The following is a 72,089-nucleotide window of genomic DNA, read 5'->3' as shown; positions in this document are numbered from 1 at the left end:
TTAATTAACTTCCTATAGTCATCCAAAAATGGAAGTCTGTTCTAGTGATCTTCAAACTAGTTCATCCATTATGGAGGAAGGCACTCAGAGCCAACGCGCAAACTTGTTTGCATCACTTACAAATCAGTAATGGAGACCATGGGATTTACTTAAAAATCCCTCTCCCACTTAGTTATTTATTAATGAGGAATTTTAACTATGCTAGCCTACTAAACTTGTAAACTAACATGCATACACAGCACAATATAAAAGCAATAAATAGAAAATCTAATTTTCAACTATTATGGCTTTTATCTCTAGTTGTCCTCCGTGCGTTGTCATCCCAAGCTGCTGCCATATTTGTCGCATCCATCTTGCTCCTTGTTCCGCTGCGCCTCTGGTCCTTAGAAGGTTCCACGCTTTGCAAGATTCGATCCGCGACATAAATAGAATTTTACAATTTTGATCCTATATTCCATAAAAGGAATGTACATGTATCTAGATAAAAAAAAATAAAATCCTAATAAAACTAAATACAGCTCCTGCTGTATTTTATAATACAATCATGCACACACAATAAAATGCCCTTGACATGTCCAAGGGTCCAATCACACACATAATAACTATAAGCCATAATAGTTGGATCCTGCATCCACAAAGTTAGCACATCCTACTATTAATCTGCCTAAATTATGTATGACATGTGCATAATTAAACTAATACCAAATACACAGAGGCAATGCCCTAGCACTGATACCAATTGTTGGTTGCTACTCGGAAAACCTAGAGGTTCCACTGTACAAAAATTTTGTACAAAGGTCTGAACCTTTTCCTAGCTACCATGTGTTCTTTTAAATTAAATTTTGGATCGCCTGCGGAACTTAACACGTTTGATCCAAAACTTAATCTATTCGTTCTTTTAGGTTTTGACTTGGATCTCCTGCGGAACTTAACACGTTCGACCCAAGTCACCTTAAGTTATTAATTCCATTAAATATTAATTTCCATAATCAGTTCCCAGTACTGACGTGGCGAGGCACATGACCTTCTTGGATATGGGAGCAACCACCACCGACTAGACAAAACCTTTTATAGAAAGCTAATATTTAATTTCCTAAAATAACTTTAGGTTAACCGAAAAGAAAAATCAAATCACAAGGAAAAGAAAAACAAAAGAACACTATATCGAAAACAAATTCGAAACTCTAGAATCATATGCCTCTTGTATTTAGTATTATTTCCAAAAATAACTAGTATGATGCGGAAAGAAAAATTACTAGTTATACCTTTAAGAAAAACCTCTTGATCTTCTACCGTATTCCTCTTCTAACCTCGGACGTTGTGTGGGCAACGATCTTCCGAGATGAGAAACCACCAACCACCTTCTTCTCCTCCTAGCTAGGTTCGGCCACAAAAGAAAAAGCTTCACCAAGGAAGAAAATCAAAACACTAACCAAGCTCCAAGAGATGCTCGCTTCCTCTCCTTCTTCTTCTTCTCCAAGTAGTATCCGGCCACCACAAGAGCTCCAAAGAAAGAGAAGGGTTCGGCCACCACAAGAAGAAGAGAGGGAAAGGATGGCCGGCCACACCAAGGAACCAAAAGAGGGAGAGAAAATAATAGAGGTTGTCCCTTGTGAAGGCACCCTCACCCCTTCTTTTATATTCCTTGGCCTAGGCAAATTAGGAAATTTAATTACAATAAAATTTCCTTAATTCCCTTGACATGATTTAATTGAGAAAAATAAAATAATGTTTCCCCAATTAATCTCTAATGGCCGGCCACATCAAGAGGAAATAAATTAGACAAGTTTTAATCAACAAATTAAAACTTCCTAATTTGTTTCCGGAAATTTTAAAAATAAAATTTCTCTTTAAAAATCTCTTCATGGTTGATAAAAGGAAATATCTATAATTTTAATTTTATCAACATGTGGATAATTTTAAAGAGAAAATAAAATATCTCACCAATCTACAAATAAGGAAAGAGATTTAATCTCTTTCTTTAATCTTTTGTAGATCTTTTACAAGAGAGATATTTTAATTTTAATTCTCTTTAATAAATTATTTCTTCCACATCATAAAAATTAAAATTAAAATCCCTTTTTAATTTAATTTGGCCGGCCACCCAATTTTATACCTAGGCCGGCCCTAGCTTGGTTCCCAAGCTAGCTTGGCCGACCCCTTATTGGTGGGTATAGAAGGTGGGTATAGGTGGGTATAGAACTCTATAAATAAGAGGCTACGATAGGGACCGAGAGGAGGAATTGGTTTTGGTCTCCCGATAAAATTAAGCATCCCGTGTTCGCCCCGAACACACAACTTAATTTTATCAATAATAATTCATTCCACTAAAGAATTATTATTGAACTACCGCACCAATCCCAAATTATATTTTTGGGCTCCTTCTTATTATGAGTGTGTTAGTCTCCCTGTGTTTAAGATAACAAATGTCCACTAATTAAGTAAGTTACTGACAACTCACTTAATTAATATCTAGCTCCAAGAGTAGTACCACTCAACTTCATCGTCATGTCGGACTAAGTCCACCTGCAGGGTTTAACATGACAATCCTTATGAGCTCCTCTTGGGGACATTCTCAACCTAGTATCTCTAGGACACAGTTTCCTTCTATAATCAACAACACACACTATAAGTGATACCATTTCCCAACTTATCGGGCTTATTGATTCATCGAACTAAATCTCACCCATTGATAAATTAAAGAAATAAATATCAAATATATGTGCTTGTTATTATATCAGGATTAAGAGCACACACTTCCATAATAACCGAGGTCTTTGTTTCTTTATAAAATCAGTATAAAAGAAACGACCTCAAATGGTCCTACTCAATACACTCTAAGTGTACTAGTGTAATTATACAGTCAAGATAAACTGATACCTAATTACACTACGACCTTCTAATGGTTTGCTCCTTTCCATTTTGGTCGTGAGCTACTGTTTATAATTTATAAGGTACTGATAACATGATCCTCTGTGTGTGACACCACACACCATGTTATCTACAATATAAATTAATTGAACAACTACATTTATCACAAATGTAGACATTTGACCAATGTGATTCTTATTTCTAGATAAATGTTTATACCAAAAGCTAGGCTTTTAGTATACACTCTAAAACTTGGTATGGAGGTACCTAAGAGCACCTAGAAGGCTCCCTCCAGTGGATAGAAATCACATATTGCAGGGTTATCGAGTCCGAAGATAAGGGGATAACATCTACAGTTGGAGACACCTTGGATAGTGTTGGAGGTACCCTCAACACTTTATAAAAGAGATATTCAAACAACCCTTTGAACATATCATAAATTCAAGAAACTACAACTTCTGTACTTGCACTCTGCTTTGACTTTTGACTACAACGTTGCGATGCTGCTTTGATAACTGCACTCTACACCAAATTTTCATAATATCGGTATATTTTATTTTACACAAAATTATAATCGATTTTTGTGGGTTCTTTATAAATATCGAATTGTTTGTGAATTTCCCAATGAAAGTGATCGTCAATCGAGGGCCTTAGAGTAGGTTTCGTCATATGCTTTGAACTAAGTAAAACCAACCTGTGTCAAGTTTTATTTTATTCCGCTACTTTTGTTACTCCGAGTTTTGTTTTACGAAAAAAATGAAAAAGTCGTGAGCATTATTCACCCCTCTTTGGCGGTGTCGATCCTACAATTGGTATAAGAGCAGGGTCATTCTAAATCGGTGCGACCATCGTTTGAGCAAATTTTTATGGTGTTTTTTGAGTTTTTTAGAGTCGATTGGAATTGGTGCAATTACCTATTCTGATTAAAATCTTTTAATCGAGTTTTACATTTTTTGAAGTTGGTGCAACCACTCGAGTCATTTGTTTTCACCTTTTCTTCTCCTGCACTACTAATCTAAGATCAAGTCTTGGTATACTTTTTCTTTGATTTTTGTTTTGTGAGATCATTTATATAGACTGTCCTATCAATAAGGCTACAATACTACACGCCCACCCTTCTTCTCCGATGAAGATTTCATCTATTGGAAGGATCGGATGGAGTATCACCTTAAGACGTAGATGAAGATGTGGATCATTATCCAAACGGGCTTTTTCCTACCACTCGACTGCACTGGAAGATCGGTAGCATGCGAAAACTAGGACCCACACATGATGAAGAAGGTCGAGGCTAACGCTAAAGCTACTCAGACCCTACAGTGTGGTCTAACTAAAGAAGAGCTGAATTTGGTCAATAATTTCAATAGCGCTAAGAAATTGTGGGAGAAACTGATCGATGAGCATGGGGAAACCTCTGACACCAAGGTATCAAAAGGAGATTTAATTTTAAATAAATTATATAATATTAAAATACAAGAATGAGAATCGGTGTGTCAGCTGCATGCCTCGATCCAAGATCTCCTCAACGGACTTCACGTGATTGATCAGAAAATGGAGAATCGAGATATCATAAGGTATACTTTAAGGTTACATTTGGTTGGGTGTAATGTAATCGAGCTTGTAATGTAATCAAATTTGTAATGTAATCTTGATTACATTACTACGTTTGGTAATATAATGTATGTAATCTTTGATTACAAGGGTTATTACATTCTTTTGTTTGGGATCCATTATTTTTTATAAGGAATGTAATTCATATTATTATAAAATGATAAAAATATCCTACGACTTCTACCGACGGCCGCTGCACCTCTGTCGGAGCTTGCGGTCGTCGGCGGCCAGTGATTAGCGACGGCAGACGACGGCGATGGCGGTGACTGCGACCGGTGGCGGCGACCAACGACTGCGGTCGGCGACCCGCGGCGGCCGACGACCGGCGTGCGTTGGCCTGCGACCGGCGGCGACCGACGACCGACGGCGACCAGGGGCGGCGACGGCCAACGACCGACGGCGGCGACTGACGACCGGCGGTGATCGGTGGCGGCGGCCGGAGACCGGCGACCGACGGCGGGCGGTGGGCGAGCGGCGACCAACGGGCGGTGTGCGGGCGACAGCTAACTAAGGATATATTCGACATTCAAATTTTGGTTAAACAGTGACCTCGTAATGTAATCGGATTACATAGTATTTGCTTTGTAATCCAGATTACAAAACTTCACTACTTTTTGTAATCGAGATTACATTACATTACAGGTTTAAAGTTAAAACAAATAAAATAATCAGCCTTGTAATGTAATCCTGATTACATTACAAGGCAGATTACACCCTACCAAACGTAGCCTAAATGCTTTTCCAAGGAACGCTTTGTGGGCATCCATGATAGAAGCTTACAAAGTTTCTAAAGATATTTCATTAATTAGATTAGATGAGTTATTTTCTAAGTTTGAATTTTATGAACAAACTAATGCTACTCCAATCAAGAAAGGTATTGTGTTACTTATAGCAAAGCACACAAAAAAGAAGGTGAAGCCAAAGAACCAACCTGAACCCAAATTTGAAGACGAATTGGATTCCGAATACAAAGAAGAGATCACTGTCAAACTAGTCGACCTAGTTCAGAAAATGCTTAAGAAGAAAAAAGATGATCCAATCCAAGAACAAGCAGTCAGGTCTGAATCAAGCCATGAAGCCCAAATCAGAAGTGACCTACTACGGGTGTAACCAAAAGGGGCACTACAAGCCAGAATGTCCAAACAAAAAGAAAAAAAGAAGGAAGGCTCTGAAAGCAAAGTGGTCCAAGTCATCAGAAGACTGAAGAAGAAGAACAAGCTTAAAGCGAGCTTCCTTGTGTTAGGACCTTCGGATGCTGCTAGAGAGGGGGGGTGTGAATAGCCGACCTCAAATTTACGTTTCTTTCTACAAATCAAGTTAGCGCAGCGGAAAAATAACAACAGAAACGTAAATGGAGAAATCAAACCTCAAGCACAGCGATGTAACGAGGTTCGGAGATGATACTCCTACTGCTCGGCGTGTCCGTAAGGTGGACGAAGCCTATCAATCCGTCGGTGGATGAGACCCCGGATAACCAGCTAATATGAACTCGCCACAATCACTTGCAACAGCAAGATAGGAGTACAAGAAAGAAAGCAAGAAACAAAAAGCAATACGAATGTAAAAACACTTTGCCTTCTCGTCGACGGGAGTCCGTTGATGAAGCAACAACTTCACGGATGCCCAACAGCAGCTGAACCAGCCGAAGGAAGCTCACTCGAAGCTTCAAGAAGTATGAGCTCAGCAAAGCTCAGTAAGAGCAGAAGGAACCAGGAAGAAGGCAAGCATTGTAGAAGCCCTCGACCTCTTTATAACTTGCACTGCTCACTGGCGGCGAGTTCTGCGAAGGAGGCGGAGATAGCCGTTGTGACTCAGCGGCTAGTCGGAGTTTGATCCGTTCGGAAGGTCCTAACGCAGGCGCCTCTCCCGGAGCTCCCGACGGCACCGGGGCAGTGAATCCTGCAGCACCGCAGCCACGTGATTCCTTCGCCTTTCCTACTGAGAGAGCTAGTGACCTGGGAGAGGTACTGATCGATGCGGACCGAGGCAGGGGCGGGCGGTGGAGAAGCTGATCCGGCAGGCGCCGGGGAGAGTCTAGGCCTGCGTCTGGTCACGAGGAGGAAGCCGAGCCTAGTCCGGAGAACGAGCTACCGAGCCCTCTCCGACTTCGTCCGGTCCAGAGAACGAGCTACCGAGCCCTCTCTGACCTAGTCCGGAGAACAAGCTACCGAGCCCTCTCCGACTTCGTCCGGTCCAGAGAATGAGCTACCGAGCCCTCTCTGACCTAGTCCGGAGAACGAGCTACCGAGCCCTCTCCGACTTCGTCCGGTCCAGAGAACGAGCTCCCGAGCCCTCTCTGACCTAGTCCGGAGAATGAGCTACCGAGCCCTCTCCGACTTCCACGTCCGGTCCAGAGAACGAGCTCCCGAGCCCTCTCTGACCTAGTCCGGAGAACGAGCTACCAAGCCCTCTCCGACTTCCCATGCCAAGTCTTCATACTTAGACTTTTCCCGTGCCAAGCTCCCTGCTTGGACTTTTCCGTGCCAAGTCTCCATACTTGGACTTTTCCGTGCCAAGTCTCCCTGCTTGGACTTTTCCGTGCCAAGTCTCCATACTTGGACTTTTCTCGTGCCAAGCTCCCTGCTTGGACTTTTCACCAGATGTCTGGTCAACCTTGACCAAAGATTGCACCCACAATCTCCCAAGTTTGTATTCTGTCAAACATCATAATACAACTTTTCTACTCTCGTCAAACATCATAATAGAACTTTTCTATTCTCGTCAAACATTAAAATATAACTCGAGTCAGGTCAACTCGAGTCAGGTCAACTCGAGTCATGTCAACTAGGTCAACCTTGACCTAAGGTTGCACCAACACCTTGCTCTACTAGTACAAGCTCACATTGCTGAGACCAAATTCAAGTTGAAACCTGAGATCAAATTGAAGGCCGAGTTTGAGAGAAGCCACAGATTCATATTTATTTTCGAAGGGCCAAACAACAATGTAAGTTCTCCTCTAGTAGATAAGTTGTATGATTTAATAAATTATTTGATGCACAAATTAGCAAAGTCCAATATTTAGGTCAAGTCACTCCAATAAGAGGTTAAAGTCCTTAAGGAAGAGACTAACCCAAGTCCTTTGACCAAGCCAATTCAAATTGGAGCTTCAACTCAAGTCCAACAACTTGAGGAAGAAAATTCCAATTTGAAAACTCAAGTCGAAGAACTTAAAGACACGTTGGAATGGTTCACTTTGGGTTCTAATTTTCCAATGGAAGTGATTGTCAATCGCGGACCTTGGAGTGTGAGTCGTTATAGGCTCTAAACCAAGTAAAACTAACTTGTGTCAAGCTTTATTTTATTCTGCTACTTTTATTTCTCCGAGTTTTGTTTTACGAAAAAAAAGTGAAAAAGCCACAAGTGTTATTCACCCCCTCCCCCTTTAGCACTTTCGCTCCTACATATATGCTCTCCAACTATGGTCTTGAGACTCCCACACGAAGCTATGGTTATGTGCCAAGTGACACTTACGTTGACGTCGATCTTGCAAAACTAGCACCACATTGGTCTGTCATGATATTAAAGATATAAGTGTGGAGAAGGTAAAGATACTGTGAAGTTATGGTTTTGAGTATCCTATGAGAAGTTATAATTGCGTGCCAAGTAGTATAGATCCTACTTTTGGAATCATAATTCATAATACCAATACCACAGTGGTGTTGGTCTTCGCATATCAACTCGTTGTGCCAATGACATTGTGTATTTTATTTGGCTTAACAATAAATTGATTCCTATGACTATTCAATATAAATTTCATATTTCATACACAACAATCTTCAATAATCAAATAACAATATTATTAACACCAAATCAACCATATCACAAGTACTTCATTACATTTACTATAGCACCACATTTACTAAGATTGTTACAAATACAATATAGAAATCACACATGACTAATGAAACCATAGTTCTTCTATATTTTACAAATATAGATATACAAGTAATATAAGTACACAATATTAGCTTTACAATCTCTACCCAAGTTTCCATGTTGTAGCACAATAGATAATTAGACTAAAAATATTGAGAATTTATCCCTCAAAATTAATATTGATATATCTATTCTAAATTTTTTTATGTCTGCTTGTGCTTGTTTAAAGTCCATCTTCAAATCATATAGCAAACATCTAATGTATTATGTTACAAAGAAACCACAGTCATTATGTAAATAACATGAGCAATTTATTATTTTAAATTTAAGACAAATTTATATATTTACAACGACTCTCTTATACTTACATAGGCCTGTTCAACCGGTTGGTTAACCGGTTTATCGATTTATCAATTCTGGTTAATTCTGGTTTATCATCGGTTATGTAGAACCGGTTAACCTACTGGTATTCTTTCCGGTTGAACCAGTTCCGATTGAACCGGGTTGGTCGGTTAACCGGTTCAAACCAAGAATCGGTGGGTTGCTGGGTAAGTGGGCTATTGGGCTTGATTATTGGATTTTTTTTTAATACAAACTAATTACCTCAAAACTCCTCCCGTGACCCATCTCTCTCTCTCTCCTCGATTCCGCGTCTTCGCCCAAAATCCTGATTTGGCGATTTCTGCCCTAGCCGACTAATAGGCATCATCGTAGATGTCGAGTCACCGAGACACCGACGTTGTCCAAGAGCAATCTCTGCCACCCACCATTTGGTGCAACTGTGTTGATCGGTGCTAGCATGTTGTTGTGTGGCGGATGTAGTCGACGATGGTTCGACCTTCTTCCAAGCAGAAGAAACAGGAAGCTCCAATCACATCAAATCATAGGCCACCATGCCATCGTCGGTCATCGTCACCAACTGCGTCAAAGCGCATAGAAGCAGTCACACTCATACAAGTAGTACCGTTATCACCGATTCATCGTAGCAAAAGAATTGAAAAAGTTGTTGTTTTCTCTTTTTGAAACTTAGACTTCAAAACAGAAGCAACGTAATTATGCTCAAAATATTGCAGAATGACTCAATGACAACTAAAGAATCTAACAAGAATACTGAGAGTGATGGTAGCTCTAGCTCACGATCGATTGAAGATATCAAAAACAAATGAAAAAGAGTTGGAGGTGGTGTTGGTTCTCGAAAGACGCATTCAGTCATCTGGGAGCATTTTGAAACTTATATTGATAAAGATGATGGAATTCAAAGGGCAAGGTGTTTGCATTGCAGTCATGTTTACTATGCAGATCTAAGCAAAAATGGCACTACTGTTGGATCGAAAGCGCTAGAGGGGGGAGGGGGTGAATAGCGCTCGTGGTTTTCACTTTTTGTTTCAGAAATCTTACTAGTAACACAACGGAAATAAATAAAAGACAGACACACAAAAGACTCCAAGATTTACTTGGTTCGGAGCCTGTGACGACTCCTACTCCAAGGCCCGCGATCGTTGATCGCTTTCGGTGGGCAACAACTATAAGTTTGTAAATCATTACAAACAGGTGAGTACAAATATAAGCTTGAAAGAAAAGTTATACCGACAAACTACAAAAGATGAAAGTGATTGTCGATTGTCGGAGTAGCAGAGTGTAGTCGAAGATTTCGGAGCAGCACACCAGATCACAAGTTCTTCTGTTCGAGTTCTATTTTGAAGCTGCACCCCAAGGCTTTTTTATAGCCTCTGCAAGACTGATCCAGATCCTCAAACCTCGGGATCAGATTTGACCCGCAACGGATCGGTCGACCGATCCCTGGTTCGGTCGACCGATCCCTAGGTCCGGTTGACCGATCCCCTGGTCGAGCCCGGTCCAACCTCTGGAAATCTGTTCTGCTGTCTTGGGGATTCGGTCGACCGATCCCGGTCAGTCCTAACCTTGCATAAAAATATTAGTTTCCTGTAAAACAGAGTTAGAACACTAACGATAATATAGAAATAAATTTGACAATCTTCAGACTATCCGATTCTGACTTCGGATTTTCTCCTGGAAACCCTAGGTCGAATCGACGCCTACTGTTCCCTCTTTCGGGGAACGCGTCCTCACCTACTCTACTCAGGAGACTTTACCTTTGCTCAGTATCCGGTCTGATGCTTCCGGTCTTCATGCTGAACGTCCGGTCCACGACCCGTCTAGACTTCTACCCGGTTCGCGTCACCAAGATTTCAACCTAGGGTTACCACCCCCTAGGATTTTTGCTCGAAGTTCCGACCCGCCAAGACTTTCCGCATAGAGTTACCACCCCCTATGACCTAGGGTTACCACCTCCTAGGATTTTCCCCTTGCCTAACCGCAGCTAGGGCATCCTGAAACACTCAATCATACATATTAGATAACAATTAAACTTAACTTTGAATCCCTTTGCCATTATCAAAACTAAGATTCGATCGTTGGATGCTTCCCTCACTAACAACTACATCTCTGAGACAACATATTCCTAAGTGTCCAAACAATTCTCTCAACAGAAAGGACTTTAAGGTAATACAAGTAAATTAACTTTTGTTGGAAGACAAGTTGGTGAGGTGTCTGGCAAAGTAAAAGCCAATTTACAGGCTTGGAGATTTGATTAAACCACAGTCAAAAATGCTATTTCTTATATGATCATAGTAGATGAGCTGCCTTTTAGATTTGTGGAGGGTAAGGGTTTTCAATACTTAATGAGTGTGGTTTGCCCTTCATATTCTGTTCCATCTCAGTCTACTATTACTAGAGATTGTTATAAGTTATATATGGAAGAAAAGGATAAATTGAAGTCATTTATTAAAAATGAAAGTGGTAGGATTTGTTTGACGACTGATCCTTGAACTTCAAAACAAAAGAAATGTTATATGTGCCTAACTGCCCATTTTATTGATATTGACTTTAAGATGCATAAGTAAATTTTGAATTTGTGTCCTATCTCTAGTCATCAAGGCACTGCTATTGGTGAATTGATTTATAAATGCTTGCTAGATTGGGGCATTAATAATGTGTTCACCGTGACAATTGACAATGCAAGTTCAAATGACACAGCAATTCTGTATTTGAAAAGAAAATGTATGAATTGGCCTAATTGTATATTAGGGGGGCAGATGCCTCATGTTAGGTGTTTTATCACATATTCTGAATTTGATTATCAAAGATGGGTTGAAAATAACAGATGAATCAGTGGAGAATATAAGGGCAGCCATAAAGTATATTAGAATGTCTCATACTAGGATTGGAAAATTCAAAGAAACAACTTTTCTTGAAAACATTGAGCACAAGAAGCATCTTGCTTTTGATGTTACAACTAGATGGAACTGCACATACATCATGCTTTCCTCATCTTTAAATTATATTCGAGTTTTTCAATCTTATGCTGAGAAGCATGGTGATATGGTAGTAGCTCTTAAAGCAGATGATCATAATGTGCCTTCTAGTGAGGATTAGGATAATGCAAAGAACTTATGTGATTATTTGGAATGTTTTTATCATGTCACAAATGAAGTTTCTGCCAGCAAGTATGTCATTTCAAATGATTTTGTGTCTCATATTAGTGAAATTGATGGTTTGATAACAGAGTTGAAGAAGAGTCTTGATCTTAACACAAGTGCAATGACATATTCTATGGGTGAGAAATTTGACAAATATTGGGGGGATGTATCAAAGATGAACAAAGTTGTTTTTATGACTACTGTTATGGATCCAAGACGAAAGTTGGGATACCTTTCTTTCATGCTTACAAATATGTATGAGAAGGATATAGGTGGAACCTTATTTGATAGTGTAAAATGAGTCATGGAGGAGATGTATGATGATTACAAGAGACTGTATGGGTCGGGAGATTCTTCTATGACTTCATCATCACCTTTTGTTTCTTCAAGTTCATAAGATGTTCCTGTTTCAGATGCAACATATTCTTATGTTTGTGCAAGAAATAGAGAAAATGTCAGACGTTGATTGGAAATGCAGTATCAGAAATCGAAAGCCAATGTTGTAACTGAATCAACTTCAGAATTGCAAAGGTATTTGGCTAAGCCAGACCATCCATATACAAAAGAGTTTGATATCTTATCTTGGTGGAGGAATAACAAGGCAAGATTTCTTATACTTTCTGAGATGGCTCACGATTTGCTTGCAATACCAATTTCTACGGTAGCCTCAGAATCAACATTTAGCACAAAGGTAGGGTATTAGATTTTTTTTAGGAGTTCTTTAACTCCTAGAATCGTGCGTGCGTTGATTTGTGCTCAAGATTGGTTTTGGGCTACTGGGTCTCCAATGACAGTTGAGGAAAATTTATTAGAGTTACAAAAAATTGAAGCAAGTATTATGTTTGACTATTTTATTTTTTGTAATATTTGATTTATATGAAATAAAACATTGACATATATTTTTGGTTGTAGAATTGAACCCATCAGAAAAGGATTGTACTTTCTTCGATAATTTGTAGTGGTTTCTCTCTATCAAGATCATTATGTAGGATTGAGAAGTGATTAAGTGAATCAAGTGAAAGGCAAGTTTTACCTAACAAAAATGCTTATTTTACCTATTCTATTGTCAATCATTGCTTATCATCAATTCGTTGAAGGTTTTGTAGTATTTATTCTATCAACACTTAAAAAATTCTAAATTTGTGATGCTCAAGTTTAGATGATAGTTTGCTTACTTTAATCAATCAACGAGTTGTGGTTTACACTTCATAAATTTTTAGCCAAGAGTTCCTTTATAAATTGTGTTGGAAGGGCTTTAATTTATGTGGCTAGCTAAATATTGGTACTGGGTGATATATGTTTTAATTTGGACAATTAATTTCATTTCATGCAGCTGGAACATTGAGTTTTTCAACAAATATATAAGTTGGTTTGCTATTGAACTTGCAATACACCCCTGCTATCGATATTTGGAGCATTGGCTACATTTTTGCTGAGGTGTTGATCGAGAAGCCACTTTTCCAGTTTTCCCTGGTAACAATGTGGTTCATCATTGAAGAGTGCAGAGTTCAATTTTAAATCCTTTAGAAATCTTGAATTTGTATTAGACAAAGAGACAATATTTGATGTGTAACATGTGTTGTGTTGAACTGTTGATGTATTGTTAAGACATTTTTGAATGGATAAATTTTAGTTATGATGACTAATGGTTATTTGGTAGATGAAGATTATTGTTATTTATTAGCGTAACATTAGATTGTTGGACTTAGATAAATCTTTTCTTGCTGAATAAAAGATTGTTTGGCTACCTACAAGTTGCTTTATTCAAGTAGTTGTGAATTGTGATTGCTTTCACGTAACTTATTTGGTTGATAAACATAGTTTTTAAATATTGCAAGTGAGTTATTTAGTTGGATATATTTCTTTTTTTAGGTGAAAATCTAACATATCACTGTGGTAGATGGCTAGTGAAACATATGATGAAAAGGAAAAAAAAATCACTGATTCCATTTCTAGTTGTTCTACCAATGCAATCAGTTTTTATTTAAAAGAACAAAGAGATTGTACAACAATTTGTCAACGATCAACTAGTTTCATGCACAACTACAATTTGATATTTTGTTGTTTGCTAGACTGGATGCTATTACTCGGTTCAAATCTTTCATAAGCTTTGGTGGTGTGTGATAGATTGCATGCCGTTTAATTTTTGCAGCCATCAATTTGTTTTTGCTCATCTACTATAGTGCAGTGAGTGCTTCGAGTCTTCGAGATACCTCACAGTCACTGAGCCAAATTGCTGCCAATGCATTGCATGCCATAATGAATACAAGTATCAGATGCAACTTGCAAGTTCACGCAGCTGTTCAACATCCCTATTCAGTAATAAAAAGATAAGAATAAATGAATAATTTAAATATTTTTAAGAAAAAAAAACTCTTCTTCGATTAGATCATGTAAAAAAATAAAAAATAAAAATTCTCAAAAAGAGCAAGTTCTGTGCTCCCACCATCGTGTACTTGCATAAATAAACAAAGCTCCTTCCACAGCTCTAGTTGATTCCTTTTCAAATTAATATGTCTATTTTATTTTTATTCATGGAACAAGAGATCCACTCACCACTGCCTTTCCTTTTAGAATGACATTTTGCTCTTCCCTAACCCTTTATACTTTGCAATCTTTTGCAAGATAAAAGACGATTTTGAATTTTGATTCAAAATAGCTAGACCGATTTGTCGATTTTAACCGTTTCCGATTAACCGGTTTATCGGTTAAATCGGCAAAAAAACTTAAATTGGAATCAAACCGGTAAACCGATTAATCGGAAGTTACGGAACCGGTTAAAACCGATTAACGGGTTAACCTGAACCGGTAAACTACTGATTCCGATCCAATTTTTGATTTTCTGGTCATATAATTGAATCTGACATGATAAATGAGATATGTCTTCTACCTCCTCACCAATTATATGAAGGTATTAAGTTAATGTCTAAATCCTTATGTAAGTTTAAAATTAAGAATATCAAATAAAAAAAAGGAAGAATTTAGAATTAAGAGTCACCTTCACAAAATCATACTTATTAAAAGATTTTGATAAAATAAAGATTGAAAATGAAAAATAGAAAACTCAAATAGAAAAAATGAAAAAGGATCATGCTCGAATGTTTCATATATTTTAAACCTTAGAAATAATACAGAACTAAACTGGTATTTTAGATATCATAATGGTCAAATCAGAAAAGTGACTCCAAAATTTATTGTAAAAAAATTATCTTATTAATTTAATAGATAGTGGTAATAAAGGCGAATATGCTCGTCCCAGCGCCCCCACCAACTCATCCCAAAGCCAACATGGAGGAGGTAAATCACGGGCAGCTACTAGCCTTTGGAATAGTGACTAGTACATAAGGGAGACATTTACCTCGACTTTGTCGAGATTCGAACCTCAAACCTCATAATGTCAACACCTCATGCGCTAGCTACTAAACACATGGGACATTATTAATTTAATAGATAGAAATTTATATTGGGTGTTCAAATCATGTTTAATTTGATTTAATTAATTTTTAAACATTTTCAAATAAAAACTTAGTTTAATCTGGTTATTATTTAGAAAAATTAATTATTTCATATACCGACTATTCAGGGTTGTCATTCAAATATTTTTCGATGAAATTCATTTTATCAATTTTTTTCAAGATGTTTTGGTAATTATCTTTTTTTTAATGATTTTTTTTATCAAAATTTAAAATGATTTTGGAGATAAATTTAAAAAAAATTAAATTTTTAGGATAAATAATGTTATATTTTGAACATTGAGGAAAATCATCAATATTTTTTGAATTTAAAATCTATTTTTAAAGTATTTAAATTCAAAAATTATTATTCCTGATTAAAATATTTATTATGGTCCAAATAAAAATATATTTTTAGTAAATTTTTTTATCCAAAATTTTCTATTTGATCATAATGATTTTTTTTAATATTTTTTAAAACTTAAAACTAATTTTTAAATTATTTTTGACAAAATGGGTATTTTAATCCTAAAATTTGAATATTTAGAAAATAATTCTCTGAAAAATATTTTAACTTCTTCACTGATTTATTCAACCTTAAAAAATTTATTCCAAATTTTTTTCAATAACTATCCCTAGTTTTTAATGTGATCACAGGGAAAAAGGGAATAAGTTAAGGGGAAAATAATTGCATAATTGTATAAATTGTAAAATTATATTATTTTTTTATTATTCTAATTATGTGTATTGTAAAATTTCATGTATTTATTGAAAATTTGTTACTTGTAATAAATTATAAATTTTAATAGTTTTTATTGTTTATTTTTTTAGCTTACCTTGGATTGATGCACATAAAAAAAGAGGAGATTGTAAATATCCAGGGTTGATTTTGATGTGGTCAATTAAGTCAAATTAGATCCTATTATATTTTGATGTCTTGTGTCTAAGTGTGCAGGAACTTTGGAACATAACAAGTCGAACGAACGATATTGCGGACAAGAACATAGGAAAGGAGTCGATGGACTTGGTACATCCAAGGGACAATAAACTGCAGAAGAGTACACCAATAGATAAGAAGGTCACACATGGCGTATTCAAGGGATGAGAAGCTAGGGAAGAAGTCTACTCAAGAAGAATGTCGGAGTTAAATTCAAGCGATCTCAACTCCGAATGCCCTCCACATCACCCAAAAAAGAAGAGCAAAGAAAAATTAACATTACTTAAAGGTTAATTATTCAAGTTAATTGATGGAAGACACTCTCAAGGAAGATGGAAGACGCCCTTGTTGCTTGCGCCTTCATGGAAGACACCCTTGCACCTTCATAGAAGACGTCCTCAAGCTAGTTGGAGGCACCTCCAGTAGCCGTTGATAAGGATAAAGTCTTATTGTTGGAGGATAAGTATTATCCTCTTGGAGGCGCCTTAGATCTCCTTAGAAGAGCCTCCAAACGATGAACATGAACGGATACTTCATCTTAAGAGGCTATAAAAAGTCCCGTAAAATTAGAAAATAAATAATAATTTCTATATTCACTTTTTAATTACTTTCTAAGCTATCAAAAGTCCAAGAGATTTCTCTATCTTCGCAAAAGGATTTTTTTTTCTCATATATATATATATATAATTTAAGGTTTAATCATTTAGCAACGAGTGAAATGTGCATAAGTCATATCCGAGAAGGGCGGCAAGCAAAGGCACATCCATTCCAAACATTTGGCGCGACGCCCAACAAGATCACAAAAAAAAACTCTCAAAATCAACGCCGTTTCCAAATGCAGAAGCAGCCAAAGGCAACCATGGCGTGGATCCACCCATCCCTCCTCCTTCCAGGTAAATTTCACCCTACCTGTACAGGCACTGCCCCAACCTCTCACAATGAGATGGTGGGACCCACTACTTAAGTGTGGGTCCCACCGTCCCATTGTGAGAGGTTGGGGCAGTACCTGTACAGGTAGGATCGAATTAACCCTCCTTCCACGCCCTCCCTCACAACGCAGAGCACCTCCTCGACCACGGATCATGGAAGGCGTCTTGGGATCCCCGAATCCCCTATAAATTTCGCTCCTTTCCCCTCCCTCCCTCCTCAGGCCTGCAACTGCGAAAGTGCGAAGGAAGAAATCGTCCCAACTTTCGATCTTTCTCATCTCTTTCCTCCCTTTCGAGCTCGATTCCGGAGATGGAGATGAGGAAGATCGCCTGCGTCGTCCTCGTCGCCACAGCCGCAGTGGCCACCACCGCCCTCGCGGCCGAGGCCCCGGCGCCCGGCCCCGCCGCCAGCGCCTCCTTCGCTGTCACCCCCGCCGCCGGAGCCGCCATCGGCGCCTCCCTCTTCTCCTTCTTCGCGTTCTTCCTGCAGTAACCTCGACGAGGAAGAGGCCTGATGGGGCTTAATAATCTGGCGTGTCGTCGATGTTCTTTGTCTCTATTCTTTGCTACCTCTTTGTGTCAACTTCCATGAATTTTGAGAATGTGAAAGATCTCTATTGACTAATGGCACCACCAACAGAAGTTGTTGATTATTTTCCCCAAAAGTATAGGTTAAACAAAGGAATTTACTATAAACAGATCATAAAGAAACAAATTAGCAACAATTACTGAAATGATTGGAAGGAAACTTCGAAATTCGAATCATTCCTTCCATATCGCTCATTCAAAATTAGAAGAAATCATACAAAGAAAAACATGCATGGTCATCTCCAAATTGAAGTAGGAAATGGACGTTTTAGAGAAACAGCTGGATAATGTTCATTCATTGTGAAATTCACAAGCATTAAACATGCAAAATATTCTATGTATAACCATATTATATATTCAAATTTGTTTTTTTTTCAATAAACCTACCAGTTAAACTGTAAGGGGTTAAACGGAAAATTCCATGGAGACGGTAGTCGGTGCTCTTATTTGGGCGGGAAGCCCTACCTTCCTCCGGTATCTCCGATGTCAAGTCAATCTCACCGCCGTCTCCTCCATTCTCCGCTTCCATGGAAAAGTACTTCGGCCCCTGTACGCGGCTTCCTGAGGCTCGGTTCACGTACTCGCGTGTTCTCTTCTTTCTCCGACGATCCTGTTTATTGTGCTATTTTAGCAAATTTCTTTAGTAATCGCGCTTCTTTCAAGACATTTTGACGGGGATTTGATTCGTGAAGGCGAAGATGGACGCGTATGACAACGGAGATAAAAGGAAAGATGCCTCTCAGTTTTAGGCGCGATGCTTCTATACTTTTTCATGATTCGTTGGCTGAGGTAATGCTGCCTGCTTATCCCGAAGTTTTATGTTCTGATAAAGATCTGTTCTTCCTCGAATCTATTGTTTTTCATCTGGATTTAATTTTCGAGTATCCGCTCTTCTGCATTCTACTTAGCTTGGAGTCTTCGAGCATGATTATATCTTCCAGCCCCAGAAATGTGCCTCTGCTGTAAGTACACCTAGCTATTCTTTTTTCTATCTGGAACAAGCTTTTGGTCAGTTCATGTATATTACCGATGAGATTGTATTTTCCCAGTTGGCATTGGTGGACGATCCTGCTAATTCATCGACCTCCTTTTCAAGGTCTTTTATTATTATTATTATTATTATTATTATTATTATCTCTTTCTTCCATTTTTGTTAGCATCCTTTTTTGTTGCTCAACTTGGACCATAATGGACCTGCCTTTTATTTCATCTTCTGGAATTCTGTTTCTTGAAATGTGGTTGCTTGCAAAACGATTGTTATGATGCCATGTTTCAGTAATGTCTTGAATATTGACCGCGCTAATAACTGGCTTAATTATCTTGATGGTTGAAAAACATACTCTAAGATAGATTTTGTTGGATGAGGTAATTGACTACTCTGCTTTTTTCTTGTGAAGTAGCAATCTTTCTGTTTCTTTAACAAATACAATATCACAGATAGCTCCAAAAAGCTTGCATACTTATTGTAGATGTTTTCTTTGATCCAAACTTCTCTGGTTAATTTCAGAATAACATGATTATCATATTCTGGCTAGCATGCTAAGTGCTAAGCTTCTATTTCAAAGGGAGGGGCATCTTATAAATGTCATGCGTTAGAGCATTTCTTAATCTTGTGGACTATCTCATACGATTATCTATTTATCCTTTATGAGATCATTTTAACATTACCCTTGAAATACATTAACATTTTCAAGAACGCTGAACTATGTTATCCCTTTAAAGTGTTAAAATGGGAACCGGTATCATCTGTTGAATTTTGAGTTTAATTCAAAGTATTTTTCTTGGTTTTAGTTGTAATGCATATGTGTATGCATTTAGTCCCACATTGCTAAGTCAAGAAGGTTGGAAGAGCTTATATATGGATCCCTTCCATCCTTGCTTAGCAAAGTTAAGGGGACCTACACGCATGTGCGGGCCGAGCCCAAATCAAGTGGTTTCGGGGGGTTCGAGCCGGAAATCCATAAACTGGGCGCGACGCACGCGATCATCGCGCGCAGGAGGGGGGGGTGCAAATCCCCATCTCGTGGGCCTTGCGCTTGCAGGCGGACTGGTTTGTTTTTGTCAGTCCTTGGTTTGGTTTGGTTTTGTCCCTGTGAACCACCGACGCACTTGGCGAGGCGCGTGAGGAAGCGACGCACTTCTTCGCTGGCGAAGTAGTATCCCGCGCGTGCGGAAGCGACGCACTTCGCACGCTTTGCTTCCTGGGGTGCGTGCACTGCTTCAGAGTATATAAATACACTGTCTCTGTTCCTGGTTCAACACAACGAAGCAATCTGCTTTGCTTTCTCTCCTTCCCTCTCTCTGTCTTCTTCTTACCGAGAGTTTGTCCTGAGGCTTGGTTTATAGCGATCTGAGGTTGAGTTCGAGTGCGACGCTCGTCTGCACCGTGGGCAGCAATAAATTCTCTAAAGATAGTCGGCACGCCGACGCTTCAACCGGAGATATCAATTTCTTAACCTTACTCATCTATTTACCTATTTATTGCATGCTTGTTATTTTCGTGCAATTTTACTACTGTTAGTGCTCTCATTATTTAAAACAATTTTAGAGAATTTATTGTAAGCATCAGTAGACATGATGAATGATAGGGTAATGGGGTCAGATGAGGCTAGTGCCAGACCCGAGAAATTTTTCGGACAAAACTTCAGACGTTGGCAACAACGGATGAAATTTTGGCTTACTACGCTAGGGCTATTCTCCGTTATAGAAACAGATCCTCCTTCACCTAATGAGAAGAGGAACCTGCCTATAGTGCTGCCTTACAGAGGTTTAAGCAAAGGGATTATCTCTGCCATGGGAGGATCCTGTCTGCCCTCTCAGACGCGCTATTTGATGTGTACTGCTCAACGGCTTCGGCTAAAGAGCTATGGAAATCTTTGGATAAAAAATATAATTCCGAAGATTCTGGTTTAGAAAAGTACACTGTGGCAAAATTCCTAAACTTCAAAATGGTTGAAGGGAAATCTGTGGTTGAGCAGACACATGAATTCCAAGTTCAAATTCATGGTCTTGTTGAAGGAGATATGTCATTACCCGAAAAATTTCATGTCTTGTCTATCATCGAAAAATTGCCTCCGAGTTGGGAAGATTTTGGCATGACTCTTAAACATAGGAGAGGTAAAATCTCTCTAGAAGATTTGATGATTGCCTTAAATATCGAAGAAGAACATCGGAAGCAACATAAAAATGATGATATAAAAATGCCTATGGATTTCATTCCAAAGGCAAACGTAGTAGTCTCATCTGACAAGAAAAAATTCAAAAATCAGAAAATGAAGAACAAGATGAAACCCAAACCAAAGATTCAAAAGAAAAATGGAACCAAGCCGTGCTGGGCATGTGGGCAAGTTGGACATTATGCCAAATTCTGCCCCAAGAAGAAAAACCAGAGCAATATGTCCAACACCAAGACACAAGCAAATGTTGTGACTGCTAGTGACGGCACCAGCGATAGGTTTGTTACCTTCAAACCCGAACTAAACTTGATCTATCAACCCAATGAATGGTTAGTTGATACAGGTGCTAATGTGCACTGTTGTGCTGATCGCTCTGCCTTCCTTACTTATCAGGTAATTGAAGGCACTTCCGTGACCATGGGGAACCATTCTGCAGCCAGGGTGTTTGGGATAGGACAAGTTGACCTGAGGTTTACCTCTGGAAAAGTCCTGTCACTGCATGAGGTGCATCATGTTCCAGCGGTCCATCGGAATTTGATTAGCGGATCAAAGTTAGTCCGCGTTGGTTATGAGTTGAACTTTAAATGTAATAAAGTTGTAATATTACATTTAGGAACTTTTATTGGAAAATGTTACCTTAATGAAGGTTTATTTAAACTCAATGTAGAAAATGCTACCTTAAATAAATCTACTGATATTGGTTGTTCATATAATATTGAATCTTATGATATATGACATGACAGATTAGGACATGTCAATTTTAATACTGTAAAAAGAATGATGAATCTAGACATGATTCCTAAGCATGCTATAAATGATAAGAAAAAATGTGAAGTTTGTGTGCAATATAAACAACCCCGTAAACCCTTCAAATCAGTTGATAGAAATTGTGATATTTTAGAATTGATTCACACTGACTGTTGTGAGTTTAACGGTGTAATAACGAGAGACCATAAACGGTATTTCATTACCTTCATTGATGATCACTCTCGTTATTGTTATGTTTATTTGCTAAAAACTAAAGATGAAGCTTTAGATAAATTTATGATTTTTAAATCTGAAGCTGAGAATCAAAGAAATAAATCTATTAAGAGGTTAAGGTCTGATAGGGGTGGAGAGTTTACCTCGAACCTGTTTTAAAAATTTTGTCAAGATGCAGGTATAATTCACGAGGTAACTACCCCATATAGTCCTCAATCCAACGGTTTAGCAGAACGAAAAAATCGAACCCTTGAAGATATGATTAATTCCATGTTAGGCAGTTCTGGGTTACCCAACTTCATGTGGGGGGAGGCTCTATATACTGCATGTCATGTGTTAAATAGAGTCCCCATGAGGTCTAGGGATAAAAGCCCATATGAGCTTTGGAAAGGCCGGAGGACAAGTTTGAAATACCTTAAAGTGTGGGGGTGCCCTGCAAAGGTACTAGTACCTGAACACAGAAGGAAAAAACTTGGTCCAAAGACTGTAGATGATATCTTCTTGGGTTATGCTCAAAATAGTATTGCATATAGGTTTCTGATTATTAAATCTGAAATTTCTGGAATAGATGCAAATACTATTGTAGAACTTCGTGATGCTACATTTTTTGAGGATATATTTCCTATGAAGACGAGAACACCTCAGTCTATATCTGGTATTCCTACTAGAGATATGCCTGCTTCCGTAGAGGCCCCATTATCCGTAGAAGGTACACCTTCCTCAAGTCACTCTAGACTAGATGAATCTAGTGAGCATACAGAACTGAGAAGGAGCAAGAGGCAACGTGTGTCTACGGATTTAGGCCAGGACTTTATCACCTATAATATAGAAGGTGACCCTGTGACATATAGAGATGCTATGGCTTCTCCTGAAGCTAAACACTGGAAAGAGGCCATTAAAAGTGAAATGGACTCTATTATCTCTAATGCCACTTGGGAGTTGGTAGATTTACCTCCTGGGTGTACCACTATAGGATGTAAATAGATGTTTAAGAGAAAACTAAAACCTGATGGGTCAGTAGATAAATTCAAAGCCCGCCTAGTTGCTAAGGGATTCAAACAGAAAGAAGGGATTAACTATTTTGACACTTATTCTCCTGTTACCAAAATTACTACAATCCGAGTGTTAATAGCATTGACATCTATATATCATCTTGAGGTCCATCAAATGAATGTCAAAACGGTATTCCTAAATGGAGATCTTGAAGAAGAGATATATATGGATCAGCCTGAGGGACATGTAGTTTCTGGATATGAGAATAAAGTCTGTAGGTTAGTCAAATCTCTTTATGGTTTGAAGCAAGCCCCAAAGCAGTGGTACGAAAAATTTGATAGTGCTATGCTATCGTTTGTCTTTGAAATGAATGACTCTGATAAATGTGTGTATGCTAAAATGAAAGGTGATAATTGTATTATCTTATGTTTATATATAGATGATATTCTACTTTTTGGTTCTAACCTTTCTATTGTTAATGAGACTAAGGCCCTCTTAAGTGGTAAGTTTGATATGAAGGATATGGGTTGTGCTGATATGATTTTAGGGCTGAAGTTGACTCGATCACCTGATGGAATAGCAATTTCTCAGTCACTCTATGTTGAGAGAGTATTAGAGAAATATGGCTATAGCCAAGTTAAATCTGTCGTCACACCCTATGATCTTTCAAAAACTCTCCACAAGAATAAGAGTGGTGTGACAGTGTCTCAACTAAGATACTCACAAATCATAGGTAGTATAATGTATTTAGCAAATTGTTCTAGACCTGATATTTCTTTTGCTATAACGAAATTGAACAGATTTACCTGTCCAGACAGAACACATTGGGATGCATTAGACAGAGTACTCAGATACCTAAAAGGTACTATATCCTTGGGCTTGTGGTATGGAAGATTCCCTGCAATTCTGGAGGGATATAGTGATGCTAGTTGGATAGATGACACTGCTGAGTGTAAAGGCGTTACTGGTTATGTCTTTACACTTGGAGGCGGTGCAGTTGCTTGGAGGTCTGTTAAACAGACGATTATAACCCGTTCTACATCTGAGGCAGAATTGTATGCTTTGGATACCACAGTAACTGAAGCTGATTGGCTTAAGGGTCTTCTTTCTGAAATTCCCTTGATGATGAAGCCAATACCTTCTATTTCAGTACACTGTGATAATCAAACAACAATAGCTCAGATTAGAAGCTCCAAGTATAACCAGAAACAGAAGAGACATGTACGAATAAGATTAAAGTCTATTCGTGAGTTAGTGTCTCTTGGAGTGGTGTCATTAGACTTTGTAAGTTCAAAAGACAATATTGCTGATCCAAACTTGATTATGAGAAAATCAAGAGATCCAGTAAGGGAATGAGACTGAGGCCTATCCTGGATTCACCTATAGCGGCAACCCAACCTATCTGATTAGAGATCCAAGAAGTAGGTTCAATGTGGTATAAACAAGTTATAAGAGTGAATCGTAAGCATCAAATTGATTGAGATGTAATCTCATAGTCTCTTCCCTGGATAGATGCTTGACTGCTAGTAAGGATGAGCTTAGGAGCTCTTAATGAGTTCAAGGTCTTAATGACAGGATGCTCGCAGTACATCCTTGGAGAACTCACCTATGTAAGTGTAACTGTGTGGCCGCAGTGTGGGGGGTCTAGGCAACTCTCCTTAGCACTTATGAAACAAGATTCGGTGGTATGGCCGTAATGCACCAACCCAAAAGGATTCAACCGTCGCCCGTGATGAGTTGTTATCAATTGATTTTCACATATAAAAGGTTTAAGTTCAAGACTGAGTTCACTTCACACCTATGTGAATAAGATTGGTGTACTTAGGTGAAAATTCAAACCGGAAGGTATTTTTACTAAAAGCTCATTGCAATCAAGCCTCAGGACAAGTCTCTGTTTTTCGACCAAAATAATTTGAATTAGTGGGGGATTGTTGAGTTTTGAGTTTAATTCAAAGTATTTTTCTTGGTTTTAGTTGTAATGCATATGCGTATGCATTTAGTCCCACATTGCTAAGACAAGAAGGTTGGAAGAGCTTATATATGGATCCCTTCCATCCTTGCTTAGCAAAGTTAAGGGGACCTACACGCATGCGCGGGCCGAGCCCAAATCAAGTGGTTTCGGGGGGTTCGAGCCGGAAATCCATAAACCGAGCGCGACGCACGCGATCATCACGCGTAGGGGGGGGGGGTGCAAATCCCCAGCTCGTGGGCCTCGCGCTTGCAGGCGGACTGGTTTGTTTTTGCCAGTCCTTGGTTTGGTTTGGTTCTGTCCCTTGTGAACCACCGACGCACCTGGCAAGGCGCGTGAGGAAGCGAACGCACTTCTTCGCTAGCGAAGCAGTATCCTGCGCGTGAGGAAGCGGAAGCGACACACTTCGAACCGACGCACGCTTTGCTTCCTGGGGTGCGTGCACTGCTTCAGAGTGTATAAATACACTGTCTCTGTTCTTGGTTCAACACACCGAAGCAATCTGCTCTGCTTTCTCTCCTTCCCTCTCTCTGTCTTCTTCTTACCGAGAGTTTGTCCTGAGGCTTGGTTTATAGCGATCTGAGATTGAGTCCGAGTGCGACGTTCGTCTTGGAGTGCACCTACGGACAACGCGAGCGGTTGTCAGATCTTGGGGGAATTTTGCCGGAGAGCCTCTGCACCGTGGGCGGCAATAAATTCTCTAAAGACAGTCGGCATGCCGACGCTTCAACCGGAGATACCAATTTCTTAACCTTACTCATCTATTTACCTGTTTATTGCATGCTTGTTATTTTCGTGCAATTTTACTACTGTTAGTGCTCTCATTATTTACAACATCATCTTGAGTCTGTCTTTGAGCATGCACATTACAATTTCTACTAGTGCATGATTTTTCAAAAACTAATCTGGTTGCACATTCAAGGAAATGACATTAGCTAATTTTAAATTGTCTGAATAGAGGGACAATTTTGAGGAAGTTTTGGCATGAGCCTTTTTGGTGGTTTGAGTCAAATATACTGGACTCCTTAATTCTTTAGGAAATATCAAGAAGTCCTTTCCTACATAAAAACAAAAGATGGAAGGAAAGACAGTCTGATTCTTGAGGTGACCAAACTGTCTCACTATACGACCAAGGGTTCTAACTTCTAAACATTAGCTAAAAGTTCAATAATATTCGATAGTATGATCAATCTTCCTAAATAAGTTGATGCTTTTTACTGAATTAAAATTAATTTTACTTGTGTTCCTTACATAAAAGTGCAATTTTCTTGTCAATGATGCACACACTTTAGTTTTACCAATGTTAGTAATATATTGATTTGGTTCCTGAATTACATTACTTTTTTTTGCTTTGCATCAATTTCAATGCGGAAGTATAGATACCTTGATTATTATGGAGGAGAGTATTGACTTGGCCATGTTTCTTTTACAGGAAGGGGATTTCAGGACTGGATTTTGACACCGAGGTTGCTCTTGGCATTCTGAAAACTTTATATTACTTCAATTATCATAAATAATTACTCTCCTCTTATTAAATTCAGCATCATCTTAAGGCATCTCACTTTTATTGTTTAAGTTATTTTTCTTGTGCATCTATCTTTTTGCTTATTTTCTTTGGATTTGAATTGTGACGATCCACATAGATGAATGAACTGTGATGATGATGGAATTGCAATGGTAGCAAGTGGTTTTCATCCCATACATTGGGGTTGGAGCCTCTTATGTAATTTGTTTATCGAAACCAAAAGATAACATGGGGCATACAATGTAAATACTCGATGGTGATAACTCTATAAGCAAAAGTTCATGATTATTTTTTTAAAATTCTTTTGGAAATATAAGATCGTCAAAATATTCTTTAATTGTTTTCAAAATCTTAAATTTATCTATCTGACTATGCAAGTATTGCTCTTAGATATTAATGGAAATGATTTTCGTAATTGATTATACTTCTATTTGAAAGTTAATAAATACCATATTGACACGATACGATATAGTCTCGACTCTCGAAACCATTAATCGGTAATTGAAACTCTGGCACGGTTTGAGATTTTATACTTTAGTTCTTCCAATTGTAATATCTAAACATGGAGGTTATTGAAGAATACAATCATGCTCTAGGCAAATATGGAGTAAAACAATATGGTTAATGTTGGCATAGGATAGTACTTGGTAGGATTACTTACAATTGTTACGCTATTCGTACCATTTTAACTAGTATAAATTTTAGAATTTTACAAAAAAAGCAATAGAATTTGGTACTATTGGTTGATTTATGTTTATTTGTTTTTAACAATCAATTTGTCAAACATGGTTGGCAGATTTTTGCTGTATATATGTGATAACTATTGATTTAGTTCATGCAATGCAAGCCTTCATTGTTATTATGTAATGAAAACATAACCATTGTGTCAGTTGGCTTCCATTTTGTAGGGAATTTATCTTGCCTCAATAACAAAAGCAGGATGCTTGATTGTACATGAGTTCGAAACATTATATTGTGCAATATACGGTCCAAAATCCAGTAAGTTTCTATTGCATATTGTGAAATAATATAGTATAAGAGTATGCTTATTTCCTTATAGAGGATTTTATGAATAAGTTTGTTACTTGTGCACACATTACATATTAAAAGGAACCTGTTTAACAAATCCAAATTTATTCTCATCTGCTATGACAGGCTAGAAGGATTAAAAAACTTCTCTTTGATGAACCAGAAAAGGAAACAAAACTAGCTATTAATTGTTTAATAAATAGTGATATGTGTTTCATGTAATTTAATACTTAAAAGATGATTGCATATTATTTATCTTCTATTAATTAAGCGTGGTTCAGCCAGACATTGATGGGAACTAATATCTTTTTATATCGCTTCTCTCAACTATTATTTGTAGATTAGGCTGAACATAATTTGTTTTGTCTTTTGCTAAGGTCAATTGGTGAATGGGACAAAAGAATTTATCCATATTTCCGTTGGCCAAGCATTAGATTCTGTTCGGTGGAATCCAATTAATCAAGATGAGGTTTGTTTGTTATGTATTCCCAATGGAACTGTGACTCCCCATTCCTAAAGTGACTAACATTTATAAAATGTTCTATTATATATTTCCATGTTTGATCCATAATTGTTGGTTCCATGTGAGTTATAGTTAAGTCTGACAAACACAGGCAAAATGATACTAGCATATCTTAGTTGCTTGTGCCTCAGTCCTAACAATTAGTTGAACAACTGTTTCTTTTTGTCGCTCAAGAAAGTCTTTTGCCTTGCCAGAGATTGTGTAATGTTCCTTTGAATATTACCCGATGAATTTTCATTCTAGACGATGGAGTGATTATGCATAATATACTCATATGAAAAGGTATTTGTGGGTTTGTCTACTGCTCATCTATGATGTAGGCTAGCTTGTTTTTTTGTACTTTCTTTCTGGTTCTATGTTTTATAGGGTAAACCTTTTGTCATGATAAGTTGCTTCTTTGTGTGCTGCTGATCAAATATTTTCACCCAAATATTCCTATCTACAGATGTGAGGCAAATGATCTTCCCCAGTCCTTTATCTATACGAGTAGACTTCTGGATCCTTTTTCAGCATTGATATTTGACATGCAGTCACACAGTAATATATGATTAATAGAAATAAACTAACTACTACTTCAATGGCTAATGGTTTAACATGCTTCTTAGTGCCTTTTTATGGTTGCTTGTGCTAACTATTTGTTTTTCTTCTTTAGGTAGCTTGTGCTACTAGAGAAAACCATCACATTTGTCTTATCAATATCTTTCATTTCTCATCCAAAGAAGCACAAGTAAGTCCTCTGGATATGCAGCTAATGTATTACCTAATATTTATGTTTGTAAGTGTTTGATATTTCACATTTTACTTCAAATTTTCAATCTGGTTAAAATGATCCATATACAAGAGTTTTCGGAAGACAAATTCCTTTGATTTATTTAATCTGTGAAAATTTTCATGGATGTTATCAACAAGATATTTGGAAGTGTTGCTGCAAGTCATCATTATATTCTAATAATCTCAATGCTTGCTTGTTGCCTTGCCCACTCTAATCCTTCTTTTTCTTTCATAAAAAATCTAGGTACTATGCAGCCAGAAGGACCACACTATGGAGCACGCCAATGGATTATCTGAAGTATTATTTGCTTCGGATGACAAGTCAAGGTTACATAGCTAGTAAAAAAGTGCACCAAAACTGAAATTTACTTGTTTGGAATATTTGTGTTTGATATGAGGTCAATTGAGAATATATTGGTTTCATAACATTTGTGCATTATATTCCCATTTTTACCAATTCCATGAGTTAAAAGGGATATGTCAGTCATATTCATTATTAGAGAGAACATTATATCTATATTATCCTACACAATTCCTGATGATATAATACCCCATGTGGTCCAAACCTTTATATCTAAACATTCTCCCTCAAGCAAAGCCTAGATATGGATCAAAGTCTAATTTGTTGCACAAACTAGGAAAATAAGACTGATAAGAAACTTACTGAAGATAAAGAAAATGCAATACTTTGCTACTGTTGAGAGATTTTGACTGCACAATGCTTTGTGCTGAAGTTGGAGGGCTGAGAATGGTGGAGGGAGAGGGTGATGGCACACTAATCAGGAGTCACAATTCATTGTCAATGGATGATAAATCTGCCATGTCTTATTGGCCTGACCTGAGACATGTTTACTTCTAACTGAATGCAACCTGTTTATTTTACGTTAATAGTTGTCAAATGAATATAAAATGATTCTAAATGTGTCGTCCCGATGTAAGCCATTTAATCAAACAGGTTAGACATATAAGTCGGATTATGTCACACAACCTATATTTATAGTGGCTCCATTTATGAAACCTGAGCATGTCTAGTTTAATTTTAGTCCATTTATCACTCAACCAGTCTAACACTAACACTCTGACTTGTGTCCAAACACAAATTTGAAGATTGGGCTATGCCATGTAAATAGGGTGTATCATCTTTACCGCCCCCAACTCTAACAGAGTGAGATGAGAGTGACAATGTGATGATGGGGGAAAACAGTTGTGAAGATGAGGGAAAGACAAAGCATAGAGGAGGGTAGGGTTATAAAGGAGCCAACCTGAGCTTGTTTTATTCAAGCTTGCTTGCCAAGAAATAAAAAAACTCAATTTTTTATTTTTTTATTTATTTACCGAGTTTTTTTTTATTGTTCAAGCTTGTTATTAAAATTCTTTGCCTATGTCCTAGCTTTAACTGAGCTCAAGCTTTTACTAAGTTCAACTTGGGAAAAAAATGTACCTATAAGTTCAACTTTCAATTGTCATAACTAACCTGAGATTAAAGTATTAATTCTAACCCCATGCTTTCAACTTGTTTGAGGATGTACATTTACTAACACCGAGAAGTGTTTCTATACCTTTAATAAGATACTTATAACATTTGAGTCATTTGTATTATTTAATTGAATGAATTATGCAACTTCTTGGAGTTTGGGGATATTTCATCTAACCTCTTTCAATTCGAAGATCTCTTTTCTTATTGAGGATACTGACATTCATTGGCAATTTGGCATTAATGACGCTCCACCTTCTAGTCCCACATGACCAAGTGCTGACATCCTTGGAATCTCCCCGAGTGATTAGTCACTTTAAGATGGATTGAGGTTTTTCCTTGCTCTAACATCATACCAAAGTTGGAGCCCTAGTGCTCAAATCTTGCTAGTAGAAACCATATATTTTCAATTACGTTGAGCTAAATTTCTTTGTGTTTTTAGTAGAATTAACATTATTAATAGCTTACATCATATCAAAGTAGGAGCCCTAGTGTTCAAATCTTGCTAGTATAAATCATATATTTCCAATGAATCTGAGACAAATTTCTTTTTGTGTTTTAATAGAATTAACATTATAATGCTTCACTATTGTTGATTATTGGTGTGATTATTTTGCTTTATAAATTTCCTCTTGTAGGTTGTTTGCTTCTGGTTTAGATGGCAATGTTTATGTTTGGGATACACGATTGTCCAATCATCCATGCCTCACGCTTACAACTAATTCACGAAGAGAACTTAATAGCATTGCACTATACCAAGATCAGGTTTGTATCATAAATGCAACTGTAGTTTGCCCTAAATTATTCTATTTTACTTCTTGCCGTTCTGTTTTGCTATTTCTAATTTCTTGATGAGTAAATCCTTCTATATTTAGGTTGTATTAGGGGCAGACAAATGTGGATTTATTCACTCTTGGGATATTCGCGGAGGACAGTCATCTCATGCTTTTCAAAGTCACAATCAGGTGAGAAGCAAATATATAGAAATCTCTTCTACGAATCAAGTTGTCATCAGTACCTTGTTAATACTGAATTTTTGTTCTTCACAGTTAACATGGGCATGTAACTTATCTACCCAAAAATATTTTTCACATTATAGCCTCTCTAACACACTCCTGTTTATATATTCATATATCTCTCTTTCCAAAAATATCCTTTTCATTCAATCAAAAAATAAAACTTTTCAAATATATCCAAATGGTTCTATATTCATATGAATGTTCTGATGTCAAATGTGGCTGAAAATAGTCCCAATTAATTGATAACCACCAATGGTTGATGCTATCAAGTTTTCTAACCCCAACCACCCCTTTGGTAAATAGGTCCCTAGTGGTTTAAGTGAAAATTATCTGCAATATATCAAAATATTTCCTGCTTGGATAACTCAAATATAACTTTTTTGTACTATGAAATGTTGGTTATTAATAGTAAAGAAAATATGCAAACAATAGAAATTCATGGTTTTTCAAGTGGGACTCATTTATATTTCTAGATAAGTCTTTGTTTCCCAGTTTCTCTATATCATCATAATATTATCTCATTGAACCTTTTCCAGAGGTCTCTTTACCCTTCAATATCCATAAAGTTATCGGCTGAGCTGGAGAAAATCTCATCTTTGAAGGTACAATAACAAAATGATTTATGCTCATCTGTCCTATTTAATAGCTACTATTCCAACAATTTTGGATATTGATGTTAACACTGCGAATTGAAATATTATTTGTAAACTTGTCATATGTGGAAGACATGACTGTGCACAGCTCTCTACATGTTTAGATATCATATAGTAACCTTTAATTCATCTAACTATTTTTCAAATATAGTCCTTGTTGCAACATATTCCATCATGTTGAATCCTTCAGTTCAATTCAACCCGTGCATCCAGTTTTAAATGTATTCAGAGTGAAAATATTTTGTTAACTTTCAGGCACAGACAGACATTCTTCCAAAAGAAATCCACAGCATCAGCATCAATCCATCTTGTTCCAGGCAGTTAGCTTTCCATCTGGTTGATGGCTGGTAATTCACATTGGTTTAAATAGTAGCGTTTTGTTCAGCTCTTGGAATTTGCAACGTCTTCCCTTGTTTTCTGTGTTACACATAAGGAAAAGGCCATTGTTTTTGGTTGAGTGATTTATCTGAACAAATTCTTCGGTTGGTTACAGATAGTGCAATCAAGCTGTTACACGCAAGGCTTGAATTTTCTAATATACTCTATGATTTCTTACAGGTCTGGGGTTCTGGATCTTAGCGATCTTGTGGTGACACATGTGCACTGTCCACCTGCTGTGTTGTTAGTTTTTAAACTTGTGCCCATGCAATTTAGAGGTTTTATTTGCGTTTTTCCCTTGTATGACATTCTGATATTTCTATTATTCAAGCAGGGATGGAACAGTTATATCAACAAAGTCAATTATAAGAAGACCGTCTTGGTTCCCAACATTCTCAGTATGTTTTCTCATTACATTGAATCTAACACCATTTACACAAGATGTACTGCTCCAATCCCATGCAAATCATTGTTAGGAGTTGATTAAAAACATCATTTGTGCATTGTTGGTTGATTAAAATTAGATTTTTTTTCTTGGATACAACCACAAGACAACAGTTAACTTGTCCATAACAATTATCTTGTCTTCAGACATATGCAGTTGGGTCTGTTGCAGATAAAGGATTGTATCTGCTTGACTTCTTTCCAGGCAAACACTCAGCATGCCATGTGGATTTCGAGTGAGCTCTATTGTTTATTTATTTATATATTCTTAGGAGATCTGCTCATAAAATGAAGATGGGCTCTAAAATCCCTCGCAAAATTTCACTTGCACCTAAATCTTTTTACGACAAGTTTTTAACTCGAAAAGGCATGTAATGCTGATTTTCTGACAAATTCTTATTTGTATTTTTTTTTTATTGCTAGTCCGGAATCAAGGAGCAATTCTCCAGACTGCAGTAGAATTCCAGAAAACAAATATATTCCTGTATCAGAAAACATTCTAGCTTGTGCAATTCATCCTCATAACGATACCATAATTGCTGGGACTAAGGTAAATAAACTCAAAACAAAACAAAAAAACTCATGTTATTCAAAACTTGCCCACTTTTGTGTCAGCATTAGAGTGAGAACAAAAATAGAAATCATAATTGATTTCTTGTTTGTGTTATTTTTTATCTCAAGAATCTACTTGATATTGCTTAACCCAAGTAGCTACAAGAATGCCATTCACTCGACACATTCTCCAAGAGATAATAACCACATCCTGACTTGCCCAATTTTATGTCCTTAGCGTAATTGATTAAAGTGGTTTTTTTTCCATCTCAGGAATCGTCTTTAATGGTGATCTCTCAGAAGCATAAGGTTGACAATGGTGATTAAATGCTACTAATACCTGAAGGCGGTTAAGTTAAGATTATAAACCAAATGAAGCTTATGAATTGGCAACGCTCTCCCTGGTCTGCACATAGCAAGTGAACACTCCACCAGGCTTTTTAACATACTGCTCATTTGTTTACTACAAGGCTCATGATGATCCTAGAAAGGGAAATGAGGAAGCACTTTGATGAAGCAACTGTGAGCCAATTCAACCCCTTACGCACTTGAAACCTCATAAGTACTCCCTTCTTTGTGGTTTTTCTGATGTCTATTACCTTCATAAATGGTAGGAACCATTTTGAACCTAACTGATATTCCATCAGTGATATGGAGAATCAATTCTCCAAAAGAACGAATAAAGCAAACATTCGCTTTGGCATGAAAAATTCATTTTGCTAAAGAGCATAATATTTGGATTTTTCCTCCAGAAAAGTGATTAGATGATCATGTTATCACTTGATTTCTTTCCCACTTGATCTCTGTTTCTGTTATCACAATAGTTCAGATCCTCTGTCCCTATTTCTCTCTGTCCCCGTGTCCCACTGCTGATCGGACGGACCAGATTACATTTCAATGCATCATGACATCTTTAAGATGTGTGCAAGACATCCTTGAGATGTAATCTGGCCCGTTCGATCGGCAATAAGACACGGGGACAGAGAGAAATGGGGACAGAAGATCCGAACTGGTTATCACAAAGCTCTGCATTTTCAGTGGGCACTTCAAGGATGGTGCATCTCAAAAATAAACTTTTACTAGAAGAATACTAATAATACATATATATCATATAACACTGGTTAGTAATACAAGTTTCTCATCACCTGTGTTCAAGCTGAAATGATGATGTCAAACGTGATGCTTAGCTTATCAGAGTTTGAGCATAACACAAACTATATATAATAACAGTTTAGGAATCCAGGTTATTGTAGCTGCTAGGAAATTACAATGGTTAAAGAGCCTTTTCAGTATTTAATTAAAGCATACAGAATAAAGCTCGAAGAAATGATAGTCTAAAGTCTAAAGCTTTTGGATTGTGTATTTAAGAATCAATTCTTTGTGGAAGTGTGCATGGAATAATCGACCTGGCTAGAAGCACAATAGAAGCTTTTTTAGTCAATCCAGAAACAAATCTACCAGAGCCAGTAATTGTATGTTATTTTCCTCACCTTGTGACACAATAAACAGTGAAGTCGCTCATATGAGTTGTCTAAATGATCATTTTTTTTTTACTTTATTCCTCCACTTTCTTCCTTCTTTTAAATTAAGAAAAGATCGAGCCCTTCCTCCTTCGACACTTCACTCTCATCTCAGCGGAGATTAATTTCTCCATGAAAGCAGTCATCTTCTTCCCTGCACGAATTGCAACGAAGAAACACACTAGAAAACGGTGATCCCTGCTACAAGATCGACGAAGCAACGGAGGCAAATTTGTAAGTTTAAGATTTGCTTGCCAAGGTAAAAATTTATTTGAGTTTGTTCTTGATGAATTGAAGACAGTGTTGCGTAGAAGAAGAACTGCACATCTCGAAAGAACAAAAAACCACGTCCTCGGTATTGAATCCGATTCGATGCCTTCAGTAAATGACCATGAAAGCAAGCATTCGATGTTCCTACCGTTCCAAAATTCTTCTCTGAAACAGGCTGATATAGTGGAGCAAAGCAGAACAGAGCAGAGTAGCTAATCCATGGCGAACCAGCAAAACCAACCGGGACGCGGCGACGAGTACAAGTTGAAGGACACGAGCCCGAACCTGGGTGAGAGGTGGCCGCACCAACGGAGCAGCGGCTGGTTCGGGATGGTGACCGGCGACAAGCTCACCAGCACCTACGACCTCGTCGAACAGATGTACTACCTGTACGCGCGCGTAGTGAAGGCCAAGGACCTTCCCCCCAACCCCGTCACCGGCAGCCTCGATCCCTACGTCGAGGTCAAGCTCGGAAACTACAAGGGCACCACGCGCCACTTCGACAAGCGCACCAACCCGGAGTGGAACCACGTCTTCGCCTTCTCCAAGGAGCACGTCCAGTCCACCGCCCTCGAGGTCTTCGTCCGCGACCGCGAGATGGTCGGCCGCGACGACATCATTGGCCGGGTGGTGTTCGACCTCAACGAGGTCCCGACGCGTGTGCCGCCCGACAGCCCGTTGGCTCCGCAGTGGTATCGGCTGGAGGATCAGCGCGGGGAGTCCAAGGTGAGGGGAGAGGTCATGGTGGCGGTGTGGATGGGGACGCAGGCCGACGAGGCGTTCCCGGAGGCGTGGCACTCCGACGCGGCGTCGGTGCAGGGGGAGGGCGTCGTCAACATCCGCTCCAAGGTCTACGTGTCCCCCAAGCTCTGGTACCTCCGTGTCAACGTCATCGAGGCGCAGGACGTGGCCCCCAACGAGAAGGGCCGCCTGCCGGAGGCCTTCATCAAGGCGCAGGTGGGCAACCAGGTGCTGAAGACTAAAGTCTCCGCCGCCAAGACCACCAATCCGACGTGGAACGAGGACTTGGTGTTCGTGGCGGCGGAGCCGTTCGAGGAGCACCTGGTGCTTAACGTCGAGGACCGGGTGAGCCCCACCAAGGACGAGCTCCTCGGTCGGCTTGTGCTCCCGATGACGCTCTTCGAGCGGAGGCTCGACCACCGGCCGGTGCACTCCCGGTGGTTCAACATGGAGCGGTTCGGGTTGGCGGTGCTGGAGGGGGGCGAGACGAGGAAGGAGCTCAAGTTCTCGAGCAGAGTGCACCTCCGCGTCTGCCTCGAAGGCGCCTACCACGTCATGGACGAGAGCACGATGTACATCAGCGACACCCGGCCGACGGCGCGGCAGCTTTGGAAGCAGCCCGTCGGCGTTCTGGAGGTGGGCATCCTCAGCGCGCAAGGACTAGCTCCGATGAAGTCCAAGGACGGCCGGGGAACCACCGACGCCTACTGCGTCGCCAAGTACAGCCAGAAATGGGTCCGCACCAGGACGGTCATCGACAGTTTCAACCCAAAGTGGAACGAGCAGTACACGTGGGAAGTCTACGACCCCTGCACCGTAATCACCTTCGCCGTGTTCGACAACTGCCACGTCGGGGAGAAGCCGGCGCCGGCGACGGCAAAAGATACGAGGATTGGGAAAGTGAGGATTCGGCTGTCGACGCTGGAGATGGATCGGATCTACACGCACACGCACCCGCTGGTGGTGCTGCAGCCGTCCGGAGTGAAGAAGATGGGAGAGCTTCACCTTGCCGTGCGCTTCACTTGCCTCTCCATCGTCGGCGTCATCTATCTCTACATGCATCCTCTGCTGCCGAAGATGCACTACATACACCCATTCACGATCACGCAGGTGGATAGCCTGCGCTACCAGGCGATGAGCATCGTGGCGGCGCGGCTGGGCCGAGCGGAACCGCCGCTGCGCAAGGAGGCGGTGGAGTACATGCTAGACGTGGACTCGCACATGTGGAGCATGCGGCGGAGCAAGGCCAACTTCTTCCGGATCATGTCTCTGCTGTCGGGGACCATCGGAGTGTTCCGCTGGCTGGAGGAGGTGCGGCGGTGGCGGAATCCGGTGACCACTCTGCTCGTCCACGTCCTGTTTGTGATATTGATATGCTACCCGGAGCTGATCCTCCCCACCGTGTTCTTGTACATGTTTTTGATCGGGGTGTGGAACTTCCGGTGGCGGCCGCGGCACCCGGCGCACATGGACGCGAAGCTGTCGTGGGCGGAGGCGATCCACCCGGACGAGCTGGACGAGGAATTCGACACGTTCCCGACGTCGAAGCCCCACGACGTGGTGCGGATGCGCTACGACCGGCTGCGGAGCGTGGCAGGAAGGATACAGACGGTGGTGGGCGACGTGGCGACTCAGGGGGAGAGGCTGCAGTCGCTGCTGAGCTGGAGAGACCCGCGGGCCACCGCGCTGTTCGTGGTGTTCTGCTTGGTGGCGGCGCTGGCGCTCTACATGACGCCGTTCCAGGTGGTGGCGCTGCTCGCCGGATTCTACGCGCTGCGCCACCCGAGATTTAGGAGCAAGCTGCCGTCGGCGCCGAGCAATTTCTTCAAGAGGCTTCCTTCCCGAATCGACAGCATGCTCTGAGAGAAACCGATCTACAGCTCCACGTCTTATATTTCTTCAAAATCTTCTTGTTTTTGCAGAGCTATCAGCATAAAATCTTCGACAGCATTTAGACTGATTTTGCTTGCTGTTTGATATATATTTCATTTTATTTCCCAGAGTGATTGTAAGGATCGAGAAGATGATCTAATATTGTGAAAAATGCTTGGATAAATAAAAAGGGCAATAGATGTTATGGAGTTCAATGATGATCCACTGAATGTATACTGTGCCAACTATTTGTTGGATATAAGTGATGTGAATGGAGAAAAGGTTGAAGAGAAAAGGAGTTCTACTGTGAATGAGATTTTAATCTCACATTGGAAGTTTTATAGTATGTTGGTTGATTTATATTGATTCACATGCATTGAGAATGTAAACAAATGCATGGGGGGAGACTCTTTCTCACATGTGGGTGCGCAAGAGGATGTAAATTCAAGGTCCAGATTTGCATTGAACTATGTTGACTCGTGTGTGGGCACGACCTACGCGTGTCGAATGCTGCAACCAATATGTTGCCACGTAAACTTTTTTGTTGCTGTGTAACTGATGCATTAAAGTCGAGATTAATGTAGAATAAAAACGATCAAACGATAATGAGCAAAACGGTGGGTGTTTCACTGTTCGGCAAAGTAATGGTCATTAATCAACCATTAACGTCGTCGTTGATTTGAGCTCCTATATAAGGAGACTACGATTACAGACAGAAGTCACACAGCAACACAAGCTTCTCTCCACCTTCATTCCCTCATTCTTTCTCGTGCAACTCCTACTCGGTAGAGTGTCCGTGATAGCATTCGGGTGTCTCTCACTTCGTCGTGACCACTAGTGCTTAGTGGAATTACGGTCAACCGTTATATCCTGGGAAACAGATGATCCGAGTAAATCTCGAAGCACTGTCGGAGGTGGGACGAATCTATTTCAAGAAAACTGCGTTAGTCGCAGACCTCGGTCAGTTTTCTCGGTTGATCTCTTCATCCGCTCAGCCTGCCTGCTTCGCCTGGTCGGCCTATCTGCTCGCTCGATCGGCCAGTCTGCTCGCTCGACCTGTCTGCTCGCCTGGTCGGCCTGTCTGCTCGCCCGACCTGCCTGCTCGCCCTGTCTGCCTCTCGCCAGACCTGTCTAGTCGCTCGATCTACCTTTCGCCAGACCTATCTGTCCACCCAGTCTGCCTCTCGCTCAGTCGGTCTGCTTCGCTCGACCTGCTTGTCTGTCCGCCCGACATCAGATCGCCCGACTTGCCTCTCACCAGGCCTGTCTGCCCGTCAGTCTTTCTGCCCGATCGACCTTTCTGATATGTTATGCTCGCTCGTGCTGCTCGGTCGATCAACCAGTTCTATCAACACTGTGCAGATTGTCTTCATCATCTGGTAGAAACCAGCTCCTGCTGGTAGCCTAAGATCATTTGTTCAAATCATTTTTATTGTAAGTTGAATTTAAATTTTATGTAATTTTAAATTCAATTAAGTCACAAAATCTTTGGGAACATATTGTTTTCTCCAACACTATTTTTTTTTAAAAAAATCATAGTAATGGATCAAGCAGATTCGGCAGTTTAAAAATTAAAAGAAGAATTGTAAGAAAGTAGACTTGGAATGCGCAATACAGCAAAAGAAAATTTTGATTAGCCAACCTCCAAAGCTGAGAAATATATATGAACTATTCTGATTTATAAATAATTATGTTGCTAATTGAGAAATAACACTAGCAAGAACTTTATATTCATTGAAAGAGCATAAACTAGGCTACTCTTCAAGATAGCATATATACTAAAACTTGCACTGAGCTTTATTAGTGGCAAAAAGGTCTTTGATCTCGGACTCCCCACACGACCAGTCTCATAATTATTTGTAGAGAGGAAAATCACAAACGATTTTTTTTTACCTTTTGAATACTGACTATTACACGAGAAAGAGTAGGAATCTGACAAGCATTTCATTGTCAGAAATTGATCTCTAGATCTCTTGATGACAACGCCCCATGTAATAATCATTTGTCCATCTTGCGGGGACTCACAATGAGTAAGCTTTATGGAAGCATTTACCTTGACTTTGTCGATATTCGAACCTCAAATTTTATAATGCCAACACCTCATGCGCTAGCCATTAGACCGTCCCGAAAGGACACAATGAGTAAGCTTTATGCATCTACATATGGTGTAAATAGGTTAAGATGTTATATCACGGCATCGTGTTATGTTTGCCAGAGGCCAATCTGTATGGTGATAAAAAATGCTGGAGCATTATAACTTCATCTACCACAACACAACTACACTAGTATAAGAGCAAAAAACACTGAAACATATCAATGCCTCAAAGGTGATCACCACAAGATCACTGAACATAAAAGTTGTTTGAACGTCGACTTTTCTGGTTGTCTTACAAGTCTAATGTTACATTCTTTACAAGAGCTTGTGTGTCGCTCTGCATATTATGTTCATCATCCTTGGAAGAAGTAGATCCAGGAGCATCTTCAAGGCCATTGATAGAATACTCATAGTTACAGCTAGGGCTATAAATGAACCAAGTGTTCATGAATAAACTTGGTGTTCGACTTGGTAAGAGCTTGTTTATGTTCGTTCAATATACATAAGATTAATTAAACAAACAAGTTTGAACAGCTCGTTAAGTTAAACAAACAAGCTTGAACACATGTGTTCAGCTCGTTAATATTCGTGAACAACGTTCGTGAACAATATTCGTGAACAACGTTCGTGAACAATGTTCACGAACCATATTTATTAATAAAACTCTTTTCAATATGATAAATAAATAATAAAATAAATAAATAAATTTAAATTATCAATATTAATAATCAATCAAACAATTAAAAATTTCAAACAATCAAACAAGATTGAATTGAGAGCTTGATAACATCTAAACGAACCAAGCTCAAAACCAAGTTCAAACCAAGCTCAAACCAAGCTCAAACCAAGCTCAAGCCAAGCTTGAATTGAGAGCTTGATAACATCTAAACGAACCAAGCTCAAGCCAAGCTTCAAACAAGCTCAAGCTCATAAAAAATAAACCAAGCTAAGCTTGAACACTCATTTCAAAAGCTTGGTTCATTTTAAGCTCGGCTCGGCTCGGCTCGGCTCGGCTCGGCTATCTTATCAAACAAGTTTAAACACCCCAAAGCTCGGCTCGTCTCGACTTGTTTACAGTCCTACTTATAGCTGTTTGTCTCCTCCCTCTGCTCTACATTACCACTGCTGATCATGAACTTAGTGGTAGCTCATGCATTATGAAATTTAGTGTTTGCAGAAAAAGAAAAGACTGTTCCATTGGGAAGAGAATGTTTACAGTAGGGTTATTACTGCAAACCTTAGGACTGAAAGGATTTACTTTGTGTGTTTTATATCTTCTAATTATTTGCCCAGGTCAAAGAAGTCATATTGAAACAGCAAATGAAACAAATGCCAATGTATATGATCTGATGCAACCTCATATATCAAAACTCTTGTTGTCTATATCTCCAACTTTGCCAGTAACACGTTACTGTCTAGACAAGGAGTTAAATGCAGACCATGTGCATTTAGTTTGTTACAGAATCATTAGTATACAACCAAACAATGGCAGTGGCACCTTTCTCTCTCGCTGTCTCTCTCTTTTTAATGATATAATGCAAATAAATAGCCCTTCTCTGAGAGCCTATCAAATTTCAAGAGTGCAAAAGGAAGGCATGTGAATTGCATTTGGATCAGAAATCTGTCCTTGCACTGCAAGTTAAGACTGTCACCAAGGTATGGTTGCCACCTGAACCATAGGCAAGACATTCATGATACATCAAGGGACTTTGAATTTGAGTTGGTTACAAGCAACTTAAATCTTATCAAGCAACAACCAACATGATCTCAAACTACCAAATGGGGTCAGTCCTTGTTAAAGGAAAGTTGGTAGGTAGTTGATGGTGTATGCACGAACAACATAGGGGAGATCAACACGAATCAACAGGGTTTCTATCTACTGAATCTGACAAACGACAAGTTTGGGAAGTCTCTTTAGTAATCAGTAGTAACAAATTAAAAGTCAGTTTTAGTTTTCAGAAACACTGAAGAACGATACCAGTTCTCTAGTATGGCAAATGGCATGATGAAAATCACCTGGGAAGCAATGAAACAAAAAGTAAACCAAATGTTTGATAGTAGTACACCAAAAAGCATACTTGAATCTTCCATGTCTCAGCAACGTTACAAAAATGGAAAACATAATGAGATTACTTCTTGTGACTAATACTTTCCATCTTTAATTTGATGGCTTGTATATCACATAGAAACTAATTTGATGATCTTCATAAAGACACCAAGAAAAGTCTGCATGTAAATGGGTAAAATGACGTTTCATCACTAGCAGAATGAAACTGAACTATGTCTTGTTTACTGAGGTTGTTATTTGGGTTAAGATGGTGTATTATTCCAGGAAAACATATTCCATCCAACCAAGACAAGATGAAGCAGTTATTGAAACAATGTGTGAAGTCTCCTTTAGATCGAAAGTAATGACAGGAAATTCGTTCAGAAGGAATTAGCTTTATAATGAAAAATGAAGAAAAAGATAAGTTAATCAGAGTATGGTATTCTTACTTAGAGTTCACATTAATCTGTACTTCATGTACTTTACCTTACCCCCTATATATATATAGCACCAAACTAACTGAATGACTCGGATATTACTCAGGCATATCATAATCAACATGTCAATGAGTTTGATAGTAGACACACTTGCAGAGTAGATTAAATGATATATGAACAGTCAAAAAAGAATGTACAGAAGGACCAAGTACTCCTCACAATGTCGATCGAGAAGCATGGAATAAACAAGACACTATTCTATCATAGTAGGGGGCCAACTGATACAAACAAAGATTGACAGAAGAAAAATAAATGTATCTAGTTTCACAGCAAACTCCACTTTGAACACAATATCGCATTATTAACCAAACCAGTGCAACAAAATATAGGAATGTGAAACAATCAAAGATAGCTGAAAGTAGTCAACTAAGAAGAAACAGATACATGATTAACATCTAAAATGTCCTAATTGGCATTTAACGACCCTGCAAAAATTCAATGTGAATGAACCAAGACAATAAGAAATTTCTAATTCTACAAAAAAAAAAAAAAAAGAGTATCAATCATGAAGAACAAAAAATTTCAAGATCCTCATTATAAAGGGGGGAAATCAACTATAGCTAGCTTCTAGCTCTTCTTTGATCATGGAGGATGACAAGGCTAATAGCAAGAAGTGAACTGCCATGGATCAGCCATCAGGCATATTTTACAATGGAATAGTACAAGGACTCAGAAGAATCGGTTGAAGTGCTCACTTGCACACAACTCCAACTCCAGCAGCCCTACATGGCTTACCTTTCCGCCGGCTTCCACTCCGCCGAAAGCTATTAGAACTACTTGACTGTTCCATGGATTTGGATCCAGCACCATTTTCAGTCTTCACAGAGTTTTCTTCTGATTTTGAGTCTCTCTTCCTCCTCTTCTTAACCACTACTGTTGGTCCCTCAACCTCTTCCTTTGGTGCGCTAAGTTTCATGTCATCTTCTCCACCAATTTTTTCAGCATCATCTTCATCAATGTCCTCCTTCAAAGGTTTCAAGGGCTTTCCTCTTCTAAATGCAGTGAGCACCTCTTCACCATCATACCCCCCTGGATCCTCTTGAGAAGTGGATACAGTCAATTTCTTCCCTTTTCCTCTGCCTCTACCCATCGACACTAAATCAACAACACTTGGACAATCCGATATGCTGCGAGAAAAGACAAGGGCCAGTTTGATAAGTATCACAAAACTTTACTGTTGTATGATACATGCTCTAGTATTCAGTAACTAATTTACATTGTCAGAGCATCGGCTGATAAATTGTTTTAACAGATGGAAGATGCATAAGCGATGATTCAAAAACTAATATCCAGGACCCAGATCAAATATCTAGAGGTCAAGTTAAAATTCAAAGAGGAAAACTCTAAAATGCTAATAGGGAAAGCCAGAAGAAAAGTGAGATTGGATGCATATGAAGAAGCATCAAGGGAACTGGAGATGAATTCCAGTAATTATAAAACGATAAAACAAGATTACTCTTAATCCTAGCCAACGTCCTCCCGGATGAGAACACTCAAAATCAGTACCATAATAGAGGCGTAATAAAAGAAGAATGAAAACGAAATCTTTCAACATCAACGATCTCAATCGATACCGACAGCCGCAATCGCACAAGTTGAACAACGCATGTCATCAAAGGGACGCAAAAAAAAAAAAAAAAAAAAAGATCCCATCTGAAGCGATATATAAAATATTCATTGTGGGAATCATCAAAAGAGTTACAAAATGGCACTTGTAGTTCTTGAATCGAACCTTATAGGATCAGCAGTTCTTCGCCACTGGCACCTCGCGCACTTTTCCTCCCTGTCTGAGAACTGGAGGAAGGAGGCGTTAAAAAGACCAGCTTTTTAGGCTCTTTGCTGGCACAAAATCGACGCTGTGAATGCCAAAGGCCGATTCTTATTGGGAAAGAAAAAAAAAAAAAAACTCGCGTAGTAAAAGAGAATTATCCAACTTAAATTATTATTATTATTACTAGAATAAATTTTTTTAGAATAACTGAAATTCTATTGATTAGGTCATATAATTTATAAATTAAGTAAAAAATTTATCTGTCTCTATAGTTTCTTAACTACCATATCACCCAATCTCAAAGAGAAGGAAAGAAGAGCAGAAAAACCGGGGAGGCAAGGAAAATAATTGATTGGATAACCTTGGGAAAATCCATAAATACTGGCCGCGTTTTTTTTTATTTACTTTTTATAGTGATATAAATGATTAGTCAAATAAGGCCTTAGATCACAAGAACCAAATCTAAGCTATATTTACTCAATATAGATAGAAAACCTCTCTCTAAGTAAGTCCTGATAGTTGCAAGGCGCTCCTTCCTCTCCTCTCCTCTCCTCTCCTCTCCTTATTTCTTATAACGAATTTAAAGTTCTCATGCATCAATCATTATTTTAAGGACTAATAGTTATCTATGATTTATCTCCATATTAATCTGGGACGGATTAATAAGAACACTGAATATGAACATAATCATCTTTTGCCAACTAGCTAGAACGGACTTAAAACCCTCCCCAAACTAATCATTTTTTGATTTTGAGTGAATGATCTTGCGCTAGATTTTCCATCATAGATTTTCAACATGGTATAATCCTCTCTAGAGATTGATTGAATTTCAAAATGATTTTAAGGAGTTTTTATAGAACATGACCATGAATAATCGTTTTTTGAAATGTCACTAAATCTCTTAATATATATATGGTAATTAATCCATAATATTAGCTCATATATAAGCACAAGAGTAAAACTAAGTAATTATCATTGATGTAATGGATATAAATTTAATGTTGGTATGCTAATTTTTAAAAAAAATTTCACAAGTATTTAATATAGTTATGAATCTCCAATTCAAAGCGTCCATCTAAGAAGCACATCCGGCAAAAAAAAATCTAATTCCCTCTTTGCCCTTTTCATTGTATTCCTTTGAAGATGAAGCTTCTTGGTCTTCTTCTTCGGAAGTTGAGCATCTCTCAACTTCGGAATTCTCCTCCTCTTGGTCTTGCTCCAATGAGTCGCCCTCTTTGGATTTTTCTTGGATTGGTACAGTGGAGGGGATCTCATGAATCATTTTCAATTTGCTCCATAGCTCTTTGGCATCTTCAAATTCTCCAATCTTCTCCAAGATATTGCTCGGGAATAGATTGACCAAAAGCTTGGTCACTTTGTCATTGGCCTCACATCTTTGGATTTGCTCTTGGCTCCATTTGCTCTGCTTGAGGATTTTGGCCTTTGAATTTGTTGGAGCTTTGAAGCCTTCCATAAGAGCAAACCATTGCTCTATCTCCATCATAAGAAAATTCTCGATTCTTGATTTCCAAGAATCGAAGCTTGTAGATACATATGGTGGAGACACCCTTGTGTCGAATCCAAGGATATCTTGGAATTCCATCTTGAAGTTTGAGCTTTTTGATGAAGTCTTCTACTTGTAGAATTGCTCCAACTTCTTCACCCTCTAACTTTTTGCCCCTTCCGGCGATAATTCCGGTGAAGAGCAACCTTGCTCTGATACCACTTATTGGGACCAAATATGTAGCTAGAGAGGGGGGGGGGGGGGGGGGGAATAGCTCAGCGTGATCCTCGTGCTCTTAGTTGCTTGTTTCTTAAAAGATATGCAGCGGAAAGTACAAGAAACAATACATACAATGCTAACACAAGGATTTACTTGGTATCCACCTCAAGAAGAGGTGACTAATCCAAGGATCCACACACTCACGCACCCTCCACTAATAAAAACCTCCTTTACGGTAACTACTGAAGGCGGAGAAGCCCTACAAGTTCACACTACAAGAAGAAAGGGAAAGGAAATAAAATATAAGCAAAAACTTACAAGTTTGTACAAGAAAACCCTAGCCCTAGCTTTCTTTTTCTTACTGTAGATCCACCTCTTGACTTGGAAAAACCTCCAAGAACCTTCAATATCTGGCGTGAGAACTGTGGAGAAGTGGCTGGAGTCGCTGTGAGGATCCGAGATGAAAGCCATGGAAGTTCTGTCGACGAAACCGCTCGCCAACAGCTTTATCCTGTGCCAACGGTCAAATCCCAATCGATTGGATTGCTCCCAATCGATTGGGGAGGCTTTGGATCGATCGACCGATCGATCCAGAGTGCCTCTGTGCTCTTGGGAATTGCCTGGATCGATCGGCTGATCGATCCAGCCCTTATCGCACGAAATCGCACCTCCCAATCGATCGCCCGATCGATTGGAGGCTCCCAATCGATCGCCTGATCGATTGGGAGGCTTTCTGTGTGCGCGACACTTCTCCCAATCGATCCACTGATCGATTGGGAGGGGGCTTGTCGCAAAGACTCGCCTAATTGATCAGCTGATCGATTGGGCATGAGCCAATCGATCGGCTGATCGATCCAGCTCATGATTTCGCCCAAAATCAAGTTCAAAGCCCCCTAGACCAACATTCGGTCATCCATGACTTGTTGGTCCATCATGCCTAGCATCCGGTCACCCTTGACCTGCTAGAACTCCCTCACCAAGTGTCCTGTCAATCCCTTTGACCCACTTGGACTTTTCTCCTCGTGCCAAGTGTCCGGTCATCCTTGACCCGCTTGGACTTATCTCCACCAGGTGTCCGATCAACCTTGATCCACCTAGATTTCCCGTGCCAAATATCTGGTCAATCCCTTTGACCTACTTGGACTTCCCAACACCAGATGTCTGATCAAACTTGATCCATCTGAATTTCCTGTGTCTGGCTTCACTCATCAGGACTTTCACCTAGCTTCACTCATTAGGATTTTCCTTCTGCCTAGCTTCACTCACTAGGACTTCTCATTTGCCTAGCTTCACTCACCAGGACTTTCCATACTGCCTAGCTTCACTCACTAGGTCTTTCACCTGGCTTCACTCACCAGGATTTTCCAGCTGCCCGGCTTCACTCACCGGGACTTTCACCTTCTGTCTGACTTCACTCACCAGGACTTTCCTTTTGCCTGGCTTCACTCACCAGGTCTTTCACCTAGCTTCACTCACTAGGATGTTCCAGCTGCCCGGCTTCACTTACTGGGACTTTCACCTTCTGCCTAGCTTCACTCACCAGGACTTTCCTTCTGCCTGGCTTCACTCACCAGGTCTTTCACCTAGCTTCACTTACTAGGATTTTTCAGTCAAGTATCCAGTCAACCTTGACTTACTTGACTCTCCTTCACAATCTCACCACATGAACAATTACACCTGCAATCTCCATGTCTTGTCTCCATGTATTGTCAAACATCGAAACTCAAACATCAAGACTCGAGCTTGAACCAATACAAGCTCAGTCAACTAGGTCAACCTTGACATAGGGAATATTGCACCAACAGTTTTTTCTCTCTATATATTCCTCTAACAATGTGTGTCTGCATACACAGGATTTATTTGAAATGTTATCTTATGAGACATTTAATCTATCAGCAAACATTGACAATGACAAACCAATCAGATATATATATTCTATCTATTAAATAACACAGACGATCATTGGCACCTACAATCATAGACCTCCAAGAAGCTCATTATATATATTATAACTCCTTTGAAGCCTCAGAATTGTACACATCTAATTTTTAAAGTTCTGTAAGTACCTGCCATGTTGAAGAAATCAATATGTATTTGATTTTAGTGTGTATTGGTTACAAACTTCATCCTAATGTAGGTAGATTTTTTTTTAAAATATGGACCCATCTTACTATGATATGTGGTATCCAAGGCTACATTCGTTAATGTCAAGAGACTTTGACATATCTATAATCCCAGGTCCAACACAAGTAAAATCGTAGGTATATGTTTATCTATATTTTTTATACATCTCCATATTTTGTCATTGCAATTAGATTATTAACAGTGTGAAATCAACTCTATCTTCCAGGCTAGATTGTGTTGGTTAGTCCTAGGAAGACCGTATCGGTTCCACTGTACAAAAATTTTGTACAAGTGTCAAACCTTTCCTAAATAACCTATTGTGTTCTTTAGAAGTTAAATTAGGAATCGTAGACGGAACTTAACATAATTGATTCCAAATTTAACTTATCTGTTCTTGATGGTTTAGATTTGAATCGCAAGCGGAACTTAACACTATTGATTCAAATCCACCTATGTTATTAATTCCATTAAATATTAATTTTCAAAATTGGCTTCCAGGACTGCATGGCGAGACACATGGCCTTCTTGGATATGGGAGCAACCACCACCGTCTAGACAAAGCCTTTTAAGGAAAGCTAATATTTAATTTCCTTAAATAACTCTAGGTTTAACCAAAAAGAACAATCGAATCACAAATTCGAAAAATAAAAGAAAAGAAACATAACTTTGAAACAAATCCGAAAACTCTAGAATCACATGTCTCTTGTGTTTAGTATTTCCACAAATAACTATACAAAGAAAACTAGTATGATGCGAAAAATAATTACAAGTTATACAAATAATCTCTTGATCTTCTACCGTATTCCTCTTCTTATCCCGGACTTTGTGTGGGCAACGATCTACCGAGATGAGAACCACCCAAGCCCTTCTCCTTTCTTCCAAGTTTCGGCCACCTTCTTTTCTTCAAGGGATGAAGAACTTAGACCACCAACCAATCTCCAAGGGATGCTAGGAAACAAAGCCTCCTCCTTCTTCTTCTTCCTCAAGTAAAATCCGGTCACCAACCAAGCTCCTAGAGAAGTTGCCGCCGACCATAAGAAGAAGAGAAGAGGGAGAAGCTAGGGCCAGCCACCAAGGAGGAAAAGAGAGGAAGAATAGAATAGAGTCGTTAGCCATGAAGGCACCTCTACCCTCTCTTTTATAATCCTTGGTCTTGGCAAATAAAGAAATTTAAATAAAAACTTCCTTAATTCTTTTGTCATGATTAAGAAAAATTAATTAATTAAAAAACAAATTTCTTTTCTTAAACATCATGGCCGACCACTTTAAAGCTATAAACAAGGAGAGTTTTAATTAATTAAAACTTCCTAATTTGTCTCCGAAAATTTATAAAAAATTTCTCCAATAATTTTTCCCTTCATGGTGGATTATAAAAGGAAATTTTATAAATTAAAATCATTCTTTTAAACATGTGGATAATTTTCAAAAAGGAAAGTTATCTTTAAAAATTAAAATCTCCTTTCAATCTACAAATAAGGAAAGATATCAAATCTTTTTTTAATCTTTTGTAGAAATTTATAAATGAGATATTTAATTTTTAAACTCTCTTTTAAATCATAAACATGGTTAAAAAAGGAAAGTTTTCTTAAAATTAAACTCCACCTTTCAATCTACAAATAAGAAAAGATTTCAAATCTTTCCTTAATCTTTTGTAGAAAGCTATAAAAGAAAAGATTTAAATTTCAAACTCTATTTTAAAACCATGATATCCACATAGGAAATAATTTTAATAAAAATCCCTTTTTATTTTATAGTGGCCGGCCACCTAAGCTTGTGACCCAAGCTTTGGCCGACCACCTAAATTTAGCTTCACCATTAGCTTTGGCCGACCCTAGCTTGGGCTCCAAGCTAGCTTGGCCGACCACCTTAAGGTGGGTAGAAAGGTGGGTATAATTCTCTATATACAAGAGGCTATGATAGGGACATAGAGGAGGAATTGGTTTTGGTCTCCCGATGAAATTAAGCTTCCCGTGTTCGCCCCGAACACACAACTTAACTTCATCAATAATAATTCATACCACTAAAGAATTATTATTGAACTACCGCACCAATCCCAAATTACATTTTGGGCTCTTTCTTACTATGAGTGCGTTAGTCTCCCTGTGTTTAAGATGTCAGATGTCCACTAATTAATTGAGTTACTGACAACTCATTTTAATTAATATCTCAGTCCAAGAGTAGTACCACTCAACCTTATCGTCATATCGGACTAAGTCCACCTGCAGAGTTTAACATGACAATCTTTATGAGCTCCTCTTGGGGACATTATCAACCTAGATTTCTAGGACACAGTTTCCTTCTATAATCAACAAGACACACTATAAGTAACATCATTTCTCAACTTATCGGTCATTTTGATTTATCGAGCTAAATCTCACCCTTTGATAAGTCAAAGAAATAAATATTAAATATATGTGCTTATTATTATATTAGGATTAAGAGCATACACTTCTATAATAACTAAGAACTTGTTCTTTTATTAAATCAGTATAAAAAGAACTTTCCTTAAATAGTCCTGCTCAATACACTTAGAGTGTACTAGTGTAATCTATTAGTCAAGATAAACTAATACCTAATTACACTACGACTATTCCAATGGTTTGTTCCTTTCCATCTTAGTCGTGAGCTACTGTTTATAATTTATAAAGAACTGATAACACGATCTTCTGTGTGTGACACCACACACTATGTTATCTACAATATAAATTAATTGAACATACATTTGGTATATATAAATGTAGACACTTGACCAATGTGATTCTTATAAATATTTATACAAAAGCTAGGCTGCCAAAATCTCCCACTTATACTAAAAGACTATGCTGCCAAAAATGCTGCCATACATCTGATTCCCATCCATTCAACATGTCCATCAAAAGCTCTTGCCTTAAGGACCTTAGTGAAAAGATCACTTGATGCAATATAGGTGGCAACAACTTCTCCTCGTTATACGATGTCTCGTATTGGGTGGTACTTGCGCTCTATTATGTTTACTTGCCTTATGGACTCATGGGTTCTTCGAGTTTGCTACTGCACCACTATTATTACAATAAATTGTAATAATCTTTGGATAAACCAGAAATCATATCTAAGTCCATCTTGAGGTTACTGAGTCATACAGCTTCTATGGTTGCCTTTGAGGTTGCCACATACTCAGCTTCTATGGTGGAGTCTGAAAAACATCTATGCTTAACACTCTTCTATTATTATGGCTTTACCTCCTGAAGTAAACACAAAACCCCGAGATTGACTTACTACTGTCCCTTTCTGATTAGAAGTCAAAATCCTTGTTACCTACAGGGATCAAATCATCTGCCTAGTAAACTAGCATATAATCTCTAGTCCCTCTAAGGTACTTTAATATATGTTTTACGACAGTCTAGTGTCCCGGTCCTGGGTTACTTTGATATCTGCTAACTATGCCCTGGGCAAAACAAATATCCAGTCTCATGCATAGCATACATTAGGCTTCCGATAGCCGAAGTATAAAGAACTGCCTTCATGTCTTCTATCTCCTTTGATGTCTTCGGAGACATTTCTTTAGATAAAGCTACTCCATGATGAAAAGGTAAGAAACCTTTCTTGGAGTTTTGCATGCTTAAAACGAGCAAGGATTGTTTCGATATATGGAGCTTGGAATAAGCACAATATTCTTTTCTTGCGATCCCTTATTACTTTGATCCCAAGAATATGTGCATTCTCCCAAGTTCTTTATATCGAATTTGTTTGGACAACCATACCCTTACTTCCGACAACATTTTGATATTGTTTCCAACTATCAAAAATGTCATCTATGTATAGTACAAGAAATACCACCACGCTTCTATCACACTACTTGTATACACAAGACTCATCTGGACACTAAATAAATCCACAGGTCTGGATTACTCCATTAAACCAGATGAACCAAGACCTTGAAGCTTTTCTTCAGTCCATAGACCGATTGAGCTTACATACTAGATGTTCTTTGTCATTTGCAATGAACCTCTCTGGTTGCTTTATATGGATGCTTTCTTCAAGACTTCCATTAAGGAAAGTTGTCTTGACATTTGCTTGCCAAATCTTATAGTCCTTATAGATAAAAGAATCTGGATAGACTTAAGCATGGCTATCGGCGAAAAAATTTCCTTTTTCAACAAGCCTTGCTTTGAAAGTTTCCACCATCCTGTCTATCCATCTTTTCCTATTGTAGACCTATTTACACCTAATGACTTTTACACCATTTGGTGGTTCTACAAGCTCCCACATTTTATTAGAATATATATATTCTAATTCTGTATTCATTGCTATTTACAAAGATGCTGCATCTTTATCTTGGAGCGCTCTGTCATAGGTCCGGGGATTAGGTTCATGTTCACCAGGGATCAAGTCCAAAGATTCTCCCAAAACATGAATATTTTAGGTTGCCTAACAACCCTCCCACTACGATAAGGCACTTTCTGTAATTGTATATCATTTGTGATACGTGTTGCAGTTTCTTGTGATATTTCATCTTGTACAGTTGGTATTAGATTAGACGCGTCCTTTAATTTCCTTAAGAACAATTTTTACTCATGGACTTGTGGTTCATAGTATAGTCCTTTTCTAAAATGGCATTGGTGCCAACAATGACCTTCCGATTTTAAGGACTATAAACCTCTTTTCATTTTTCTAGGATAACCCATAAACAAGTGAACTCATGTCCAACTTATCAGTGTCTCTCATGTGCTAGACCACCCAAATCCGAATATGCTTCAGACTAGGCTTACACCCATTCTGTAATTCTATGGGAGTAGAGAGTTCTGACTTAGAAGGGACTATGTTCACTTCCGTTTCCAGTGTATATCCTTAAAATGAATTTGGTAATTTTCTGAATAACTCATCATCGATCTAATTATTCCATATGAGTCTTATACCTTCTTTCTACTACACCATCTTGTTGGGGTGTACCAGGTGCAGTTAGTTGAGATTAAATTCCGACTTCTGATAAGTGACTCCTAAACTCTCCTAAGAGGTACTCGTTACTACGATTTCACCGTAGTATCTTGATACTTTTACTTTGACGTTACTCCACATCAGCTTAGTACTCTTTGAACTAATCAAAGCACTTAGACTTGTGGCGTGTCAAGTAAAAGTATCCTTATCTCGAATAGTCGTCTATAAAAGAGACGAACTATTTGAAACAACCTCTTGCCTGGATAGTCAAAGGTCTATACAAATCAGAATGAACCAATTCCAACATATCTTTGGCTTCATACCCCTTAAACTTAAAAGCTTCTTGATTATTTTTTCTTCCAAGTAAGATTCGCAGGTTGGAAAGATTTCTACTACCAATGAACCCAAGAGTTCATTGGTTAATATCCTTTGAATCCTACTCAAGTTAATATAACCTAGCCTTAGATGCCAAAAATATGATTGGTTCATTTCTGAAGGTTGTTTTCCCTTAAAGTTAGAAGATGTGTTATTAATTTCCATTTATTGCATCGTGGGAGTTATTGGATTTATAAATTGCCAACCAACGTACCAGAACAGATATCTTTCCTATTTTCTCGATAACAACTTTGTTATCAAAATAGACACAATATCTATTCTTTAATAGTTTAGAAACTGAAATCAGGTTCTTTCTAAACTTAGTACGTAAAGACAATTTCTGAAAATCCATATTTTATTCCTATCAGAGGATAAACATCTCCCACTGCAACAGCTGCTACTTTTACAGTAGTGCCCATGTGGACGGTGATTTATATAGTTGTCGGGTTTCCTGGAACCCCTGCAATGAATTGCAGACATGATCAGTGATTCATATATCTACACACCAGATACCGGTAGATACCACCACTAAATATGTTTCAACAACTAATAAGATACACCGTTATTGTTCTTAGTTCTGAGAGGACAGTCTACCTTAATGTCCAAGTTTTCCAATCATTACAATTGTGACTACTAAGTCTATTCTATAGTATAACAACTAGGGGATTGATTAACATTTAAAATCCTAAGAATCACAAAAATATTTGGTCAAGACCAACATCTCCTTGTTTATAGCTTGATGGTGGGTATGTGGTGGGTATAAATCTCTATATACAAGAGGCTACGATAGGGATCGAGAGGAGGAATTGGTTTTGGTCTCCCGATGAAATTAAGCTTCCCGTGTTCGCCCCGAACACACAACTTAATTCCATCAATAATAATTCATTCCACTAAAGAACTATTATTGAACTACCGCACCAATCCCAAATTACATTTTGGGCTCCTTCTTATTATGAGTGTGTTAGTCTCCCTGTGTTTAAGATGTCAAATGTCCATTAATTAAGCGAGTTACTGACAACTCATTTAATTAATATCTTAGTCCAAGAGTAGTACCACTCAACCTTATTATCATGTCGGACTAAGTCCACCTGCAGGGTTTAACATGACAATCCTTATGAGCTCCTCTTGAGGACATTCTCAACCTAGATCACTAGAACACAGTTTCCTTCTATAATCAACAATACACACTATAAGTGATATCATTTCCCAACTTATCGGGCTTATTGATTCATCGAACTAAATCTCACCCATTGATAAATTAAAGAAATAAATATCCAATATATGTGCTTGTTATTATATTAGGATTAAGAGCACACACTTCCATAATAACTGCGGTCTTTGTTTCTTTATAAAGTCAGTATAAAAGAAACGACCTCTAATGGTCCTACTCAATACACTCTAAGTGTACTAGTGTAATTATATAGTTAAGATAAACTAATACCTAATTACACTACGACCTTCCAATGGTTTGTTCATTTCCATTATGGTCGTGAGTTACTGTTTATAATTTATAAGGTACTGATAACATGATCCTCTGTGTGTGACACCATACACCATGTTATCTACAATATAAATTAATTGAACAACTACATTTATCATAAATGTAGACATTTGACCAATGTGATTCTTATTTCTAGATAAATGTTTATACCAAAAGCTAAGCTTTTAGTATACACTCTAACAATCTCCCACTTATACTAAAAGACTAAGCTGCCATATCTGCTGCCATACATCTGATTCCCAACCCTTCAACATGTCCATCAAAAGCTCTCACCTTAAGGACCTTAGTGAAAAGATCTATAGGTCATCATCTGATGCATTCTAGGCGGCAACAACTTCTCCTCGTTTATACGATTTCGCATAGTGGAGTACTTGCGCTCTATTGTGTTTACTTGCCTTATAGACTCATGGTTTCTTCGAGTTTGTTACTGCACCATTATTACAATAAATTGTAATAATCTTTGGACAAACTAGAAATCATATCTAAGTCTATCTTGAGGTAATTAAGTCATTCAGCTTTTATGGCTTCCTCAAAGGCTTGCCATATACTAAGCTTCTATGGTGGAGTCCAGAAAAACACCTATGCTTATCACTCTTCCATAGTTATGACTTTACCTCCTAAAGTAAACACAAAACCCCGAGGTTGACTTATTATTGTCCCTATCCGATTGGAAGTCAAAATCCGTGTAACCCACAGGGACCAAATTAACTGCCTTGTAAGCTATCATATAATCTCTAGCGCCTCTAAGGTACTTTAATATATGCTTTACTGTTGTCCAATGTCCTTGTCTAGGGTTACTTTGATATCTGCTAACTATGCCCTTGGCAAAACATATTTCTGATCTCGTTCATAGCATACATTAGGCTTCCGACAGCCGAAGCATAAAGAACTGCCTTTATTTCCTTTATATCCTTTGATGTCTACAGAGACATATCTTTAGATAAAGTTACTCCATCCTGAAAAGGTAAGAAACCTTTCTTGGAGTTTTGCATGCTTAAAACGAGCAAGGATTTTTTCGATGTATGAAGCTTGGGATAAGTAAAATATTCTTTTCTTGCGATCCCTTATTACTTTGATCTCAAGAATATATTCATTCTCCCAAGTCCTTTATATCGAATTGTTTGGACAACCATACCCTTACTTCTGACAACATTTTGATATTGTTTCCAACTACCAAAAATGTTATCTACGTATAGTACAAGAAATACCACCACGCTTCCATCACACCTTTTGTATACACAAGACTTACCCGGTTACTAAATAAATCCATCGGTTTGAATTACTTTAATAAACCGGATGTTCCAAGACCTTGAAGCTTTGCCTCAGTCCATAGACTGATTGAGCTTTACACAAGATGCTCTTAGCTCTTTGCAATGAACCCTTCTGGTTGCTTTATATGGATGCTTTCTTCAAGACTTCCATTAAGGAATGCTGTCTTGACATCCACTTGCCAAATAGATAAAAGAATCCGGATAGACTTAAGCATGGCTACCAGTGAAAAAAGTTTCCTTTTTCATCAAGCCTTGCTTTGAAGGTTTCTACCTCCCTGTCTATCCCTCTTTTTTCCTATTATAGACCTTCTACACCCAAAGGCTTTTACACCACTTGGTGGTTCTACAAGCTTCCAGATTTTATTAGAATACATATATTCTAATTCTATTATTCATTACTCTTTGCCAAGATGCTGCATATTTATCTTGGAGTGCTTCGTCATATGTCCGGAGATCAGGTTCATGTCCTTCAGGGATCGAGTTCAAAAACTCTCCCAAAACATGAATCTTTTAAGGTTGCTTAACAACCCTCCCACTACGACAAGGCATTTTCTGCAATTGTGATACGTGTTGCAGTTTTCTTGTGGTATCTTATCTTGTACAGTTGGTACTAGATTAGACATGTCTTTTATTATTTCCTTAAGAACAAATTTACTTATGAGCACGTGGTTCATTATATAGTCCTTTTAAAATCAGTCATTGATGCTAACAATGACCTTCTGATTTTAAGACTATAAACCTACTTTTGTTTATCTAGGATAACTTACAAACAAGTGAACTCCTATCCAACTTATTATTATCTCTCTTTAACATATGTGCTGGATTACCCGAATCCGAATATGCTTCAAAATAGGCTTACGCCTATTCAGCAATTCTATATGAGTAGAGAGTTCTAACTTGGAAGGTACTATGTTCACTTTCGTTTTCAGAGTTTTATCCTTAAAACAAATTTGGTAATTTTCTGAATAACTCATCATCTATCTAATTATTCCATAAGAGTCCTTTACCTTCTTTCTACTACACCATTCTGTTGGGGTGTACCAGATGCAGTTAGTTGGGATTGAAATCCAACTACTGATAAGTGACTCCTAAAATCTCTCAAGAGGTACTTGCCACTACGATCTTCCATAGTGACTTTTTACTTTAACATTTCTCCGCATCAACCTTGTACTCTTTGAACTAATCAAAGTACTCAGTCTTGCGGTACATTAAGTAAATTTATTTGTATCTTGAATAGTTGTCTATAAAATAGACAAAATATTCAATACTACCTCTTGTCTGGATAGTCATAGGATCACACAAATCAGAATGAACCGATTTCAACATATCTTTGACTCCATACCCCTTGGACTTACAAGCTTCTTGGTTATTTTCCTTCCAAGTAAGACTCAAGGTTGGAAATATTTCCACTACCAATGAACCCAAAAATTCATTAGCTACCAATGAATCCTACTCAAGTATAACCTAGCTTTTAGATGCCAAAGATATAATTGGTTCATTTCCGAAGGTTGCTTTCTCTTAAAATTAGAAGATGTGTTACTAATTTCCATTTGTTGCATCGTGGGAGTTATTGGATTATAAATTGTCAACCATCATACCAGAATAGATAACTTCCCTATTTTTCTTGATAACAACTTTGTTATCAAAATAGACACAATATCTATAATAGTTTAGAAACTGAAATCAGGTTCTTTCTAAACTTGGTACGTAAAGACAATTACTTAAAATCCAAATTTTATTCTTATCAAAAGATAAACATCTCCCACTGCAACAGCTACCACTTTTACAGTAGTGCCCATGTGGATGGTGATTTACCTTTCATTTAGTTGTCGGATTTCCTGGAACCCTGCAATAAATTGCAGACATGATTAATGACATCTTGTATCTACACTCCAGGTTCTGGTAGATAATACCACTAGACATGTTTCAACTAATGAATTAAATACACCAAAATTGTTCTTAGTTCTAAGAAGACAGTCTACCTTAATGTCCAAGTCCTATTTTCAATCATTACAATTGGGACTACTAAGTCTTTTTCTATAGTATGACTACTAGGGATTGACAAACATCCTAAGAATCAAAAAAATATTTGGTCAAGATCAACTCCTTAAAATCTCCATGAATTTTGTGTATACAAAATCGAAGAGGAGATTTTATTCATTAATTTTATTATCTCGTCAACTTTACTTTATGACGAATAAAATTAATAGTTGATCGGTCTTTGATCAAATATTTGGTCAAAACTCTTTGAATTTAAAATAACATTGATTCCTCAAACAATATTATTTAAATTCACCAACACCTCAAACACCGTGAATTTTGCATGCCACGTTAGTGTGGACGTATACAAATTCATCATTTGTAAGAGGAGGGTTTTACCCATTGACTATCTTGTCAATATAACTTTTTGACAAATAAAATTACCTCAAACACCATGAATCTTGTATGCCACGTTAGTGTGGACGTATACAGATTCAAACATTTGTAAGAGGAGTTTATTAATTTTATTATATTGCCAATCTAGTTTTATGACAAATCAATAGTTGGTTTCCCTTTGGTCACACAAGTGATAGTAGTGACTCCGTTGGAGAGGATACTATTAAATGTATCTAAGTGTATACCATTACTTGACACTAAGTCCATTAATAAGATTATGCCCCTTCCGTTGGGGAAGATCACACGCTCTTAATTAACTTCCTATAGTCATCCAAAAATGGAAGTCTGTTCTAGTGATCCACAAACAAGCTCATCCGTTATGGAGGAAGGCACTCAGAGCCAACGCGCAAGCTTGTTTGCATCACTTACAAACCAGTAATGGAGACCATGGGATTTACTTAAAAATCCCTCTCCCACTTAGTTATTTATAAATGAGGAATTTTAACTATGCTAGCCTACTAAACTTGTAAACTAACATGCACACACAACACAATATAAAAGCAATAAATAGAAAATCTATTTTCAACTATTATGGCTTTTATCTCTAGTTGTCCTCTGTGTGTTGTCATCCCAAGCTGCTGCCATATTTGGCCACCGCCACCGGGTCTAGCTGTCACATCCATCTTGCTCCTAGTTCCGCTGCGCCTCTGGTCCTTAGAAGGTTCCACGCATTGCAAGATTTGATCCGCGACATAAATAGAATTTTACATTTTTGATCCTATATTCCATAAAAGGAATGTACATGTATCTAGATCAAAAATAAAATCCTAATAAAACTAAATACAGCTCCTGCTGTATTTTAATACAATAATGCACACACATATAAATGCCCTTGACATGTCCAAGGGTCCAATCACACACATAATAACTAAAAGCCATAATAGTTGGATCCTGCATCCACAAAGTTAGCACATCCTACTATTATCCTGCCTAAATTATGTATGACATGCGCATAATTAAACTAATACCAAATACACAGAGGCAAAACCCTAGCTCTGATACCAATTGTTGGTTGCTACTCGGAAAACCTATAGGTTCCACTGTACAAAAATTTTGTACAAAGGTCTGAACCTTTTCCTAGCTACCATGTGTTCTTTTAAATTAAATTTTGATCGCCTGCGGAACTTAACACGTTTGATCCAAAACTTAATCTATTTGTTCTTTTAGGTTTTGACTTGGATCTCCTGCGGAACTTTACACGTTCGACCCAAGTCTCCTTAAGTTATTAATTCCATTAAATATTAATTTTCATAATTGGTTCCCAGTACTGACGTGGCGAGGCACATGACCTTCTTGGATATGGGAGCAACCACCACCGACTAGACAAAACCTTTTCTAGAAAGCTAATATTTAATTTCCTAAAATAACTTTAGGTTAACCAAAGAGAACAATCAAATCACAAGGAAAAATAAAAACAAAAGAACACAATATCGAAAAACATATTCGAAATTCTAGAACGTTAGCCTCTTGTTAGGGTGTATACTAAAAGCCTAGCTTTTGGTATAAACATTTATCTAGTAATAAGAATCACATTGGTCAAATGTCTACATTTATGATAAATGTAGTTGTTCAATTAATTTATATTGTAGATAACATGGTGTGTGGTGTCACACACAGAGGATCATGTTATCAGTACCTTATAAATTATAAACAGTAGCTCACGACCAAAATGGAAAGGAACAAACCATTAGAAGGTCGTAGTGTAATTAGGTATCAGTTTATCTTGACTGTATAATTACACTAGTACACTTAGAGTGTATTGAGTAGGACCATTTGAGGTCGTTTCTTTTATACTGATTTTATAAAGAAACAAAGACCTCGGTTATTATGGAAGTGTGTGCTCTTAATCCTAATATAATAACAAGCACATATATTTGATATTTATTTCTTTAATTTATCAATGGGTGAGAATTAGTTCGATGAATCAATAAGCCCGATAAGTTGGGAAATGGTATCACTTATAGTGTGTGTTGTTGATTATAGAAGGAAACTGTGTCCTAGAGATACTAGGTTGATAATGTCCTCAAGAGGAGCTCATAAGGATTGTCATGTTAAACCCTGCAGGTGGACTTAGTCCGACATGATGATAAGGTTGAGTGGTACTACTCTTGGACTAAGATATTAATTAAATGAGTTGTCAGTAACTCACTTAATTAGTGGACATTCGATATCTTAAACACAGGGAGACTAACACACTCATGATAAGAAGGAGCCCAAAATGTAATTTGGGATTGATGCGGTAGTTCAATAATAGTTCTCTAGTGGAATGAATTATTATTGATAAAATTAAGTTGTGTGTTCGGGGCGAGCACGGGATGCTTAATTTTATCGGGAGACCAAAACCAATTCCTCCTCTCGGTCCCTATCGTAGCCTCTTGTATATAGAGATTTATACCCACCACATACCCACCTTCTTACCCAACCAATAGGGCCGGCCAAGACCAAGTGGATGAGCCAAGTTGGTGGCCGGCCAAAGGTTGGGTCCCAAGCTTAGGTGGCCGAAGCCCAAGCTTAGGTGGCCGGCCACATCATATTAAAAAGGATTTTTTATTAAAAGTATTTCTTATGTGGATATCATAGTTTTAAAAGAGAGTTTAAAAATTAAATCTTTCCTTTTAAAAGCTTTCTACAAAAGATTAAGAAAAGATTTGAAATCTTTCCTTATTTGTAGATTGAAAGGAGATTTTATTTTTAAGAAAAACTTTCCTTTTTAACCATGATAATAATTTAAAAGAGAAGTTTAAAAATTAAATATTCTCTTTTATTAGTTTCTACAAAAGATTAAGAAAAGATTTGATATCTTTCCTTATTTGTAGATTGAAAAGATATTTTAATTTTTAAGAGATAACTTTCCTTTTGAAAATTATCCACATGTTTAAAAGAAGAATTTTAATTTATAAAATTTCCTTTTTATTAACCACCATGAAGGGAAAATTATTGGAGAATTTTTTTATAAATTACTGGAGACAAATTAGGAAATTTTAATTAATTAAAACTCTCCTTGTTTATAGCTTGATGGTGGCCGGCCATGTAAATTGAGAATAGGAAAATTGTTTTTAATTAAATAAAATTTTCTTTTCCATGGCAAAAGAATTAAGGAAGTTTTTAATTAAATTTCCTTATTTGCCAAGACCAAGGATTATAAAAGAGGGGGTAGAGGTGCCTTCATGGGTGATCAACTCTATTATTCTTCTCCTCTCTTTTCCTCCTTGGTGGCCGGCCCTAGCTTCTTCCTCTTCTCTTCTTCTTATGGTCGGCGGCAACCTCTCTTTTGGAGCTCTTGATGGTGGCCGGTTCTAGCTAGGAGAAGAAGGAGAGAAAGGTGGTTTTGTTTCTTGCATCCCTTGGAGCTTGGTGGTGGTGGCCGGACCTCTACTTCTCTTGGAGAATTGTGGTGGCCGAAACTTGTAAGGAAGAAGAAGGTGCTTGGTGGTTCTCATCTCGGAAGATCGTTGTCCACACAACGTCCGAGGTTAGAAGAGGAATACGGTAGAAGATCAAGAGGTCTTTTAGAAGGTATAACTAGTAATTTTCCTTTCCGCATCATGCTAGTTATTTATGGAAATAATACCAAATACAAGAGGCTTACGATTCTAGAATTTCGAATATGTTTTTCGATGTTGTGTTCTTTTGTTTTTTCTTTTCCTTGTGATTTGATTGTTCTTTTCGGTTAACCTAAAGTTATTTTAGGAAATTAAATATTACCTTTCTATAAAAGGTTTTGTCTAGTCGGTGGTGGTTGCTCCCATATCCAAGAAGGTCATGTGCCTCGCCACGTCAGTACTTGGAACCAATTATGGAAATTAATATTTAATGGAATTAATAACTTAGGTGATTTGGATCAAACGTGTTAAGTTCCACAGGAGATCCAAGTCTAAACCTAAAAGAACAAATAGATTAAGTTTTGGATCAAACGTGTTAAGTTCCGCAGGAGATCCAAATTTAATTTAAAAGAACACATGGTAGCTAGGAAAAGGTTCAGACCTTTGTACAAAATTTTGTACAGTGGAACCTCTAGGTTTTCCGAGTAGCAACCAACAATCAAGAAGCTAGGGTTTTGCTCTGTGTATTTGATATTAGTTTAATTATGCACATGTCATACATAATTTAGGCAGGATAATAGTAGGATGTGCTAACTTTGTGGATGCAGGATCCAACTATTATGGCTTATAGTTTTATGTGTGTGATTGGACCCTTGGACATGTCAAGGGCATTTATATGTGTGTGCATGATTGTATTATAAAATACAGCAGGAGCTGTATTTAGTTTTATTAGGATTTTATTTTTGATCTAGATACATGTACATTCCTTTTATGGAATATAGAATCAAAATTATAAAATTCTATTTATGTCGCGGATCGAATCTTGCAAAGCGTGGAACCTTCTAAGGACCAGAGGCGCAGCGGAACATGGAGCAAGATGGATGCGACAGCTAGACCCGGTGGCGGTGGCCAAATATGGCAGCAGCTTGGGATGACAACACACGGAGGACAACTAGAGATAAAAGCCATAATAGTTGAAAATTAGATTTTCTATTTATTGCTTTTATATTGTGCTGTGTGTGCATGTTAGTTTACAAGTTTAGTAGGCTAGCATAGTTAAAATTCCTCATTAATAAATAACTAAGTGGGAGAGGGATTTTTAAGTAAATCCCATGGTCTCCATTACTGGTTTGTAAGTGATGCAAACAAGCTTGCGCGTTGGCTCTGAGTGCCTTCCTCCATAACGAATGAGCTTGTTTGTGGATCACTAGAACAGACTTCCATTTTTGGATGACTATAGGAAGTTAATTAAGAGCGTGTGATCTTCCCCAACGGAAGGGGCATAATCTTATTAATGGACTTAGTGCCAAGTAATGGTATACACTTAGATACATCTAATAGTATCCTCCCCATCGGAGTCACTGCTATTATTTGTGTGACCAAATGAAACCAACTATTAATTTGTCATAAAACTAGGTTGACAAGATAATAAAATTAAAGGGTTAAAACCCCTCTTACAAATGATTGATTTTGTATACGTCCACACTAACGTGGCATACAAAATTAACGGTGTTTGAGATAATTTTATTTGTCATAAAGTTACGTTGACAAGATAGTTAATGGGTAAAACCCTCCTCTTACAAATGTTGATTTTGTATATGTCCACACTAACGTGGCATGCAAAATTCACGGTGTTTTGAGGTGTTGGTAAATTTAAATAGTATTGTTAGAGGAATCAATATTATTTTAAATTTAGAGTCTTGACCAAATATTTGATTAAAGATAGACCAACTATTAATTTTATTCGTCATAAAGTAAGGTTGACGAGATAATAAAATTAAATAAAATTTCCTCTTTGAATTTGTATACGTCCACACTAACGTGGCATACAAAATTCATGGGGATTTTTAAGGAGTTGGTCTTAACCAAATATTTTTGTGATTCTTAGGAAGATGGTCAATCCCTAGCTGATATACTTTAGGATAGACTTAGTGGTCCCAATTATAATTGATTGGAAATAGAATTTGGACATTAAGGTAGATCCTCTTAGAACTAAGAACAATATAGGTGTATTTTATTCATTAGTTGATACATGTTTAGTGGAGTTATCTACCGGTACTGGTGTGTAGATATGGGAGCCATGATCATGTCTGCAATTCATTGCAGGGTTACCCGACAACTAAATGAAAATAAAAAACACCGTCCACATGGGCACTACTGCAAAAGTAGCAGCTGTTGCAGTGGGAGAGGTTTATTCTCTAATAGGAATAAAATTTGGATTATTAGGAATTATCTTTACATACTAAGTTTAGAAAGAACCTAATTTCAGTTTCTAAACTATTATAGAATAGATATTGTGTCTATTTTGATAACAAAGTTGTTATCAAGAAAAATAGGCAAGTTCTCTATTCTGGTATGATTGACAATTTATAATCCAATAACTCCCATGATGCAACAAATGGAAATTAATAACACATCTTCTAACTTACGAGAAAGCAACCTTCGAAAATGAACCAATTATATCTTTGACATTTAAGGCTAGGTTATATTAACTTAAGTAGGATTCATTGGTAGCTGATGAACTTTTGGGTTCATTAGTGGAAATCTTTCAACTGCGAGTCTTACTTGGAAGGAAAATAACCAAGAAGCTTTTAAGTCCAAGGGGTATGGAGTCAAAGATATGTTGAAATCGGTTCATTCGATTTGTGTGATCCTATGACTATCCGACAAGAGGTAGTATTGAATATTTCATCTATTTTATAGACAACTATTCAAGATACAAATAAATTTACTTAATGTACCGCGAAAGACTAAGTACTTTGATTAGTTCAAGAGTACAAGGCTGATGCGAAGAAATGTTAAAGTAAATGTCACTATGGTAAGATCGTGGTGGCAAGTATCTCTTGGGAGAATTTAGAGTCACTTATCAAAAGTGAGGATTCAATCCCAACTAATGGTGTAGTAGAAAGAAGGTAAAGGACTCTTATGAAATAATTAGATAGATGATGAGTTATTTGAAAATTACCAAATTTGTTTTAAGGATAAACTCTGAAGCAGTGAACATAGTACCTTCCAGTTAGAACTCTCTCATATAAATTCGAATAGGTGAAACCTATTTTGAGCATATTCGGATCAATCCACATATGTTAAAGAGAGACAATGATAAGTTGGATAGGAGTTCACTTTTTTGTAAGTTATCCTAGATAAACAAAAGTAGGTTTATAGTCTTAAAAATCAGAAGGTCATTGTTAGCATCAATGACTGTTTTTTTAGAAAAGGACTATATAATGAACCACGTGCTCATAAGTAAATTTGTTCTTAAGGAAATAATAAAGGACATGTCTAACCTAGTACCAACTGTACAAGACGAGATACCACAAGAAAACTTCAACACGTATCACAAATTGATACACAATTACAGAAAGTGTCTTGTTGTAGTGGGAGGGTTGTTATGCAACCTAAATAGGTTCATGTTTTGGGAGAGTTTTTGGACTCGATCCCTAGAGGACATGAACCTGATCTCCGGTCATATGATGAAGCACTCCAAGATAAAGATGCAAGCATCTTGGCAAAGAGTAATGAATAAAAGAATTAGAATATATGTATTCTAATAAAATCTGGAAGCTTGTAGAATCACCAAATGGTGTAAAAGCCGTTGGGTGTAAAAGGTCTATAATAGGAAAGAGGGATAGACAGGAAGGTAGTAACTTTCAAGCAAGGCTTGATGAAAAAGAAACTTTTCATTGGTAGTCATGCTTAAGTCTATCCGGATTCTTTATCTATTTGGAAGAGGATGTCAAGACAGCATTCCTTAATGGAAGTTTTGAAGAAAGCATCCATATAAAGCGAAGGGTTCATTGCAAAGGGCTAAGAGCATCTTGTGTAAGCTCAATCGGTCAAAGCTTCAAGGTCTTGAACATCCGGTTTATCAAAGTAATCCAGATCTATGGATTTATTTAGTAACCGGATAAGTCTTGTGTATACAAAGGTGTGATGGAAGCGTGGTGGTATTTCTTGTACTATACGTAGATAACATTTTTGGTAGTTGGAAACAATATCAAAATGTTGTCGTATGGTTGTCCAAATAATTCGATATAAAGGACTTGGGAGAATGTATATATTTTGAGATCAATAATAAGGGATCGAAAGAAAATATATTTTACTTATCCCAAGCTTGATACATCGGAAAATCCTTGCTCGTTTAAGCATGCAAACTCCTCGAAAGGTTTCTTTTTAAGGATGGAGTAACTTTATCTAAAGATATGTCTCTAGACATCAAAGGAGATAAAGGAAATAAAGCAGTTCTTTATGCTACTGTTAGAAGCCTAATGTATGCTATATGTGAATAAATCTGTTTTGCCAAAGGCATAGTTAGCAGAATATCAAAGTAACCTGGACAAAGACATTGGATTGCAGGAAAGCATATATTGTAGTACCTTAGAGGCACTAGAGATTATATGCTAGCTTACAAGACAACTTATTTTGGTCCTTGTGGGTTGCATGGTTTGACTTCCAATCGGATAGGGACAATAATAAGTCAACCTCGGGGGTTTTGTGTTTACTTTGGAGGTAAAGTCATAACTATGGAAGAGTTTTAAGCATAGGTTTTTCTGGACTCCACCATAGAAGCTTAGTATATGGCAAGCCTCCGAGGTAGCTATAAAATTTGAATGACTCAATAATCTCAAGATAGACTTAGATATGATTTCGGTTTGTCCAAAGATTATTACAATTTATTGTAATAATGTTGGTGCAAGCAAACTCAAGAAACCATAAGTTTATAAAGGCAAGTAAACACAATAGGGCGTACCACCAATACGAGAAATCGTATAAACGAGGAGAAGTTGTTACTGCCTAGATTGCATCGGTGATGACCTATAGATCCTTCCACCGAGGTCCTTAAGGCGAGAGCTTTTGATGGACATGTTGAAGGGTTGGGAATGAGATGTATGGCAGCAGATATAGCAGCTTAGTCTTTTAGTATAAGTGGGAGATTGTTAGAGTGTATACTAAAAGCCTAGCTTTTGGTATAAACATTTATCTAGAAATAAGAATCACATTGGTCAAATGTCTACATTTATGATAAATGTAGTTGTTCAATTAATTTATATTATAGATAACATGGTGTGTGGTGTCACACACAGAGGATCATGTTATCAGTACCTTATAAATTATAAACAGTAGCTCACGACCAAAATGGAAAGGAACAAACCATTAGAAGGTCGTAGTGTAATTAGGTATCAGTTTATCTTGACTGTATAATTACACTAGTACACTTAGAGTGTATTGAGTAGGACCATTTGAGGTCGTTTCTTTTATACTGACTTTATAAAGGAACAAAGACCTCAGTTATTATGGAAGTGTGTGCTCTTAATCCTAATATAATAACAAGCATATATATTTGATATTTATTTCTTTAATTTATCAATGGGTGAGATTTAGTTCGATGAATCAATAAGCCCGATAAGTTGGGAAATGGTATCACTTATAGTGTGTGTTGTTGATTATAGAAGGAAACTGTGTCCTAGAGATACTAGGTTGATAATGTCCTCAAGAGGAGCTCATAAGGATTGTCATGTTAAACCCTGCAGGTGGACTTAGTCCGACATGATGATAAGGTTGAGTGGTACTACTCTTGGACTAAGATATTAATTAAATGAGTTGTCAGTAACTCACTTAATTAGTGGACATTCGATATCTTAAACACAGGGAGACTAACACACTCATGATAAGAAGGAGCCCAAAATGTAATTTGGGATTAGTGCGGTAGTTCAATAATAGTTCTCTAGTGGAATGAATTATTATTGATAAAATTAAGTTGTGTGTTCGGGGCGAGCACGGGATGCTTAATTTTATCGGGAGACCAAAACCAATTTCTCCTCTCGATCCCTATCGTAGCCTCTTGTATATAGAGATTTATACCCACCACATACCCACCTTCTTACCCAACCAATAGGGGCCGGCCAAGCTAAGCTTGAAGCTCAAGCTTAGGGCCGGCCAAGCCTAAAGGTTGGCCTTAAGGTTGTAATACCCCGGTTCTGAGATTCTGGTTAAATATGACTTAAAAGGTTAGATGGTACTATCCATATCACCAAGGTGCACCTTCCTTTTCGGAAGCCCAAACTCAAAGAACTCCAAAGTTAAGCGTGCTTGGCTTGGAGAAATCTGAGGATGGGTGACCTCCTGGGAAGTTTTCCAGGGTGCGTGCGAGTGAGGACAAAGCACGCTGAAAGGACCTCCGGTGGTCTGTGGAGCTAGTCATCAAACCGATGGACAATTATGGGTAGCGTTCCCGGTTCGGTCTGGGTGGGGCCGCCCGGGCCGGGGTGTTACAGATGGTATCAGAGCGACCTTGCGACCGTGAGTGCGCCTGTGGTAGGAGCACCCAGGGCACCACCTAGCGAGGGAGATTCTGGGATTTGTTTGTGGTGTGATTTGTGGTTACACAACGAGGACGTTGTGTCTTTAAGTGGGGGTGATTGTAATACCCCGGTTCTGAGATTCTGGTTAAATATGACTTAAAAGGTTAGATGGTACTATCCATATCACCAAGGTGCACCTTCCTTTTCGGAAGCCCAAACTCAAAGAACTCCAAAGTTAAGCGTGCTTGGCTTGGAGAAATCTGAGGATGGGTGACCTCCTGGGAAGTTTTCCAGGGTGCGTGCGAGTGAGGACAAAGCACGCTGAAAGGACCTCCGGTGGTCTGTGGAGCTAGTCATCAAACCGATGGACAATTATGGGTAGCATTCCCGGTTCGGTCTGGGTGGGGCCGCCCGGGCCGGGGCGTTACAAAGGTGGCCGGCCAATAGCTTGAAGCCCAAGCTTAGGTGGCCGGCCACATCATATTAAAAAAGATTTTTTATTAAAATTATTTCTTATGTGGATATCATAGTTTTAAAAGAGAGTTTAAAAATTAAATCTTTCCTTTTAAAAGCTTTCTACAAAAGATTAAGAAAAGATTTGAAATCTTTCTTTATTTGTAGATTGAAAGGAGATTTTATTTTTAAGAAAAACTTTCCTTTTTAACCATGATAATAATTTAAAAGAGAAGTTTAAAAATTAAATATTCTCTTTTATTAGTTTCTACAAAAGATTAAGAAAAGATTTGATATCTTTCCTTATTTGTAGATTGAAAAGAGATTTTAATTTTTAAGAGATAACTTTCCTTTTGGAAATTATCCACATGTTTAAAAGAAGAATTTTAATTTATAAAATTTCCTTTTTATTAACCACCATGAAGGGAAAATTATTGGAGAATTTTTTTATAAATTTCTGGAGACAAATTAGGAAGTTTTAATTAATTAAAACTCTCCTTGTTTATAACTTGATGGTGGCCAGCCATGTAAATTGAGAATAGGAAAATTGTTAAATAAATTTTTCTTTTTCATGGAAAAAGAATTAAGGAAGTTTTTAATTAAATTTCCTTATTTGCCAAGACCAAGGATTATAAAAGAGGGGGTAGAGGTGCCTTCATGGGTGATCAACTCTATTATTCTTCTTCTCTCTTTTCCTCCTTGGTGGCCGGCCCTAGCTTCTTCCTCTTCTCTTCTTCTTATGGCTGGCGGCAATCTCTCTTTTGGAGCTCTTGATGGTGGCCGGTTCTAGCTAGGAGAAGAAGGTGAGAAATGTGGTTTTGTTTCTTGCATCCCTTGGAGCTTGGTGGTGGTGGCCGGACCTCTACTTCTCTTGGAGAATTATGGTGGCCGAAACTTGTAAGGAAGAAGAAGGTGCTTGGTGGTTCTCATCTCGGAAGATCGTTGTCCACACAACGTCCGAGGTTAGAAGAGGAATACGGTAGAAGATCAAGAGGTCTTTTAGAAGGTATAACTAGTAATTTTTCCTTTCCGCATCATGCTAGTTATTTATGGAAATAATACCAAATACAAGAGGCTTACGATTCTAGAATTTCGAATATGTTTTTCGATGTTGTGTTCTTTTGTTTTTTCTTTTCCTTGTGATTTGATTGTTCTTTTCGGTTAACCTAAAGTTATTTTAGGAAATTAAATATTACCTTTCTATAAAAGGTTTTGTCTAGTCGGTGGTGGTTGCTCCCATATCCAAGAAGGCCATGTGCCTCGCCACGTCAGTACTGGGAACCAATTATGGAAATTAATATTTAATGGAATTAATAACTTAGGTGATTTGGATCAAACGTGTTAAGTTCCGCAGGAGATCCAAAATTTAATTTAAAAGAACACATGGTAGCTAGGAAAAGGTTCAGACCTTTGTACAAAATTTTTGTACAGTGGAACCTCTAGGTTTTCCGAGTAGCAACCAACAGATTCGCAGGTTGGAAAGATTTCCACTACCAATGAACCCAAGAGTTCATTGGTTAATATCCTTTGAATCCAACTCAAGTTAATATAACCTAGCCTTAGATGCGAAAAATATGATTGGTTCATTTCTGAAGGTTGTTTTCCCTTAAAGTTAGAAGATGTGTTATTAATTTCCATTTATTGCATCGTGGGAGTTATTGGATTTATAAATTGCCAACCAACGTACCAGAATAGATATCTTTCCTATTTTCTCGATAACAACTTTGTTATCAAAATAGACACAATATCTATTCTTTAATAGTTTAGAAACTGAAATCAGGTTCTTTCTAAACTTAGTACGTAAAGACAATTTCTGAAAATCCATATTTTATTCCTATCAGAGGATAAACATCTCCCACTGCAACAGCTGCTACTTTTACAGTAGTGCCCATGTGGACGGTGATTTATATAGTTGTCGGGTTTCCTGGAACCCCTGCAATGAATTGCAGACATGATCAGTGATTCATGTATCTACACACCAGATACCGGTAGATACCACCACTAAATATGTTTCAACAACTAATAAGATACACCGTTATTGTTCTTAGTTCTGAGAGGACAGTCTACCTTAATGTCCAAGTTTTCCAATCATTACAATTGTGACTACTAAGTCTATTCTATAGTATAACAACTAGGGGATTGATTAACATTTAAAATCCTAAGAATCACAAAAATATTTGGTCAAGACCAACATCTCAAAATCCCCATGAATTTTGTATGCCACGATAGTGTGGACGTATACAAATTCTAAAAGGAGATTTTATCCATTAATTTTATTATCTTGTCAACTTATGACAAATAAAATTAATAGTTGATCTATCTTTAATCAAATATTTGGTCAAGACTCTAAATTTAAAATAATATTGATTCCTCTAACAATACTATTTAAATTTACCAACACCTCAAAACACCGTGAATTTTGCATGTCACGTTAGTGTGGACGTATACAAAATCAACATTTGTAAGAGGAGGGTTTTACCCATTAACTATCTTGTCAACGTAACTTTATGACAAATAAAATTATCTCAAACACCGCTAATTTTGTATGCCACGTTAGTGTGGACGTATACAAAATCAATCATTTGTTAGAGGAGTTTTAACCCATTAATTTTATTATCTTGTCAACCTAGTTTTATGACAAATTAATAGTTAGTTTCCTTTTTGGTCACACAAGTAATAGCAGTGACTCCGTTGGGGAGGATACTATTAGATACATCTAAGTGTATACCATTACTTTGATACTAAGTCCATTAAATAGAATTGTGCCCCTTCAGTTGGAGAAGATTACACACATCCTAAATAATTTCCTATAACCATCCATTAAGGAAGTTTGATCTAGTGATTTACAAACAAACTCATCCGTTGTGGAGAGAGACACTCAGAGCCAACACGCAAGCTTGTTGCATCACTTACAAACTAGTAATGGAGACCGTGGGATTTATATACTAATCCCTCTCCCACTTAGTTATTTAAAATGAGGAATTTTAACCTATGCTAGCATATAACACATGCACACATGCAGTAAATAAAAGCAATAAATTTGGAAATTAATTTTCCAACTATTATGACATTTTCATCACTGTCCTCCGTGTGCTCCAACCCTAGCTGCTGCCATCTTTAGCCACCGCCATCGGGTCGAGTTGTCGCATCTATCTTGCTTCTTATTCCGCTGCACCTCTGGTCCTCCGATAGCACCACGCCTCGCAAGGATACGATCCACGACAAATATAGAATTTTACATACATCGATCCTATATTCTATAAAGGAATGTACATATATTCTAGATCGAACAAAAATGTAAAATCCTAATAACTAATACAGCTCCTGTTGTATTTAATATTACAATCATGCACACACAATAAAATGCCCTTGACATGCCCAAGGGTT

General features: G+C 37.9%; 3 protein-coding genes across 7 annotated transcripts; 2 read left to right on the top strand and 1 right to left on the bottom strand.

The window, feature by feature from the left end:
* Nucleotides 1–18,128: 18,128 nt before the first annotated feature.
* Nucleotides 18,129–33,952, top strand: LOC122000397. The gene is made up of 18 exons (XM_042554809.1): nucleotides 18,129–18,338; nucleotides 18,454–18,550; nucleotides 18,670–18,723; nucleotides 18,811–18,857; nucleotides 26,313–26,346; nucleotides 27,314–27,404; nucleotides 27,812–27,903; nucleotides 28,610–28,684; nucleotides 28,973–29,055; nucleotides 30,841–30,967; nucleotides 31,078–31,167; nucleotides 31,758–31,823; nucleotides 32,130–32,221; nucleotides 32,433–32,495; nucleotides 32,587–32,650; nucleotides 32,844–32,932; nucleotides 33,120–33,246; nucleotides 33,522–33,952. Exons 1-18 carry the CDS (start codon nucleotides 18,289–18,291, stop codon nucleotides 33,573–33,575), a joined length of 1,395 nt encoding a protein of 464 aa, XP_042410743.1. The 5' UTR covers nucleotides 18,129–18,288; the 3' UTR covers nucleotides 33,576–33,952.
* Nucleotides 33,953–34,816: 864 nt separating this feature from the next.
* LOC122002114 (FT-interacting protein 1-like) lies at nucleotides 34,817–37,866 on the top strand. 5 transcript variants are annotated; one of them, XM_042557177.1, is made up of 3 exons: nucleotides 34,817–35,002; nucleotides 35,080–35,123; nucleotides 35,213–37,866. In XM_042557177.1, exon 3 carries the CDS (start codon nucleotides 35,258–35,260, stop codon nucleotides 37,640–37,642), a length of 2,385 nt encoding a protein of 794 aa, XP_042413111.1. In that variant the 5' UTR covers nucleotides 34,817–35,002; nucleotides 35,080–35,123; nucleotides 35,213–35,257; the 3' UTR covers nucleotides 37,643–37,866. The 5 variants fall into 5 exon arrangements, with proteins under 5 accessions (XP_042413111.1, XP_042413107.1, XP_042413110.1 ...); XM_042557173.1 differs by having other exon boundaries at nucleotides 35,070–35,123; XM_042557176.1 differs by having other exon boundaries at nucleotides 35,066–35,123.
* A 4,834-nt stretch (nucleotides 37,867–42,700) lies between these two features.
* On the bottom strand, nucleotides 42,701–44,157 carry LOC122000395. The gene is made up of 2 exons (XM_042554808.1): nucleotides 44,023–44,157; nucleotides 42,701–43,417 (listed from the first exon to the last, which is right to left on the bottom strand). The coding sequence occupies exon 2, from the start codon at nucleotides 43,378–43,380 to the stop codon at nucleotides 42,982–42,984; it is 399 nt and encodes a 132-aa protein (XP_042410742.1). The 5' UTR covers nucleotides 43,381–43,417; nucleotides 44,023–44,157; the 3' UTR covers nucleotides 42,701–42,981.
* Between the last annotated feature and the right edge of the window lie 27,932 nt (nucleotides 44,158–72,089).

Source organism: Zingiber officinale, chromosome 7A, assembly GCF_018446385.1.
Source record: "Zingiber officinale cultivar Zhangliang chromosome 7A, Zo_v1.1, whole genome shotgun sequence".
Classification (NCBI taxonomy): Eukaryota; Viridiplantae; Streptophyta; class Magnoliopsida; order Zingiberales; family Zingiberaceae; genus Zingiber; species Zingiber officinale.
This window is presented reverse-complemented; position numbering and strand designations above follow the sequence as displayed.

Bases quoted from the DNA above. Each gene is read 5' to 3' on its own strand.
- LOC122000397 (XM_042554809.1), top strand. From the start codon at position 18,289: ATGGAAAAGTACTTCGGCCCCTGTACGCGGCTTCCTGAGGCTCGGTTC. The intron at 18,858-26,312 runs GTCTTTTATTAT...TTTCTTTTACAG, and splicing joins TCATCGACCTCCTTTTCAAG to GAAGGGGATTTCAGGACTGG. The intron at 27,405-27,811 runs GTAAGTTTCTAT...TCTTTTGCTAAG, and splicing joins AATATACGGTCCAAAATCCA to GTCAATTGGTGAATGGGACA.
- LOC122002114 (XM_042557177.1), top strand. From the start codon at position 35,258: ATGGCGAACCAGCAAAACCAACCGGGACGCGGCGACGAGTACAAGTTG.
- LOC122000395 (XM_042554808.1), bottom strand. From the start codon at position 43,380: ATGGGTAGAGGCAGAGGAAAAGGGAAGAAATTGACTGTATCCACTTCT.